Source organism: Capsicum annuum, chromosome 6 (genome assembly GCF_002878395.1).
Source record: "Capsicum annuum cultivar UCD-10X-F1 chromosome 6, UCD10Xv1.1, whole genome shotgun sequence".
Taxonomy (NCBI): Eukaryota; Viridiplantae; Streptophyta; class Magnoliopsida; order Solanales; family Solanaceae; genus Capsicum; species Capsicum annuum.
In genome coordinates, this window is record NC_061116.1 from 195,180,634 (window position 1) to 195,252,722 (window position 72,089).

Sequence of the window (72,089 nt, forward strand, 5' to 3'; positions counted from 1 at the left end):
TTGATATTCCACGGGCTATATGGAATCCACCATTGAATCGGCGGAGAAGCTCCCAACCCAAGTGTGCCGCAAGGGTTGGAGTGTCTGAGTCTGATACACCACAAGGCTCTAGGCTAGCGTATAATAATATACACGGATCGGCAAATCAGGATTTTAGGCAACGGGTTGTCTGAACCTATACCTTCTTTGGGGAACCACCTAATCTCTCTTTATGCCCATTTTTATCCTGTTCTGAATCATACATTTTTTTTAGTTTCAACATCTGAAAAGTCAGATTTCAAACATGCGTTCTATTCTGTCCTGAATTATCATGGCATAATCTGAATTGGTGTCGTCACACCAAGACTTCAAAGTCCTATTTCTAAGCCATATGCATTAAGCATGATCTTTTATAAAAACATAGTTCAGACCACCCAAACATGCAATTTAACAAAGAGAATTCATGTTCCGAAGCATAAGTCAAAATTATGCAAGAACTCTTCAAACATAAGGTGGTCATATGTTTTTTGGCAAAACTCATGCACTCATTCATTATATGTATTTTCAACATTTTTCAATACAAACAATCCTCTCTCTTTTGAAATTGAAATCATACTTCAAACATAACATTATTCATGATGTTTCATAACATGCTTTTCAAGATGCAATTTTAGAACAATTCATATCATACGAAAGGTGGAAAAAAATTACAACAAGAGAGGGGTTCATTATAATTCATGCTCTCAATTGAATCTTCATCCTTAAACACATACATACGTATATATATAATTTATCAATCAATTTGGGGGAAGGTCTAAAGACCAAAGCAATACCGTCAAAACTTCTAAAACATGATTATATTCATAAATCAAAAACCCTTTTCTCAAAAACATGATTCTATGCCCATGAGATTTTAGGAAAACCCCGCGTACCTTAAATTAGTAGCTTTTGAATGAACTGTAGCTTTTGGGATGCTATACGTACGATTGGTGGGTGCATCTTGTAGCCCTCGCAACGGGGATTCCGATTCTTAAAGAATTATTGAAAAGCGAAGGTTAAATCTTGAGATATCTTGATCTTTAGGTTGAAACCCTTAAGAGTGTTCTTGACCAATTTTTGATGAAAGTGAGAGGATTTTGAATAATTGGGGATTAAATCCCGTGTTATAGACATATATAGGGGTGTTTTTGGCACTTGGAAGTGAGGTATGCGGTGCACAACCCATGGTAAAACTTAAGTTGTACGTCGTACACCTTATGGAATACATATAAGTGTGCTTCTCACTCCCAATCACATAAGTTTGATTGGGCGGCGCATTGCCCATCGCACACCCTTACTGCCTCTCACGAAAATAGGGATAACTTTTCACTTGGGTATTGGATTAAGGCAAAATTGGTATCGTTGGAAATCTAATTAGAATATCTTTGAATTGATATATAGTAGTCCCCATAACTCATTATATGCAAAAAGTTATGCTCGATGGAATTTGACCCAAGTTGAAACATCCTTTAAAACTTAATCGATAGATATGTTTTCAACGCGTCTTAGAGTTAGGGGATTTTTGTGACCTCAAATCATCCTAAAAGGTATTCCTACCATTTATGACTGATCATCACACATATTTTAAAAAGGAATTTCTTAGTTCAGATCTATATGCGTAGGAACAATGGTCTAAATTTTAATCCGAAAGTATGGGGTGTTACAGTTTGCATGTGAAGCATTATGGCATGCAAAATGATTAATTATAATGTATGAAGAGACTAAAATTATAGGTGCAAGGATATGTACCCAAATAATTGTGTTGTTTTGGAGGGTTCCTCTTGAGGTTTAAAAAAATTAAGTAGTTTATGCAAAAAAATATATGTTACTTTCAAGATTCAGTGTTAGAAATCTTTTATAAGTACATAAATAATTGAGGGATATCACTACATAATCGTCTTTTAATATCTTTTTAAAAATATATACAATGATGTACTCATAAGCTAAATATTCTTGATATTTTTGTACTTTAATAGACATGATTTGATTGTAAATAGGAGATTTTACATTTCTAATTTATGTTGCTTTGCTATAGTAAGACACAAAGTAAGAATTGGGAGATTTTACAATGTAAGAAGAAGGTTTTATATTCTTGGAGCATCTTTTGGGAAAAAGAAGACAAGTAGAGGATCAACAACAAGATGATTCAATAAATTTATGTTGTAATGTCTTCTAGCTTGTTAGTTCTTATTGTGATGTACTTTTTCTCCTTCATGAGCAATTTATGTTGTGGTAACTGGATGATGATTTTGGTTAGACTTTAGTTTCGTAGTTTTCAACAATCTTGTCCGTCTACAGCAACTTGAAACGTTGAGTTTAAAAAAAAATATTCTAGTTGGAGTTCAGTCATTTATCCAGTGATCATCCCAGCGACGCTCAAGAAGTTGAAGTTGGAAAGAACTTATCTAAGTTGGTCGTACTTGGACATCATAGCTGAGTTGCCTAATCTTGAGGTGCTTAAGAAAGGGATCCAAATTCAACAAGAACAAAAAGACCTTGAAAACAACCCCATGGATGTTCGTATCATACCATTATCCAGATGTGTACATTAGGCATAATACATAAATGTGCCCCTTAACTTACCTCGGTTGGCATCTATGTCATCCAACTTTGAGAGCGCCTAAGTAAGTAGGCATTTAAACTTTCATAAACTTAAACAAGTGGACACACGTTTCTTACATGACAAATCATGTGAGGTGCACACATTCTACATGGTAAATCACGTGAGATTTTTCATGTAGGATACATGTGTCTACTTGTGCACACTCAAAGTTGGAGGGCATAGATGTCAGCTAAAGCTAAGTTAAAGGGCCCATTTATGCATAATTCATTAATTATGTTTTCAGGCTTCCACTTAGGTTTTTAAAAAATTAAGCAGTTTATGAAAAAAAAATTGTTACGTGAACATTTGTTATCAAGATTCAGTGTTAGAAAACTTTTATAAGCATAGGACAGTTTTGTGTACTAAAACTTTCGCTATGTGCAGGGTTTGGAAAAGGGTTGAACCACATGGGACTATTGTATACAGTTTTATCCTATATTTTCTTCTGAGGTTGTTTCCATGGAATGAACCTATCCCCTCCTATTTTATGGGATATTTTGAGTTGTGCCTTTGCGGCGCTGTAGCCATGCAACAAGTTTATGTGCTAATATAAATATAAAATTTAGCACATATTGTAACAGCGATAACATAGTGAGCCAAATTTCTAGTAAGGGGCAAAACTTAGTGTCACGACCCAATGTAAGACCCCGTAAGGTTTTGTTGTTGTTAGAACCTCGAAGCAAGTCAAGAAAAGCTTAACACCTAGAATTTTAGTTAAGTGTTTCAACACTTAGCTTATTTTTTAGCCTTCAATATTTGTGAAATTATTTCATGACCTTCCTGACCTCCGTTTCTTGTTTTATTAGTTGTGTTACGATGGGGAAAGGTCGTAGCACGTTTAGGGTGAGTTTTGGAATTTTTAGACGAGCTTAAGGGAATGTTTGGTGTTCAATTCCAGTAGCTCGGGGCAATAAGGGGGCATCGCCTAGGGTTCTCCCCCGCTCTAAGCGGGGTGCTGCCCAGGCTTCCCCACTATTCTAGCCAAGGCGCCGCCTTGGGTACTCCTGTGCTCTAGGCAGGGCGTTGCCCTGGCAATCACCCAGGCCAAGTTTCAGCTTTGTATTCCATTTCATTAAGCGAAAATATGGTAACTTCCACCCCTTTATCCTCTTAAACATGGGATTTAATCCCAAGAACACCAAAATATTGGTATTTTCATCAAAATCTCTCAAGAAACTCCATTAGGGTTTCAACCTAAAAACTCAAATATCTCAAGATTCAACCTTAGGTTTTCATTAATTCTTCGAGATTCAGATTCTCCTTCCTGAGGGCTACAAGAAGCACCTACTAATTGCGGGATTTGCAACTTAAGGTCAATAGGTCAGCCAAAAGCTCCAAGTTTAAGGTATGTGGAGTTTGAAAAAGAACACTCTTTCGTTCTTATGCCCAAAATATTAATTTTTATCAAAGAAATGCATGTTTTTGCAAGTGGGTTGATACCCAAATTACTTTATCTTGAGTTTATGAATTTATAAGTTTCTAAATCCTTGAGTTGTATGATATTTTACTTATTCTATGTTTTGAAGTGAATATTAATGATATGAATTTCCTTTTTCCTTCATGAGTGATGTTTTGAATACCCTTAAGATTGAATCTATGAATAATACTCACTTTAAATTGAGATTTCTTGAACATGTATGCATGCTAGAAGGTCCAAGAATGAATTTTGATACGTTTCATAGTATTTTGGAAATGGTGTTGATATTTCCATGTCATTGAAGTTTAAAAACTTAATGAAGATAGTATATCAAAGTTTAAATAAAGGAATCCACTCAATGTGGTTAAATTTAATGGGTGGCATAATTGGCCCCATTATATATGTATATATCTTTGAACTGTTAAAGTGGATTTTATTACAAGTTCTGAGCTCTAGTATGAGAGTAGTATTTAGCACTGAGTTGGGCTTGATTTTGAGGTTTCACGCCCCAGAACTATGAGCCACAATAGGTTTCTGATACACCCCAAGTGGGTTAAGTTAGTGATCACTACAAAGCAAAAAGGTTCTACTCCGATGGCAAGGATAGAACAGCTCTCCCCAACATGGGTAAGACATTAGACTCTATGTAGCTCACATGGTTTATGTCAGTTATAAGGAAATCCCAAGTACAAAAGAGTCTAAGGTTTCCCTATCCTAAAGTTATAAAATTTTAAAGCTTGAAAGATTTCCAAGTATTTCTAGATTCATAAGTCTTAAAGATTCCTAAAGTGCAAAGTTTTTGAGTTTTACAGAAGTTCTTGCTTTCATAAGTCTGAAGTGTAATGACTCATGTGTTTATAATATATGTATCTCCTTTAATGATTTTATGAGAGTTTAATTCAAGCTTGTGGGTCATCTATTACAGCATACATGTTTTCTATAAAGACTCATGATATTAATTATTTAAATTGCATACACCCCATATACTCAGTATATTCCCATAGTACTGATCCACATACTTATCTGTGTGCTATATTTTCTCATAATGTAGGTTCAGGTGTTTAATCCCAGCCTCGTCAGTGATTCCTGAGCACTTTATCTACATTCCAGCAGTGGTGAGTCCTCATGCTTCAAGGACCGTTTATTTTCTGGCACTCAGTATATTTAGTAGTTGTTTATCCTTTTTCAGTTGAGTTGAGTCAGTTGGGGACCTGTCCCAACGGCTCTCTAGTTCTTGAGTAGTAGAGTCTTCGTCAGACTAGTTTACTAGATTGTTACTTAAAATGAGATTTTTAGAATTTGGGTCCATTCGAACAAAGTATTTTCATTATATTTCTCCTGAGCAAGTTATGATAAGTATTAGTGATTGCTTTATTCATCTTTAAATAAGCTTTGTATGTATTAGCAAGCTCAAAGGGTTAGCTTGGGGCTATTTGTAGCCCTAAGCACTGTGTGACATTGCGGGGCCCATTTTTGGGGCGTTTCAAACTTGGTATCAGAGCCTAAGGTTTAAGAAGTCCTAAGGAGTCTGACAAGACACATTAAGTAGAGTCTTGATCATCGGTGTGTAGCACACCACATCTTTGAGCAAGAGGCTACGAAGCATTTTAGGAAAAAGTCGCTTCTTTCTTTCAGAATCCATCATGCTTAAAGTTGTCCCTCTCTTTTCTATTAATTCATGCTCTCTCTCTTATTATAGTGTGAAAATGCCTACTCGCCGAGCCCGCAAAAACAACAATGATCAGCAACCCCAGCCTGCTGATCCCCTGAACGCAAATGTTTCACATGCTGAGTTTTGGGTAGCTTTTCAGGTGATAGCCAAGGTAGTTACTGCAAATGTTCAGGATAATAATCTGGTCATAGCCCTACAATATAAGGGAGGCAATTTAGCTGCTGCCAGGATTTGTGACTTTATGCGAATGAATCCGCCAGAGTTTTATGGGTCTAAGGTAGGTGAGGACCTATAGTTGTATCTTGATGAGGTGAAGAAGATCACCCAGGTTATGCATGTGTCTGAGGAGAAAAGTGTAAAGTTGGCATCCTATAGACTGAAGGATGTTGCTTATGATTGGGTTGTCATGTGGAGGAAGAGTAGAGGGGAGAATGCACCTCCTATGACTTGGAAGGTATTCCAAGATGCATTCTTGGATAAGTTCTTTTCGTTGGAGATGAGAGAGGCGAAAATAGAGGAGTTTATGAACTTGAGGTAGGGCTCTATGACTGTTAAAGAGTATTTCTTGAAGTTCAACCAGCTGGCTAAATATGCTCTAGACTTGGTTTCTATTACCTTACCAGTATGAGTAAGTTCGTGACAGGTATGTCTGGTTTTTTATTGAAAGAGTGTTGAACTGCTATGCTAAATAGGGACATAGATTTGGCTAGGATAATGATTTATGCACAACAAATAAAGGTGAATAAGATAAGAAAGAGGGATAGAGTGAGGGGTAGCAAGAGAGCTAGGTCCGAGCAGCAGGAGTACGGCCAAACTAGGTCCCATGGGGGGAATCGTACTCAGTTTCAGAACCGTTCATCCCTGCCAGCACCATCATCCACTAGTGCCCTAGCACCTAGAGGCAGGCAAGAGCAGGGAATCAAGCCTTCTATGTCTAGATCTCAGTAGAGTGTGAGTAACAGACCTGCTTACCCTCCTTGTGCTAAGTATGACAGGACCCATCTAGGAGAGTGTTTGGCAGAGCAGCGTGGATTTTTGGTTATGGAAAGATGGGCCATAGACTTCGAGAGCGCCCACATACCAGATAGGGGAACCATGATGTTCTCCCTCAGACTCAGACTGCTAGTGCTCCAGCACCTATAGCCTGTCCAGCCCTTCCTCAGGGTGCTTCTTTTAGTACTGTTGGCGGTCAGTGCCAAAACAAATTCTATGTCCTACCATATCACCAGGAGCAAGAGGATTCTAGCCTGTTGATGTTTATCTGTTGTTAGACCCTGGGTCAAGTTTCTCTTATGTGACCCCATTGGTTGCTGTGAACTTTGAAGTGAGTCCTGAAAATATCCCTGAGCCTATCCTAGTTTCTACCCCAGTTGGTGAGTCTATTATTGCTAAGCAAGTGTATAAAAAATGTCCTTTATAGAGTCATATTCGCTGATTATATAGAATTGGATATGATAGATTTTGATGTCATTCTGGGTATGAACTGGCTTTACTCTTGTTATGCATCCATCGACTGTCGTACTGTGTAGTCAAGTTTTAATTTCTTGATGAGCCCGCATTTAAGTGGTCCAGAAGTTCAGTCTCTCCCAAGAGTCATTTTATTTCCTACCTTAAAGCCAGAAAGTTTATATCAAAAGGTTGCATTTATCATTTAGTTAGAGTTAAGGACACTACGTCTGAGACTCCAAGTATACAGTCAGTCGATATTGTTAATGATTTTCCTGATGTCTTTCTGGAAGATCTCCCAGGGGTACCTCCCGATAGAGAGCTAGAATTTAGGATTGATCTTCTTCCCGACACACAACCTATTTCTATTCCTCCTTACGTATGGCACCTGCAGAGCTTAAGGAGTTAAAAGAGCAACTCAAATATCTCTTAGATAAAGGGTTTATAAGGCCCAGTGTTTCTCCTTGGGGCGCACCTGTTCTATTCATGCGAAAGAAGGATGGTTCTTTACGTATGTGCATTGACTATCATCAGCTTAATAAAGTCACTGTCAAAAATAAGTACCCTCTTTCGAGAATAGATGATATATTTGACCAGTTGCAAGGTGCAAGTTATTTCTCCAAGATAGACCTTAGATCCGGCTATCACCAACTTAAAGTAAGGGAATATGACATTCCGAAGACAGCCTTTCAAACCCGTTATGGTCATTTTGAATTTCTTATCATGTCTTTTAGGTTAACCAATACTCCAGTAGCTTTCATGGACCTCATGAATTGAGTGTTCAAGTAATATCTTGATATGTTCATCATAGTATTCATAGATGATATTCTTGTGTACTCTCGTAGTGAGGATGACAATGCAGACCACTCTAAATTGTCTTGCAAACCCTTATAGATCATAAATTGTTCACCAAATTTAGCAAGTGTGAGTTTTTGGCTAAGTTCAGTTGCTTTTATGGGTCATATCATTTCAGTCGAAGGTATTAGAGTTGATCCCCAAAAGACGAAACTAGTAAGAAATTGGCCTAGACCTACTCTCCATCTAACATTAGGAGTTTCTTAGGTCTAGCTATCTATTACCGCTATTTTGTTTAAGGTTTCTCTTCTATTACGTCCCCAATGACCCGGTTGACCCAAAAAAAAGTTAAGTTCTTATGGTCAGATTCCTGTAAGAAGAGTTTTCAGGAGTTAAAGACTCGACTCACTTCAGCCTCGACGTTGACTTTTCCTGATAGTACAGATGGTTTTGTGGTGTATTGTGATGCTTCTAGATTTGTCTTGGGTTGTGTGTTAATGCAAAGAGGTAAAGTTATAGCTTATTCTTCTAGACAGTTGAAACCTCATGAGAAGAATTACCCAACCCACGATCTTAAGTTAGCTGCCGTAGTGTTTGCTCTGAAAATCTGGAGACATTACCTATATGGCGTGCATGTAGATGTTTTTACTGATTATAAGAGCTTACAATATGTGTTTTCTCAGAGGGAGTTAAATCTTAGACAGAGGAGGTGGTTGGAATTGTTGAAAAACTATGATATGAGTGTATTGTATTATCCGAGCAAGGCCAATGTAGTAGCAGATGCCCTTAGTAGGTTGTCTATGGGTAGTGTTTTGCATGTGGGGGAAGATAAGAAGGAGTTAGTTCATGATGTGCCCCGTTTGGCTAGATTGGGTATTAGGTTGCTTGATTCTGCTGAAGGGAGTATGTTAGTGTAGAGCAGTTCCGAATCCTCTTTAGTTTCAAAGGTGAAGGAGAAGCAAGACTGAAAGAGTCAGCTAAGGACCAAAAGGTTGAGGTTTTCTCCCAAGAGGATATGGCATTTTGAGATTGCAGAAAAGATTGTGTGTTTCGTGTGTGGATGATTTGAGACTGAGAATTATGGCTGAAGCGTATGGCACTCGATCTTTTATTCATCCCGGTGCTACCAAGATGTACTACGACTTGCGGGAAATCTATTGGTGGAATGGTATGAAGAAGGATGTAGTGGAGTTTTTGGCGAGGTATGGAACTTGGCAACAGGTCAAGATTGAGCAGGAAAGACATGGTGGTAAGATGCAGGAGTTTGGCATTCCCACTTGGAAGTGGGAAGAGGTGAATATGGATTTTATGACTGGTTTGCCTCTTTCCCGATGCCACCATGATTCTATTTTGGTTTTTGTTGACAGGCTGACTAAGTCAGCGCATTTCCTACCTGTGCATACATCTTATAAAACTGAGGATTATGCCAAATTATACGTTTGGGAGTTAGTTACGTTGCATGGAGTTACCTTGTCTATCATCTCGAATAGGGGTACTCAGTTCACTTCACAGTTTTGGAAAGCTTTTCAGAAGGTTCTTGGTACCCAAGTTCATTTGAGTTCTACCTTTCATCCGTAGACTGATGGTCAGACTGAGAGGACCATCCAAACTCTGGAAGATATGTTAAGGGCGTGTACTCTAGATTTCAAAGGGAGTTGGTATAAGCATTTGCCTTTGATAGAGTTTGCATACAACAATAGTCATTATGCTAGTATCAAGATGGCTCCTTTTGAGGCCCTGTTTGGTAGAAGATATAGGTCACCCATAGGTTGGTTCAAAGTAGGTGAAGCTGCTATGATTGGACCAGATGTAGTGTTTGAGGCTATGGAAAAGGTAAGAGTGATTAGAGAAAGGTTGAAGACAGCTCAGAGTAGTCAAAATTCATATGCTGATGTAAGACATAGAGACTTAGAGTTCAAAGTTAATGATCTGGTGTATCTAAAAATTTCACCCATGAAGAAGGATGCAAGGATTTAGAATGAGAGGGAAGCTTAGTCCCCGTTATGTTGGCCCTTACAGAGTTATTAACCGCGTTGGGAGAGTAGCTTATGAAGTTGAGTTACCTGCCAAACTGTCAGTTGTTCACCCTGTCTTTCATGTTTCCATGCTTAGGAAGTATATTGGTGATTTGGTTGTTATAGATCCTTCTGAGAGTATTGATGTTCGGGACAACCTTTCGTTTGATGAAATTCCAGTTGAAATCTTAGATTATCAAGTCTGAAGACTAAGGAACAAAGAAGTTCCCTTGGTCAAAGTTTTGTGGCGGAACCAGTTGAGGGTGCTACTTGAGAAACCAAAGCTGATATGTAATCCAAGTATCCGCACCTCTTCTCGGCAAGTTCAGATCAATCCAAAAGTACCATTTTCTCTTAATTCAGTCCCTTTTTATTCAAGTTGCAGCTGTACAGTTATTCCTCTTATGAGTTAAGCATTCTATGATGTATCCAAAAGTTTAGCCTGAAGTAAAGCCAGTTTAGCAAAATGTTTCAGCTGTCTATCCTTTCTTTTCTCTATGTTCTTAGCACATGAGGGAGATATTGTAAGACCCCGTAAAGTTTCGTTGTCGTTAGAGCCTCGAAGCAAGTCAAGAAAAGCTTAACACCTAGAATTTTAGTTAAGTGTTTCAACACTTAGTTTATTTTTGAGCCTTCAATCTTCGTGGAATTATTTCATGACCTTCCCGACCTCCGTTTCTTGTTTTGTTTGTTGCGTTGCGATGGGGAAAGGTTGTAGTACGTTTACGTTGAGTTTCAGAATTTTTAGACGATCTTAAGGGCATGTTTGGTGTTCAATTCTGATAGCTCGGGGCGTCACCCAGGGTTCTCCCCTGCTTTAAGAAGGGAGCCACCCAGGCTTCTCCACCGTTCTAGCCAAGGCACCGCCCTGGGTACTCCGGTGCTCTAGGCAGGGCGTCGCCATGCCAGGCCAAATTTCAGCTTCCTATTCTGATTCATTAAGGGCAAATGTGGTAACTTCCACCCCTCTATCCTCTTAAACACGGGATTTAATCCCAAGAACACCAAAATATTGGTATTTTCATCAAAATCTCTCAAGAAACTCTATTAGGGTTTCAACCTAAAAACTTAAATATCTCAAGATTCAACCGTAGGTTTTCATTAATTCTTTGAGATTCATATTCTCCTTTCCGAGGGCTACAAGAAGCAACTAGTAATTGTAGGATTTGCAACCTAAGGTCAAAAGGTCACCCAAAAGCTCCAAGTTTAAGGTATGTGGGGTTTGAACAAGAACACCCTTTCATTCTGGTGCCCAAAGTATTAATTTTTATCAAAGAAATTCATGTTTTTGCAAGTGGGTTGATACCCAAATTACTTTATCTTGAGTTTATGAATTCCTTGAGTTGTATGATATTTTACTTATTCTATGTTTTGAAGTGAATATTAACGATATGAATTTCCTTTTTCCCTCATGAGTGATGTTTTGGATATCCTTAAGATTGAAGTCATGAATAATACTCACTTTAAATTGAGATTTCTTAAACATGTATGCATGCTAGAAGGTCCAAGAATGAATTTTGATACGTTTCATAGTATTTTGAAAATAGTGGTGATATTTCCATGTCGTTGAAGTTTGAAAACTTAATGAAGATAGTCTATCAAAGTTTAAAGAAAGGAATCCACTCAATGTTGTTAAAGTTAAAGGGTGGCATAATTGGCCCCATTATATATGTATATATCTTTGAACTGTTAAAGTGGATTTTATTACAAGTTCTGAGCTCTAGAATGGGAGTAGTATTTAGCATCAAGTTGGGCTTGATTACGAGGTCTCACACCCCAGAACTACGAGCCACCGTAGGTTTCTGATTCACCCCAAGTGGGTTAAGTTAGTGATCACTACAAAGCAAAAAGGTTCTACTCCGATGGCAAGGATAGAACAGTTCTCCCCAACGTGGGCAAGACGTTGGACTCCATGTAGCTCACATGGTTTATGTTGTTTAGAAGAAACTCCCAAGTCCAAAAGAGTCCAAGGTTTCCCTATCCTAAAGTTATAAAATCTTAAAGCCCCAAAAATTTCCAAGTATTTCCAGAGTCATAAGTCTTAAAGATTCCTAAAGTGCAAAGTTCTTGAGTTTTACAGAAGTTCTTGCTTTCATAATATTGAAGTGTAATGACTCACGTGTTTATAACATATGTATCTCCTTTTATGATTTTATGAGAGTTTAATTCAAGCTATGTGGGTCATCTATTACAGCATGCATGTTTTCTATAAAGACTCATGATGTTAATTATTTAAATTGCATACACCCAATATACTCAGTACATTCCCATGGTACTGATCCACATACTTGTATATGTGCTACATTTTCTTGTAATGTAGGTTCAGGTGCTCCGTCCCAGCCTCGTCAGTGATTCCCGAGCACTTTATCTACATTCCAGTAGTGGTGAGTCCTCATGCATCGAGGACCGTTTATTTTCTGGCACTCAGTATATTTAGTAGTTGTTTATCCTTTTTTAATTGAGTTGATTCAGTTGGGGGCCTATCCCGACGGCTCTCTAGTTCTTGAGTAGTAAGGCTTCGTCAGACTAGTTTACCAGATTGTTAGTAAAAATGAGATTTTCAGTATTTGGGTCCATTCGGACAAAGTATTTTCTTTATATTTCTCCTAAGAAAGTTATGATAAGTATTAGTGATTGCTTTATTCATCTTTAAATAATATTTGTATGTATTAGCAGGCTCAAAGGGTTAGCTTGGGGTTACTTGTAGCCCTAAGCATCATGTGACGTCCCAGGGCCCATTTTCGGGGCGTTACACCCAATTTTTCAGGTCATGATGATGTCTACTATAACCCACCAGTAGGCAAGCCAACCCGTAGTCCGAAATGGCTAGTAACAGACTACTCAATTATATATAGAAAGAAATACAGAATAGATGAGATAAGAGAATCAAATACATAATGAAATCCCAAAACCTAGTGGTATCAGTACAAGAGCTTCAATAATAATAAGATTTCAAAGTGAATTATAAATAAATACACTGAGACAACTTATCTCTACATTCAATAGAGAGACTAGTCTAATACAAAGAGAGAGATAAGTAATACTCCGAACGTCAAGAGTTCACTCTAAGTCTCTGAACCATGGTTGCTCTGCACGATCACAATCAACGGTGATAACCCGTACGATGATCTGCAGGCTGCAGAAGTGTAGTATGAGTACCAAACGAATGGTAATCAGTAGGCAACTGTCAACTAAGCTCCAAAGATAAAGCAGATATACACAACATATAAACAAGAATGGAAACTACACCCAAGAGTCTAGAGCTTATATAACAAGTCAATGAGAATGCTAAAGGACGACTATCATGTTCACATCCAAGAGTCTAACCTAAAAAGACTAACAAAGTATCAAGGTAAACTATCCTATTCTAGCCAAATTCATTAGACGTCAATACTATACCGTATATCCCAAGCCAATATACGAATGAAGAATTAAAGAAAGATATATAGCAATATACAAGGTTAAGAAATGAATATACAATATGAACAAATGAAGGAAGGGATATACAGTAGTGCCAGCAATATACAAGGTTAAGAAATGAATATACAATATGAACAAATGAAGGAAGGGATATACAGTAGTGCCATAGCTTCATATAGCTAGATACATATATATACATACACGTAAACATGAGGTCATCTCAAAGTAATCTAGATCATCATATACTCATTCTAATACCTCATCACGATACTATCAGGATTCAATACTATCATACTCAGGGTTTTCAATCCATATGGCTAAACATGATATAATCGTGTACAATAATACCATCATAAGATAGAAGAGTCCAAAGACATACCTCAATTCTCGATACCGGATCAATGACCAAGTCATAAGCTAGCCATAATAATGATCATAATAATGATAATAATAATTATCAATAACAACGCAAATAACCGAATGCTCTAAACAACCAAATACCTAGCCGAGCCTATGTGTACTCCACCACCCTATACTTGGAAGGTTTAATCAACACACAACAACATAAGGAATATTCTTCACCTATATCTATGTAACCATTTCATACCAGTTGATAAACATAGGTGCAGACTGGTGATAAGCGATGTGCATGCAGAAATAAATGCAAGGTACGCAATCAATATCATGACTCATCATAATTGTCATGATCATGACCATCATTATCATAATCATCCTTCAGCCTTTCCGAGTATCAATGTATCATCATAATATCCTCTGTCCCTGCCGGGTATCAATATCATCACAATAGCATTCTCTGGCCTTGCCGGATATCAATATCATCACAATAGCATCCTCTGGCCTTATCGGGTATTAATATCATCACAATAGTATTCTCCATCCTTGTCGGGTATCAATACCATCACAATAGTATCCTTTGTCCTTGTCAGGTATCAATATCATCACAATAGTATCCTCCATCCATGTCGGGTATCAATATCATCATAATAACCCTTACAAAATAACATACACCAATATATTCATAAACATAATTGTATCACCATAAAGTATCTATCTATACATTACCTCTCAACTACTCGTTATTAGCTAATAAACACTATTTGTAATAAAACTAAACATTCTCCTTATTTAGGGGATAGCAATTAACCATTATTTATTAAATAGCCAACATCTAACATCTAGCCAAGGTTCATCACTATACCATAATAGCCATTTATACATTATTCCAAATTATGAAACAATTATCATAAATCTGTTAACTATTATTAGACAATACATAACCACTTATCACCTATCCATCTTTTATTAACTGACATCATTCATTAACAAACTGTCATTACCAACTAATCCTCATTAACTATTCATTAATCAATCATTTAGCAAATATTATACGTTATTAACTAGGCACCTCTTTATTACCAACATCACTTATTATCTAGCCTCATTAATACACAACCTGTAACACCCCGTACTTTCGGGATAGAATCAAGACTGTTGTCCTTATGTGTACAGACCCGAACTAGATGATTATTTGTTAATATATGTGTGCTAATCAATCCTATAGTGTAAGAATACCTTTGAATATGAATTGAGTTCACAAAAATCCCCTAACTCTAAGATGAGTTGAAAATATTTCAATCGAATAAGTTTTACTAGATGTTTAAACTTGGGTTAACTTCCATAGACCATAAATCCTAGTATATAATGAATTAGAGGGCCTATTATATATAAAATGATAGGCCTTCAAATTATATTTCCAACTATACCAATTTCGCAAAAATACAACTCCCGAGGAAGAAGTTATGGCTTTGCAAAGTGGAGTGTGTCGTGCAACATAAGGTGTGCAACGCACACCCTAACTTATTCCATAAGGTGTACGACGCACAACCTAATATGTGCGATAAAGAGTGCACCGCACAACCTATATTATGCGATAAGGTTTCTGCCGTATACATTACTACTCAAGTGACTTAAACACTCCATTTTGGGGGCAAAATGGTCCTTTTCCCACTCTTATTTTAGCCATAAACATGAAATTCAGTCCCCAAATACCCCAAAATACACCTTCATTCATCAAAATTGCTCAATAACTCTCCTTAGGGTTTCAAAATAAAAACTCAAGCAACTCAAGATTCAACTTTGGGTTTTTGAAATTAATTGCATATTTGGAATCCCCAGAACGTAGGCTTCAAGAAACACCTATCATCTTCGCATATAGAGGTATGTGGGGTTATTCTAAAATCTCATGGGCCTTTAAATTCATGTTTTACAATGGGGGTTTTGAAACTACGAATATTATCATGTTTTGAATGTTTATATAATATTGATTTGGTCTTTAGGCCTATTTCCGAAGTGATTTGACATATTATATATGTCTATGCATGTGTTTGAAAAAGGTGTTAATTTAAGAGCATGAATTATATGGAATCCCTCTCTTGATGTGAATTTGTTTTAAATGTTCATATGATGTAAATTGCTTGAAAACGTCTTGAAAAGCATGACATGAAATGTTTTGAGAATTGATATGATTTTGACTTGAAAATGAGAGGGCTATTTGTGTTGAAACATGTTGAATACAATGGTTGAATGATAAGAATGATGTGATATTGATGGCTTGCAAGTCGGGTATGACTATACCCTACAGAATAAGATATGTGATTGAATTAAATAGAGTTTGATGCATTGATTTTACATGAGATAGGTGGATGCCCGAAGAAGGCATTTGAGTGTAAGGGCTCATCGCTGGAAACCGTGTTTGCCGACATGGGAATTTGGTACCCTGCTTTGTGATCTTTCGTACCTGACTTTATGTCATTCCCAAGTTGGGACTATGGTTAGGAGCCCTGTTTTGTGATCTTGTGCACTACCATTGGGACAAGACATCCTGTTGTGTGATATTGTGTGTCTTCCCCTCACTTATACTCTAATCTCGGTGGCAACAGAGGTTTAAAAGTTGGTGTAAATGTGATATGTAGGGTATTCCACCTAACTCAGGTGCATTACATTGTTATTGAAACAATTACATTACGCCCATGTGTTTTTAAATGATTTGATATGAAACTGCTTTATAATGGCTCTCAACTATATTTTATAAAAATATTATGTTTTGTTTTGATATCTCTGTGTACCAGTACTTTTGTATTAACCCCCTTCCCTCCCAGGTTCGAAGGCACAGTCTAGGGGTCCAGATAATTAGTAGATTCTCCGGCAGAATTACAGAGTCACTAAGTGAGCCTTCTATATTTTGGAAGGCCTGATTGTCTGGCAGTTTCATTTATCATTTAGTAGTTTTGGGTCTACTGGGGGCCTTGTCCCAGTTTTCAGATAGATATTTATTTCAGCCATGTAGTAGAGATTTCGCAGACGTTATAGAGATATTGTGTTGAGATTGTGGGACATTATTCCCCGTTATTTATTTCATATGATTCTTGACCATGTTTTCATAATATTGTCTATCTTTCGCATTTCTTTTATCATATGAGTTATGTGCATGATTATCACACAAATAGGGGTGTTTCGGGCCTTCATGGTTCGGAATGCTCGTTACGGACAAAATATCATAACTAAGAGGAAAATGCATCTCTATGGGTCAAATAATTATAATTAAGAGGGAAATGCATCTTTATGGACAAATATCATAATTAAGAGGAAATAGCATATCTAAAGGCCAAATATCACATCTAAGGAAAACTAACGTCTCTATAGTCTATTAATCACAATCCGGTGAAATCATCACAATTTATCAATTCACCAAGTAAATATCATAAATAAGGCTCATTAGTCTAACCTAGGCTTACTATCCATAACTAACCCCACAAGGGCTAACACAAGTCTTGGACTAAGTGTGCCAAATGATCCCACTTCTAATCCTCAACTTTCATAATTAGGCACACTATGTCTCAAACTAGGCTAAGGTATGTAGTTCATCTTCTAGATGTCAAGTAAGTCATATTCAAGCCTAAGATAGCAACTTCTACTAGAAACAAGGGTACTCAAGTCAACTTTACCCAAATTATGATTTCAAGACTACCACACTAGTCCAAATAGGTCAAATATACAAATCATGCTTCAAATGCTAAAACCACATCCCAAACATAGGTTTACATCATGACCATGCTACAACAATTCTAAACTAGAGAGGAAAAATAATAGGATTCAAAAGAGTTATAAACATTCCATTTTATGGGTCCAAAGCCCTTATCTAATCTCCAAACATCAACAATCAAGTACAAGTTATACTACTCATAATCAAGCCTAACATCCATATTCACACGCAACATATATCGCACATTATCTATGAAGAAAAGTAGACAGAAGCCTACCTCAAGGTCAAACCGCAAACCTCACTTCATTCCCTACACACCCATCTTCACTTCACAATCTCCAAAATGTCATCATACTATCAAAATTATAATCTACTTATCAATACGAGTCTAACGATATCCATATTGCACTATTGTGCTTCGGATCCAAAAACGATACCAAAACTCCAAGTGTGTCCCACTTACAAAAAATACATTTCTGAAGTCAACTCAACATTCATACATGAACAATAAATCAAAACCCTAAAAAATGTGTGAAAAAACAAGCAATCTTTGGGCTAAAATCAAGTCCTAAGTGAATTTAGGACTTTGGGTCAAAAACCAAGAAATTCATTAATAAAGTGATGAAATCTTACCTTAGTTCGGGTGAAAATCATGATAATAGATGTTTACTTGTCTCCCTAGACACCTATAACACTTAATTTTGAGTTATCATACTCATTTAGGATTTTACACTCTCAAGATGTTTGAAAAATCCCCAAATTCACGATCATAGGGTCTTGTAACACCCGGTATAATTCTTGGCTTGATTTAACTCTTAGTTGCATGCATGGGAAGTGTAGGACTTGAAATTTTTGTAAGTGTTGTGGTCTTAGTCATCTTCAAGACCCCTAAACTTCAACAATTTAAATTTGATCTTCTCGACCCCGAGACGCAGATTTTTGAGTTGATTCATGTTCAGGGGTGTAAAGGGCATGTCTCGGAGAAGTTTTGGATTTTTTGGATGAGGATTGGGTCGCATTTAGATTTCAATTCCATAACCTCATAGCGATTGCATCGTGTCATGGTAAGTATAGCGATGGGGAGTTCACCGCATCACGGTAAAGGTGTTTTCATCTATTTCTTGATTTATAATTTGAATTGAATGTGTCACGATCTTTATCCTAGTTTGTGAAGTGCTTATTAGGTGAAAAATGTTCATAAAAATCACTTAGAGAAAAGTTGAGCTAAGATTCTTTGATTCGTCCAAAGTTTGATATTCGATTTTCCAAGGATCAACTTTGAATGTGTATAACTTTTGATATATGTGAAATTTTTTAGCTCAAGACCCACTAAATCGTAGATAATTGAATTATCTTTTCAATGATACCAATTTTTCCTTAATCCGATACCCGCGAAAAGTTGTGATCATTTTCGTCAAAACCAGTAAGCTACCGCTATTAGACCGTATCGCGGTGAGCCTGAAAAATGCAATTACGAGTTTAAAATTGCCTGAGGGGCAATTGTGTCTTTTTTTCTCAATCCAATCCATAAATCCATGACTTAAATCACCAGTTTGGGTATTATTTGCCCATCTTCTCCAACTTTTCTCTCAAGCAAACCCAATCTCTTCCCCAAGAACAAGAAATCAAGTCTTTCAAGTTCAAGATCCTCAAGGAAAGTGCCAAGATTAGGTTCCATCTTCCAACTAAGTAAACTAAGGTATGTGGGCTATCCTAAATCTCATGGGCATATGCTTTATGATATATATGGGCTATATATAATGAGTTTGAAAAAATTGTTTTATGAGCATGCATCATGAACCCAATTTGATGAAAGCATGTAGTTTCCATGGGTTTTTTTTCATAAGTTTGATTTGTAATCTTGGGCATACATGGTTTGAGTTCGAAAAGTGATTTACAAATGTGAATTATGAAATTTTCTTTCTCCATGATGAAATTTATGGACTTTGCATGGTATGAATTGTGAATTATTTTTGAGAGCATGACTTAAGAGTCCCTTTTTTATTACGAAATTTATGTATAACTAATGTTGGAGCTGTTTTATGATTGATGATGATTCTTGAGTTTAAATGTCTCTTTAATTATTATGGATGGTTATACATACATACATACATACATACATACATACATATATATATATATATGTAATGATTTTGGAGAAATTGTTTTATGAACATGCATCATGAACCTAATTTGATGAAAGCATGTAGTTTCCATGGAGTTTTTTCATAAGTTTGATTTATAATCTCGGGCATAAATAGATTCAAGGGCACCCCACCCTTGAGGGGTATTGTGGTCATTTTGTATTCTATTTTGTAATACACTATATATAGAACTTCTTAGGTTTAACATTTCTCTCTTGTGAGAAAGGCCTATGTCCGAAACATTGTAACTAGGATTTCCAACTTGAGTGTGGAATCATTCGTGTTGGATTCATGCTTGGAACGTTGGGTGCTAGAGGAGGTTGAGGTCTCTCTTGTGCTCACCGAAGAGATAGGTATTTTTAGTGTGCAGTGTTAGGGTCCAAGAGTGGAATAGTCTCTTGGGTTCTTAAGATTATACCTTCACTTTGTCTATCTATCTATCTTTACATACATTTCTTGGACTCTTTGTTGTTTTTCTAGTCAAAACCGTGTGTTGTTGTTTCCATTGTGTTATTGTTCATCTTGTTCTTCATCTTGTTATCTTGATACTCTCTTTGTTAGTTTGTGGTGGCTGTTTTGGTGTCAAATACACCATTATTATCTCGTATTATGGTTGTTGTAGTGAATCCAAGAGTGGTCTCCAAAAAGGTCCTCGGATCCTTAAGATTAGTGGACTGATTTGGAGTGTGTTTTCGTGCTTCCATTGTCTTTCTCATATCATTTGGTATCAAAGCATGTCTTGATCTTGTTCCTACAAGATCAATCTTGGGCTTGCTTTAGAAAATTAAAAAAAAAAAAATTGTTGTTGAAAAAACTGAAAATTCCAAAAAAAAAAAAAAAGAGCAATCTGTCCATTTAGTGTTCTTGGTCAAAAATTGTGTTTTTTTAGTGTATTGGCCAATATTTTTACTTGTCTTTGTTGTCAATAAGTGTTAGTTTTGTTCCTCACTAACACGTTGAGTCTATATCTTAGATTTGAGCTTGAAATGTTGATATTGTTAATGTGAACAAAGTGTGGCCAATTGTTGTTAGTATTGTTGTTGCGGGTTCAAGACTTGAACGTGTGATGTGTTGTTGGTTCAAGTTTTGAACGTGTATTGTGGATATTATGTTGTGGAATTTAAGCTTGGGAAGTTGTTGTTGTTTGGGAGGTCCAACTTGAACCTTAGAACTTCAAGACTCAAAATTTGTGTTCTTGGTGTTCTTCACCATCTTCATATATTGCTGACGAAAAAAGTGGTTGTTGATCTTAGAAGTTGAAGAAAAAGAGTGTATATTGTATTAGTCTTGCAAGACATAGATCTAAGTTTCAAGGTGTAGTACTTGTGACTCAAAGACTTTTTCTACACACTAAAGACTTTACATCACTTCTAAATCACTTTCCCATGAAACAAGGGTCCATGTTTTAAGGAAAAGTACTACAAAAGTCAAGTCTTGAAATGTGAAACTTGAAAAAAAGGCTCTAAGACTTATTCCTCCCTCCTTAAAACAAATTCCATCAATTCAAATTAAAATTGGTCAAGATTTGGACTTTGGAAAATAAAAATTGTAGAAACCGCAACCAATACGTGGCTGCGACATCATTATGTTACTGTTCATGCATCAAATTTTGGATCAAATTTTAGATTTTCTTAGTTTCTTTTTATTGTTCCGTAGTTTTGTTTGTTGGTTCCAATACTAATTGGCAAACTAGTACTCATCTACTAGATTGTTAGTTAGTCTTTGTGTTCGTTCATTCGTATTTAACGTTTGTTGTGTGCTTTTTTTTTTCTCTTTTGTGAATTCGTTGTGTCTTGTTGGTTCAAGTCCGTAAACAATTTTTATTTTGAGTCAACTCAAACGAAAATCTATTCCGAGCAAAGATGGACTCATCCCTCAATCACTCACGAAGTACAAGCCGACTTTCAACACTTGTGAAACCAAGTGTGAGGTAAAACCGAGAGTAAGGTTGTGGTGAGGCATTTTGAACTTACAAGTTTGTTTTGTTGTTTGTTGTTGTCCTTTGCTTTAGGTACCATGGCTGCCACTAATCTCGATGCCACATTTGATCGCATCAATGATATATTGAAGAAATGAAATGGCACGTGGAAAGGCTACGCCAATTGTTACCTAAACTTATCCCACAAAACCCAACTTTTCCTGTCCAAACACCTTTTGCCGAGAGCTTCCCGAAGGAAGAGGTGGGATGCCCCGACCCATACCAAGGTAAAGAGGAGATTGAAACATCTTTGGTACTTGATAGTGAACTTATAGAGAGTGAAGCACTTGCTAGTTCCAAATCTGTCCGTGAGATATATCATGCTCTCTTTAGGTTTAATATTTTGTTTGAAGATGATATAAACACTCCTAATGAACCTAGTGGTGAAAATTATGGTATAGCTTGCCTTGAAGGCTATAGCCGATATGCTAACCCACTATGGTATGACAACATTCCTCCTAAAGATGAAAATCTCTTCTTGGAAGATGATAGTACTCTTATGGGCAAGGAATGTGTAGTCTCGAAAATGAGTACTCTTGGTAGTACTCTTGGTGTTCATGATGATCAATTTACTCTTAAATATAGTTCACTACTTGAGCATGTAAATGAAGTGCTTAAAAACTCGCAAGTTAGTGATGGTGTCTATAGAATTGATCTTGATAATGCGCATGACTCTTTGAACATCTTGTGTGGTAAAAGCATTGCGATTAGTTTTGTTCATAGAGATCATGTGTATGAAAATGTTTTTGTGTGTGAATGTGGGAGTGACATTCTAGGGGAAGGAAGGGCTAGCCTTGGCTTAGGCCCTTGAGTAATTATTCCATTTGATCCCGGTACCATCTTAGGGTGGGAAAGGATGACTCTCGGCCTATTTTTCTTTTGTCTTGATGCTTGTCCTAGCCACTTCCTTTGTAGAAATTGTACTAATCTTTTCATGATTAAAACAAAGGACCCGTGGCTATACTTCAAATTTTTCCCTCCTCGGCATGGCATGTTGATGTATTATTTTTGCTAACCCTAACCCCTCATATCATGAGGATGTGTGCTTGTTGTCTTCTCTTGATTTGCAAGGTACGGATTCGAGGTCGAATCCTTTTCAAGAAGGGGAGGATGATACGAGTACAACCACGAGAATGGACGAGAATGAGTGCGTATTGAATCTGTCCAAGGAAGTGCATAAGTGAAGTGTGAAAGAGGGCCTAAATGCACTAAAAACAGCCCCTAAGTAACACTTGATGGGCACCTCACCCTTGAGGGGTATTGTGGTCATTTTGTATTCTATTTTGTAATACACTATATATAGAACCTCTTAGGATTTTTAGTCTTAGATGTTTATTGATATTGAAAGTTGTAAGAAGAAGAAAGGTCTATGGCCGAAACATTGTAACTAGGATTTCCAGCTTGAGTGTGGAATCATTCGTGTTGGATTCATGCTTGAAACGTTGGGTGCTAGAGGAGGTTGAGGTCTCTCTTGTGCTCACCGAAGAGATAGGTATTTTTAGTGTGTAGTGTTAAGGGTCCAAGAGTGGAATAGGCCCTTGGGTTCTTAAGATTATACCTTCACTTTGTCTATCTATCTATCTTTATATACATTTCTTGGACTCTTTGTTGTTTTTCTAGTCAAAACCGTGTGTTGTTGTTTCCATTGTGTTATTGTTCATCTTGTTCTTCATCTTGTTATCTTGATACTCTCTTTGTTAGTTTGTGGTAGCTGTTTTGGTGTCAAATACACCATTATTATCTCGTATTATTGTTGTTGTAGTGAATCCGAGAGTGGTCTCCAAAAAGGTCCTCGGATCCTTAAGATTAGAGGACTGATTTGAAGTGTGTTTTCGTGCTTCCGTTGTCTTTCTCGTATCAGCTATGCTGGTACGGAGAATCTTTCTTTGCATATGGACTTCATGGATCAAGATGATAGTTGGAACCTTTTTAAAAGTGCAGCATTTGCAAATGAAGCATTACCATCCGAGTACGAGAATATTGGGAAACAAATCGTAGATGAATGTCACGGGTTACCACTAACTATAGTCGTAGTTGCTGGACTTCTCAAATTTATAAGGGCAATAGAAGATTGGAAAAGTGTTGCAAAAGATGTCAAGTCATTTGTCACAAATGATCCTGATGAACGATGTTCACACGTGCTTGGGTTGATTTATAATCACTTGACCAGTGATCTAAAAACGTGTCTTCTGTATTTTGGAATTTTTCTGGAAGACACTAAGATTCCAGTGCGTTTGGTGAGGTTATGGATGGATGACGGGTTCCTGAATTTGCAAAATGAATTGGAAGGAGAGGCTGAGAAGTGTTTACAAGACCTTATCGACAGATGTCTAGTTCTCTTCAGCGAGAAAAGTCTAGATGAAACAAAAATTAGTACATGTTACGTTCATGATCTAATATATGACCTGTTCTTGAGAGAAGTTCAAAGGGGAAACATTTTTACCACGAACGACATTGTGTTTGATAACTCAGATGCAAATCATGATCGTTCAAAATGTCAGTCTCTCAGTAGGCATAAACTGCATCCCTTTAAGAGCTTCACTGGTGATGAAATTCATGATTTTCCCTATGGTTTTTATAGCACTCGTCAGTTGAGAGATCATAGCAACAATGATCCCTTGAAACGAACTCATTCTATTCGTATTTCTGGTGGTTATTTTTCAACTCTTATTCTCAAGTCAGTGCTTATTCATTTCAAATTACTCAAACTATTGGACTTGAGTCACATGAGGATTGTTAGTTTCCCTCTACAGATAGTAAGCCTCATCTGGTTGAGGTACCTAGCATTGCACTGCGGTAAGAACTTTGACATACCTCCAGAAATTTGCAGGTTATGGAATCTGCAGACTTTCATTGTTGAAGGGAATCATCAAACAGATATGCATTCATTGTTGAAAGGATTCGTCGATCAGTTATAACTTTTCCGAAGGAAATTTGGGGACTAATGCAATTAAGGCATCTCAAAGTGGATAGATTTATTTTGCCAAATCCTCCAAGTGTATCTGTTGACAGAGTGAGACACTTGGATTTTTCAAATATACAAACTATTTCTTACTTGTCTCCACATTGTTGCACGAAGGAGGTTATTTCTGAGATTCAAAATGTTAAAAAGTTAGGAATCTATGGAAACCAGGATGACTATAAAAGTTTTCAGAAATCTGGACTTTTCAACAATCTTGTCCATTTGCATCAACTTGAAACATTGAGTTTTACTGCAAAATATCTTTGAATGTCACACATTTTTCCAGCGATCATTCCAAGTGCAAAATCTTTTCCAGCAACTCAAGAAGCTGAAGTTAAAAAGTACTTATCTAAGTTGGTTGTACTTGGACATCATAGCTGAGTTGCCTAATCTTGAGGTGCTAGAGCTGATGGATTATGCTTGTTGTGGCAAAAATGGCATCCAATTGTTAGAGGATTTACTCGATTGAAGCTTTTGTTAATTGAAGAAAATGATCTCAGGTACTGGAAAGCCACGGATAACAATTTTCCTGTCCTTGAGCGCCTCGTGCTTAAAGAATGCAGTTATTTGAAAGAGATGCCCATTGAGTTTGCAGATATCCACTCACTACAACTGATTATATTAACAAGTTGTCTTCCGGAACTTGGGGAATCTGCTGCACGAATTCAAAAAGAACAAGAAGAGATCGGAAACAACCCCGTGGATGTTCGTATCTCCAATCAAGGTTACACTCTGTTTCTCATTTCCACAAGTCATACACAAAAGTTATTTAGCTTTGCCTCATATTCTTTCACAAAAATAACTTCGACAAAATTTATTTAAAATCCTACCTAAATGTGAGAGAAAATAACAAGAATATTTCTTATATTTGAGGGTAGTTCAAAATGGTCGGTAAAATATATCTTTGAGTAGTTTGGATTCTTTAGTTTAAGCTTGTTAAATTTGAGCACATTTGGTCTAATTGTTACTCCATCTATCAATGGTTTTCCACTATTGACTTGACACATAAGTTAAGAAATAGTAAACGATAGGGCTAGTTTTACCATACTACGCTTTGAATCTAATAAATCTAATGCTTTGGAGAAAACATTGGATAATGAATCGTTGTGTAAATTATTCATTGGTTTTTCAAACTGGACAAGTATTTTTACCATTTTTATTTTTTTTTGTATAGTGGACAAGTTAAGATTGACGGAGGGAGTAAATTTAAAGTATTGAGAAAAAGAAAATTTAATATAAGCTCACATTTCAAGGTGTTCTCTTTGCATTTTTATTTTCTAGTTTGTTGCGTGATTTGGTGTAGCTTGTCTTGCTTCATAACATTGATTTCTTTGTATATACATATATATTTCATATTTTTGCTTCATATATGATGATGCACTCATGAGCTAAATATTCTTGATATTAATTTCTAGACTTAAATTGGCATGATTTGATTATAAATGGGGAATTTTATATTTCTAATTTATATTGCTTTGTTATAGTAAGAAGCAAAGTAAGAATGCTTGAGCTCGTCTAAATATCGTGGATTCTTCGAGCAGCTTTTGGAAAAAAGAAGACAAAGAGAGGACAAGCAACAAGAGCATTCAATCGGTCTCTATTCAATAATGGGAGTTTGATTCGATTAATTTATTTTTTTTATAGTTTCTTTTAACTTATTAATTCTTATTGTGGTGTACTTTTTCTCCTTCATGGAGCAATTTATATTGTGTATGTTTGATGGTATATTCTTTGGGATCAACTCAATGATATTCGAGAGAAGTAATAGAGTAGCTCGTGTTCTCAAATTCATTCCTATGATCTATTTATTCAATAAAAGAATTTAACGAAAAGGCATAAGTTTCCTTAACATATGATTGAAGTTCCAAAGATACACCTTTTATTTTTGGTTAAACTGTTTAGATTTATCATGGATGATGCAAACTTAGTTTTGTTCATAATTCATTGTGTAAAAACCATGGACATCCATTCTTAATTTTCTTTGAGGGGATAAGCTACGGTCAATATCTTCTTGTGCCTCGGTTATCGCACTATTTCGTTACCGATACTGTTCATGTTCACAGAGTGCTATATAGTGCTTTTTCTATTATATGATATGTCTTCTTTACTTCTCTATGTTCTTTTCCTTGCTGCTCTGATATGTGATACTTGAGACTAGGGTCTTTCGGAAACAACCTCTCTACCTGCACGAGGTAAGGTTTGTGTACGTTTTACCCTCGGTAGACCTCACCTGGGGATTTCACTGGGTTTATTGTTGTTGTTGGATAAAGTCAATATCCTACTCCTTTGTTTTGTATCTGTATTTTTATTTCTTAAATGTATATATGGAAATTAAGTTCTATGACGTCATATATATATCTAGTCATCAAACATTTAATGAAAGATACTGGTTAACTATCTATTTTATAAATGCTGCCACTAGTTTTATTTAAGTGTTTATAATGATATATATTGAGATAATACACAATCTGACCTATGATTTCATTGACTTATTAATCTCAAATCTCTTTCAATCCCAGCTAATATGAAGGTGATATATAACCATATATAAATTCATTTAATCACTTTTGAGTCCTTTATTATCGACTTTCTAATGTCTCATTCCATGAAGTCAACTTGTTAGATCTTTATTAGTACTTGGTAACTTGATCACATACACCATTTCAGCAGCTCAGAAGTATGACATTTTCCTTTGTCTTTTCAAAACTTGTTTCTTGGTTACTATAAGCTATATGTTCTTTACGTGCATGATTCATCCAATTGTCGATTGTTATCCGTATTCTGTGTTTATTGTATTCTTTTCTCCTAATATTTGTCGCGGTTGTTCTGCAGTCGCTTGTTAACATTCAGCATCCTGTTTTCCATATCTTCCATTGGAAAATCAATCCTTGTTCAAGGGTGCTCATCTAAGTTTTAGCTCCTTCTTAGGGAAAATCCATAAAGGTTGATTGACTTCTGAATGCTAGCTAGTTCATCCTTCTTCTTTCATTTGTTTCTTTTTCATTTTAAGTACAAGGAAATCATATATCAAAACTTGCAATTCACTTTTGAAAATCAATAAAAAGAAATCCTATAGGTATGTAAGATAAGCACTAGTTTACCCACATCCCCAGATGATCATTTTGACATGATATGCTTCAACTTTCATCTAAGAGGAGGAGGTCGGAATACTTCTACAGTCAAACCGCTCTATAGTGACAGAGTTCGTCTAAAAATTTCATGGTTGTTATAGAGAGGTGTTTTTATATATATATATACTGACATTGATGTTTAGATCTCATTTAGCTGTTACAAGAAAAAGTATGCAAAACTAGAAAGAACATGAATATTAAAAAGGTAAACATTAGTAGCTTTTTTCTCATGAATTTATGGAATAACTTATGTATACCATTTAAATACAAATTTTTCCTTTAAATTGGATATTTGTTCTTGAAATTTACCAAATGATGATTATCAAAAATATTTTGGCATTTTATTTTGTACACAAGTGTTTTTCTTACAAAATATTATTACATAATATTTGAGTATGCTATTATAGAGAGGTAATTTTACAAAGAATTTACCATTATGATAAAAGTCATTCTGTTATAGGTAGAATGCCATTATAGAAAAGTAAACTATAACATGAAAAATCAGTTTCGAAGAAAATCAGGATGCTATAGTGAAATATTGTCATAACGAGGTAACATTATAGAGAGGTCTGACTGTATTTTATTTTAACTGAAGTCGAAGAGTAGTGAAAATTTTGGTGGTGAAGGAAAGCATTATCAAATAAAGCATCACAAGGATAGATAGTTTCTTTTCTTTCCACCATCTCTACCTGCCAAGGTAGGGTAACTGGTAAGGTCTGCATACACATTATCGTCTCCAGACCCAACTAATGGGATTACACTGGGTATATTATTGTTGTTGTTGTTTAGGATCTATAGTTTTTTTCTTTTTTATAGATTTTCATGAACAAAATTTCCTTATGTCTCTTAATAACCTTGAAATATGGGTACTAGATGTTGCTAAAGATTATTTTTTCCCTAATCTTTAACACATTTCAAGGATTAGAGAATAAAAATTATATGAAAATCATGTGTGGTAAAATTGATAATCTATACATAAAGCTTCTGCAGTTTCTCTGAAAAGGTAAGTCGAAAAAAAGGTTTAATTTTACTAGTCCAGATCGATGGACTTCTCTCTTTGTTGATTATTTTATTTATAAAATCATTGATCTCCTCTTTCAATTTGCTGCTTTCAGGTCATAACTGGAACACAATCGATATGGCTTATGCTAGCGTTGCTTCTCTTATGAGAACAATACAATCGGTCCTAATATCCAATTCCCCGACGCTATTTAATCTAATTTGTGGCCACAGAGAAGAAATTGTTACGCTTCATGAAAAAGTTAGTTCCCTGGGAGTATTTCTCAAGAACTTTGAGAAAAATAATGTTTCTGGGGAAATGATGGATTTTGAGGTAGAGGTAAATGAAGTTGCAAATGTTGTTGAGTACACATTTCAACTGAGACTAACAGATATTGAAATGGCAAAAATATAAGCCAAAATAAAAGGGCACGTCAAAAGTTTCGTCACAGCCTGCAACAAGTAGCAGCGGACATTGATCGTGTCTGGAAAGAGTCGACAAAGATTCAAGATAAAGGCAAACAAGCATCAAAGGAATCATTGGTTCAAGATTTTTCAAGTTCAGCAAATGACACTCTGAATGTTAAGAACGATATGGTTGGACGTGATGATCAAAGGAAACAATTGTTAGAACTTATGACTATAGGCTACTCTGGAGAACATAAAGTCATCCCGATGATCGGGATGGGGGGCATTGGTAAAACAACTTTAGCAAAAGAAATTTACAATGATGTGTGCATTCGTTGTCATTTTGATGTAACAACACAATGTAAAGGAAATCTTGGTGAGCCTTCTGCATTCTACAAAGGGTGACACATTTGACATGGTTGATAAGGCAAAGATAGCAGACATGCTGCAGAAAAGTTTAAAGAGCAAGAGGTACTTAATTGTCTTGGATGACATCTGGAGTTGTGAAGTGTGGGATGATGTGAGACGATGCTTTCCAACTGAAAACAATACAGGGAGTCGAATACTGTTGACTACACGTAACAATGAAGTAGCTTGTTATGCTGGTACAGAGAATCTTTCGTTGCAGATGGACTTCATGGATCAAGATGAGAGTAGGAACCTTTTTAAAAGTGCAGCTTTTGCTAATGAATAATTACCATCTGAGTTTGAGACTATTGGAAAGCAAATTGCAGAGAAATGTCACGGGTTACCACTAACTATTGTCGTGGTTGCCGGGCTTCTCAAATCTAAAAGGACAATAGAAGATTGGGAAAGTGTTGCGAAAGATGTCAAGTCATTTGTCACAAATTATCCCGATGAACGATGTTCATATGTGCTTGGGTTGAGTTACAATAACTTGACCAGCAACCTAAAATCATGTCTTCTGTATTTTGGAATATTTCGGGAAGACACTGAGATTCCAGTGAAGAATTTGATGAGATTATGGATGGCTGAGGGGTTCTTGAACTTGGAAAATGACTTGGAAGGAGAGGCTATGAAGTGTTTACAAGATCTTATCGACAGATGTCTAGTTCTTGTCGGCAAAAAAAGTCTTGATGAAACAAAAATTAGATCATGCAAGGTTCATGATCTAGTATATGACCTGTGCTTGAGAGAACTTCAAAGGGGAACCATTTTTATCAGGAACGACATTGTGTTTGAAAAATCAGATGTAAATCCTCTTCCTTCCAAATGCCAATTCCTCAGTAGCCGTAACATGAAGCCCTTTAAGCGCTGGACTTATGATGAAATTCATGGTTGTCATTATGGTCTTTATAAGGCCCTTCTTACCCCTGTACATTGTCAGTTGACAGATGACGACAACAACAACATTTTGAAACAAACTCGTTCTATTTTCTATTATGGTTTTATTATTCAACTTTTATTCTCAAATCAGACCTTATTCATTTCAAATTACTCAAAGTCTTGGACTTGCGTCCCATAGAGATTGATAGATTCCCCCTAGAGATACTTAGCCTCATCTGGTTGAGCTACCTGGCATTTTCCTATCCTCGGAATTTTGACATACCTTCAGAAATTTGCAAGTTATGGAATCTACAGACATTCATTGTTACGGGTATGCTCGATCAGATGTGACTTTTCCTGAGAAAATTTAGGGGCTAATGCAATTAAGGCATCTCGAAATGGACACATTTAGTTTACCAAATCGCCCAAGAGGATCTGTCGACAAAGGGAGACACTGGGATTTTCCAAATATACAAACTATTTCTTGCCTGTCTCCGTCTTGTTGCACGAAGGAGGTTATTTCAGGGATTCAGAATATTAAAAAACTAGGAATAAGAGGAGATAAGGTTGACTATGAAAGTTTACGAGAATCTGGACTTCTCAACAATCTTGTCCATCTACAGCAACTTGAAACATTGAGTTTACAATTATATTTTCGAAAGTTGTCAGTCATTTCAAGTGCAAAAGTTTTTCCAGAAACGCTCAAGAAGTTAAAGTTGTATGGAACAAATCTAAGTTGGTCCTACTTGGACATCATATCTGAATTGCCTAACCTTGAGGTACTGAAGTTGATGCCTAATGCTTGCTATGGAGGAGAGTGGTATCCTATTGTCAGGGGATTTAATCGATTGAAGCTTTTGCTAGTTAAAAATAGTGATCTCCAGTTCTGGAAAGCAACAAATGACAATTTTCCTATCCTTGAGCGCCTCATGCTTACTCATTGCCTTTTACTTTTTGAGATACCGATTGAGTTTGCAGATATCCACTCACTACAACTAATTGAGTTAAGAGATTGTCTTCCCGAACTTGGCGAATCTGCTGCACGAATTCAACAAGAACAAGAAGAGCTCGGAAACAATCCTGTGGATGTTCGTATTATAAAACCATTCTATAGCATTATAAATAAACATCCCACAATTGCTTATAACACTTAGGGGTCATTTGGTTGGATGCGTTATATAGAATAATAATACACGCGTTTTGTGTATGTATTATTAATTGCTGCCTATTCTTGTTTGGTACACTTTCTCAACCTATGTATAACTTGGTTTATACACTATTTGGTTTTATGCTATGCATAACTAATAGATTGAAAACCATGGTATTAGCAATGTAAGAGTTTTTAATACACGTATTATCTTGGGTAAGCACTATAAATTTTGCTCAAGGATCCATCTATAGTGAAGATGAATTGAAAATTGCTATACCTTTGTTGTATTAGAAAATGAGTTGATTACATTACAATGTGCTATAACTAAGTATTTATAGGCAATCACAATGCGTTCTAGAAGCTTCTAATCCAACTAACTCAATATGTTGTGGCTGACCACATGTAACAATATCAACTCTCAGTCGACTCAATGAAACAGTGACAAGCTAAGTAACAAACGAATGCAATAGTGCAGTAACTACTCCGCAATTTGACTACTTTACTTGTACATTTTTGTTAAAATGCATCTATGAATTGAATAGTGCAATCATGACATGTTAGCATTTGTTCCCATTCATGTATAAGTTCATGCCTTGCAAGTGTTTGACAAAATGTCTCAATGAATGAATCATGACTAAGTGACTAGCTAGTATACTTTCAAGATTGTGCCATGTTTTACTATTGATTCTATCGAGTTTGGGGGTATTTAATACCCGAAATCTAGCTATTTACCTAGAATTACAGTAGCTACAAAATAGTCTCAGTAATTTCACAAACAGTAGTACTCAGTCAGTTACATAACTCAGGGAAATTCAGTTTCAGTTCAATTTAATAATCAATGTCATTCAGTTGGGAGTAGGATTCAGCACTGAGCGAACCCAATGATAGGGGCTCACCTGTCAGTAGAGGGTGCGATCCTTAGTAGTAGTCCTTGCGTTCCAGAACTATGTATCCAGTATAGGTTGAGATATCAACCGGCCAGTTGAGGGTTGATAAGGTGTTTACCTGCCAGTTGAGGGTAATACCATTCTCATTAGGGAAACTGCCAGTAGAGGGTGACCCTTAGTCCTTCGGGATGACTTTTCAGTGGATCCACACAGCCATTATCTATACCCGTGGCACGGTATTGGCACCCTTCCAACTAGGGTTACAGGTTAGACCCTAATTAGTTTAGAGGGAGGCATGTCGGTTAGATGATTACCTCCTACAATTTCAGTTTTAGTCTTTAGTGTAGAACTCAGTTTAGTTCTACAGAATCAGGACTGTTAGTAACAGTCACCTAGTTATCAGTAATTTAGTTATCAATAATCTCAAATATCAGTTACTCAGTTATTCAAACTCAGTATTCAGTTTCAGTATGAATCTCAGATACAGCATATATATGCATATGCACAGTATTGCATACTCAGTGTTCACAGCAGCTTCAGTTATCCATGTGCTCTCATTCAGTTATATTCATATTACTCAGTCAATTACTGTTCATGCATATGAACCCCTGCATTTCATTCTTACCTAACCTAGCATACCAATACATTCTACGTACTGATCACATACTCTTTTCTTATGCTATGATGTCTCATATCATAGGTTCGGATGCTCAGGTTCCTGAACGCGCTTAGTCAGATTCAATCAGTAGCTGCAGATTCAGTAGTGAGTCCTCATCTATCGAGGATATTTTTTTATTTTAGTATCACAGTAGATTTAGTATTTTATTATTCGGAGTTAATTGGGGGCTTGTCCCATCAACTCCACATTCAGACAGTTCAGTTAGAGGCTTTGCAGACTAGACTAGTTCAAACAGTATTCAGTTTTCAGATGTTATGATCAGTTGCTATATTTATTAGTATTCAGTTTATGAACCTTATGGCATTTCCGCCTAACTTTTGCATGATTTCAGTATTATTATTCAGTGCTCTCAGCAGGTACCAGTCATGTGTTAGTTTATGGTCCTTTAGGGCCGTAAGCATTGTATAGCATCCGGGGTACAGACTCGGGGTATTACAAACTTGGTATCAGAGCCTAAGGTTCAACAGAGTCCTAGGGAGTCTGAAAGTCGTGTCAAGTAGAGTCTTGTGCATGGGTGTGCAGGGCACGACACTTATGGGCAAGAGGCTATGAGATATTTTTAAGAAAGTTTTCCTTCGTTCAGTATTCATGTCGTGAAAATGAGCATGAGCTTAAGTTAAACTCTCATTTTAATTCATTTCTTCCTTCTGTTTACAGAACATGCCTTCCAAAAAGCTAACGGAAGAAGGAATGAAAATCAGTCAGTACCTCCGCCCATTCAAGCAGATCCCCTCGATGAGCATGTCTCTCATACAGAATTCAGAGCTACGTTCACCACTCTAGCCCATTTTTTAGTAGCTCAGAATGAATGGCTAGCCACTATTCAGGCTAACCCAATGGCCAATTGTAATACCCCATAAAATCCTAAGTCTAAAATTCAGCTCATTAGTCTATACAAGCTCCAAGACTTAGAAAATTTTGCTAAGTGTTCAACACTTAGTCTCATTTTAGACCTCCGAACTTTGAGGATTTATTTCATGATTTTCCCAATCTCCGTTTTTAGATTTTCAAGTTGTGTTGAGATGGGGAAAGGTCTTAGTACATCTAGGGTAAGTTTTAGAATTTTTAGAATAGCGTTAGGGCACGTTTGGATTTTAGAAACAATAGCTCAGGGCGATCTCAAGGCGTCGCCCAGCTTTCAACACTGTAAAAACCAAGGTCGCCCTATTCTTAGCACCGCTATAGCAAGGCACCACCTTGGTTATAGCAGTACTCAAGCCAAGGTGTCGCCCAGGCTATAGCCCTCTATAGCCCTAGGCCAAAAATCATCCTTTCAGTTCCGTCCTTTAAAGGGTAAAATTGTAATCTTTCAACCCTTTATATACCCTTTTAACACGAAATTCAACACATTTATACCCAAATTTTGTTAGTTTCTTTCAATTCTCTTCAAGAACAACCATTAGTATTTATAGTCAAAGATTCAAGAATCAAGAATTCTCTCTGTTAATTTTCATGCAATCAAGAACTAAGGTATGCGTAGTGTTCATCCACGGATTCCTTTCATTCGTGGAGCTCAAGAACCAAGTTTTAAATAACAAATTATGATTTTTATGTGTTGAATGATTATGTTCATGTTGATGGTTGTTATTGGTGATTCAAGATGGTATCTTAATGCATTTCTATGAAGTGTGTGAGCATGTTAGTTGAAACCCATGAGTTTTAGGGTGATTTAAGATAGTTAAATTGATGATTTCACCTATGCCACAAAGTGTGCATGTAAGGTGTTTGATGAAATGCCTAGAATGATAAAATCATGTTTCTTATGACTCAATAGTACTTAAATGACAAGGCCATGATACTCCTGATGATTCAACACAAATTCCATGCAATAGTTGTGTATTGATTGTTGTGATATAAATTGTTCATGATGTTGAAATCATGCAAGTATTTATATGTTATATGTGTTTCCTTCCATGATCAAGAATATGATAACCATGTGAAGCATGAAATCCCTTATCTATGGCATTATGTACTGTGAACTCTATTTCTATGATCAAGAAGTGTCATGTGGTGTCAGTTTCATTCCATCGAGTCCTGGGAGTACTTGTACCCAAAAAATATAGTTGTGTGCCTAGAGCCAAGTCATGTTTTCACAATAACCTCAGTCAACCCATGTTTTATAGAACTCAGTCAATCGTGTGACTCAGGAAATCTCAGAAATCTCATGATCTCAGTCAATTATCAGCTAGTAGTAATATTTCATTAGTCAACAAAATTTAGTAAAATAAGTCCATGTACATTCAGTTAACCATATACAGTCTCTTCAGATGGGAGTAGAAATTAGCACCGGGTAAACCCAAGAATGGGAACACACACTGTTAGAAGGGGGTGATTCTTAACAATCATCCTTGCGTTCCAAAACTATATCGCCAACATAGGTTGAGACATCAACATTGTCAGATGAGGGTTGATGAGGTGGATAAGCACTGTCAGATGAGGGCCCCGTTGTTCTATTTTGGGGACACTGTCAGATGAGGGTTACCCACAGCTTGTCTTTGCAAGTGGTGCGGTATAAACACCCTTCTAATCAGGGCACAGATTGGACCAACTCAGCTATTATAGCTCATTTGGGGCATGTCTATTAAATAACTAATTCCCACAATTTCAGTTACAGAATCAGAACTGTCAGATACAGTCACCCAGTCTCAGTAAAAGAACTCAAATAGTTTTTCAGATTCAGGACTGTCAAATACAGTCAACTCAGAGCAGTATGGAACTCATCTAGTTCCATCAGTATCAGGACTGTTAGATACAGTCACTCATGTTATCATTACTCAGACTCAGTAATCATGTTATCATGAACTCAGTTATAAGTATATCAGTTATACGAAATTCACATTGTATATGTTCAGATTCAGGACTGTCAAATATAGTCAATCAAACCAGTTCTTTATAATTCGAACTGTTAGAAATAGTCGTTCGTTTATTTGATAATACAGCATCAGTTCCTTATTTATTAGTGACTTACACATCAATATCAGTAAACCCAGTCATTCAGTATCTCAGTGTCAGTAAACTCATTTTGTCAGTTTTCATACTCAGTAGTCAGTATCACCACTAGTTCAGTTACAGTTACTTATGCATGTATATATTCTCATGTTCATATTAGTTAGCATTGTTCATGCATATAAAACCTTTTACATTTAGCCTACCTCACTCGTATACTCAGTACATTTAGTTGTACTGACACATTCGCGCTATGGTGTTTTACTTTACGCCATAGGTTCAGAGGCACGAGTTTCAGAGCAGCAGTAGCATTACAGAGTTCAACAGTCAGAGTTAGCAGTGATTCCTCTTCATTTGAGGGCGATACTATTATTTATTTATTTTAGTACTTTATTACTTAGACATTTTAGTAGATAGAGTTAGTTGGAGACATGTTTCTTCAACTCCTTATCAGTATAGTTAGAGGCTTTCAGACTATAGCACGTCCGACTGTTTTTATCAGTTGTTGGGTATTGTTACACCATTTTCAGGCATTGTTTTATCAGAAGTTTATTTATATTGAACCTTATGGCCTTTCAGCCATTATTTCTATATTTTTATGTTATATTATGCAGTGTACAGGTACAGATATCAGTCATGGGTTAGCTTGTGGTCCTTTGGGGTCATGGGCACCTTGTAGCATTCTGTTTTAGAAAATTGGGGTGTTACACCAATACTGCTGCAGCCAGGATTCGAGACTCCACTCTGAAGAAGATCCATAAGAGTTCCACGATCTGGTGCAGAAAGTCATAGATATTATGGGAGTGACTTCCAGTGAGAGTGCTGAGTTAGCTACCTATCAACTACAAGTTATAGCTCATATGTAGTTTAAACAGTGAAAGGTAGACAGGGGCACAGATGTAGAGCCCATAGAATGGGAAGAGTTTGTTACTGTTTTTCTATATAGATTCTGTCCCTTAGAATTAAGGAAGCCAAGGTGTTAGAGTTCCTCAATCTCAGGCAAGGCAATATGAGTGTTAAATAGTATTCCCTTAAGTTTACTTAGTTATCCAGGTATGCTCCCCATGTAGTGGTATACAATAGTTCTAGGATGAGCAAGTTCATGTCTGGGGTGTCAGAAAGTATGCTGAAGGAATGCAAAACTGTGATATTAATTAAGGAGATGGACATACCTAGGCTCATGGTCCATTCTCAGCAGATAGAAGGAGCTAAGAATAAGGAGAAAGAGAGGTAAAATAAGCGATCCAGAATGAGTAGCTTTAATTTTTCTCAGCCTAAATCAAAAGGCGGTAACCGTTCCCAATTTTTTCTAAAATCTTTAGTTCAAGCTTTGTCCTCAACCAGTGCTCCAGCACCTAAGTTCAGAAATGGTAACAAAGATAGGGTGTCGGGCTCTAAGTTTCAGGGTAGTGTCAACAATGCTCGAACAAATCTTCTTTGCCAGAAATATGGCAGAAACCATTAGGATGTCTGCAAAGTTGGCAGTGATGTATGTTTTGAGTATGGCAAAACAGGCCATAGAATTAGAGATTGTCCTCAGTCAGGTTTATAGGGTTAGTACAATCGTCCCCAGCACAGTCTGGTCGCCCGAATCAGTAGGGGTGCCACTTCTAGTGCCACTAGTAGGCAATGCCCAATCAAGCTCTAAGCACTTCAGTCCAGAGAAGATTAGGAAAGTTTTCTTGACGTGGTCACTGGTACGCTACAGATCTTCCATTTATATGTTTATGCCTTATTAGATCCTGGAGCTTCTCTATCTTTTGTAACTCCTTACATAGTAGTTAACTTTAAAGTTAGACCAGAGATCTTAACAGAACCTTTCTCAATCTCTACCCCAGTGGGTTAGTCTATCATAGACCGATGGGTAAACAGGAACTTTCCAGTTATGATATCTCAGAAAGTCATTTTAGCAGACTTAGTAGAGTTAGAGATGATGGATTTTGACATAATTCTCAGCATGGATTAGCTCCATTCATGTTATACCTCAGTTGACTATAGAAGCAGAGTTTTTCATTTTTAGTTTCCAAATGAACCTGTTCTTGAATAGAGGGGTAGTACTACACCACTTAAGAATCAGTTGATTTCATACCTTAGAGAGAGAAAAAAATATCTAAGGGATGTGTCTATCATCTTGTGTGAGTCAAAGACTCTAGTTTAGAGGCTCCTGGTCTTGAGTCAGTTTTAGTAGTAAATGAATTCTCAGATATGTTTTCTAAGGACCTTCCTGGAGTTCCGCCCGAAAGGAAAATCGATCTCAGAATAGACCTTTTTTCAATCACTCAGCCTATATCTATTCTTCCATACAGAATGGCTCCAGCTGAACTCAGAGAGCTAAAAGAATAGTTAAATGACCTTTTAGGCAAAGGGTTCATCAGACCCAGTGTTTCCTCATGGAGTATACTAGTCTTATTGGTGCGTAAGAAAGATGGTTCACTCAGAATATATATAGAATACCGATAGTTAAACAAAGTCACAGTCAAGAATAAGTACCCACTTCCCAGAATCGATGAATTATTCAACCAACTTCAAAGTTCCAGTTACTTTTCTAAGATAGACCTTAGATCAGGCTATCATCAACTCAGAGTTAGAGAATATAACATTCTGAAAATAGCTTTTTGAACCCAGTATGGTCACTTTATGTTTCTAGTTATGTCCTTTAGTCTCACAAATGCCCCAGTAGCCTTCATAGATATAATTAATCATGTTTCAAGTAGTACTTGGACATGTTCATTATAGTCTTCATCAGTGATATTTTTTTCTATTCCTGTAGCAAGAATGATCATACAGATCACCTCAGAATCGTACTTCAAACTCTCAGAGCCCATTAGTTGTTCACCAAATTTAGTAAATGTAAATTTTGGCTAGGTTTAGTAGAATTTCTCGGTCATATTATTTTGGTGATGGCATTAAAGTTGATCCTCAAAAGACTGAGGCGGTAAAAAATTGGACTAGACCCATTTCTTCATCAGATATTAGGAGTTTCTTGGGTTTAGCTAGCTATTATTGTTGATTTATTAAAGGGTTTTCATCTATTGCATTTCCCATGTACAGATTGAACCAGAAGAAAGTTAAGTTTCAGTGGTTAGATTCTTGTGAGAAGAGTTTGCAGGAGTTGAAAACTCGACTTACTTCAGCCCCAGTTTTGACTTTGCTAGATGGTTCAGATGGGTTTGTTGTGTACTGTGATGCATCCAGAGTAGGTTTGGATTGTGTCCTAATATAGAGAGGTAAGTTCATAGCCTATTCCTCTAGATATTTTAAACCTTATAAGAAGAATTACCCTACCCATGACCTTGAGTTAGCGGCAATAGTGTTTGTCTTAAAGATTTGGAGGCACTATTTGTATGGGGTGCGTGTAGATGTTTTCACAGATCATAAAAGCTTGCGGTATGTATTCTCTCAGAAATATTTGAATTTACATTAGAGAAGGTTGTTAGAGTTGTTAAAAGATTATGACATGAGTGTTCGGTATCATCTGGGCAAGGCCAATATAGTGGCGGATGCTCTCAGTAGGTTTTCTATGGGTAGCATTGCATATGTTGAGAATGGTAAGAAGAAGTTAGTTCAAGAAGTTCATCAGATTGACCGACTAGGTGTCCGCTTAGTCGATTCAGCAAAGGGTAGTGTGTGGGTGTAAAATAGTTTAGAATCATCTCTGGTTTCTGAAGTGAAGGAAAAGTAGGATAGAGATCTCAATCTAGTTAAGTTGAAAGAGTCAAAGGTCAAAAAGTAGAGTTTTTCTCTCAAGGGTGAGATGGTGTATTGCGTTTCCAGGGTCGGATATATGTGCCAGGTGTATATGACTTGAGATAGAGAATTCTTGCAAAAGTGCATGGTGTGCGATACTCTATTCATCTAGGGGCCACTAAAATGTACCGTGAATTACGGGAGATCTATTGGTGGAGTGGGATGAAAAGAGACATTGCAGAGTTTGTAGCTAAGAGCTCTTCATGTCGGCAGGTTAAGATTGAGCATCAGAAGCCTAATGGGTCTATTCATGTCACGGCCCGAACTAGGGCCTGGCCTGAAAGGCATCCCGAACCATGAAGGCCCGAAATGCCCTTCTCTATCTGGTAATCATACACAACATTCATGTAATAAAAGAAGATACGGAAAACATAATCTACTATGGAAACATGGTCAATTCCGAATTCAACATAAGCATGGAGACTGTAAATCAACTACATTTAAATAACAACTGACTTAGTCTGCGAAATCTCTACTACATGGAAATCTGACAACTATCTGAAACTGGGACAAGGCCCCCAGTAGACCAAAATAGAAATAAGTGACATAATCTAAAAAGACAGGCCTTCTGGAACAAAGAAGGCTCACCAACTAAACACTACAACTCTGTCTGATAAAATTTACTACTTTTCTAGACCCCTAGACTAAGTCGCGGAACCTGAAGGGAGGAGAGGGGGTCAATATAGATGTACTGGTACACGAAGAAACCCAAAATAAAGCTTTTATATAAATAAAATAGTTGTAGAGCAATTTGTAAAAATGTCATACATGAAATAGTTCTAAAACACATGGGCACTTTCTGAAAATCATAAATCATTCTTGTCAATGCAATGTTTGATCTTTGTATTACTTTTGAGTCAGGTTGCACTCCCCTATAAGTCTGATATTTCACGGTCTATATGGAATCCGCCATTGACTCGGCGGGGAAGCCCCCAACCCGAGTGTCCTGCAAGGGTTGGAGTGTCTGAGTCTGATACGCCACAAGGCTCTAGGCCAGCGTAATATAATAAACCCAGATCGACAAATCACGATTTTGGGCAATGAGTTATCTGAACTCGTTCCCTCTTTAAGGAACCACCTAACATCTCTTTATGCCCTATTTTAACCTTTTCTGAACATGCATCATTCTGAAATTATAAAACATGAAAGACTGATAAAGTCCGATTTTTGTATTAGTCTATGTCTGTAATGGCATTGTCTGAATTGGTATCGTTATACCAAGACTTACAAGTCGTTATTCTGAGCTATATATGATTATTTTATTCTCAAACAACGTTCAAGCCACTTGATCATGCATATGGTGTAAGAAGAGTCATATCTCAAATGATAAGTCAAAAATCATGCAAAGACTTTCCATTCATTCAAATATTTCAACAAGTAGTGGCCAACTTCTCAAAAACATTCCTGAAGTTTCTTTGTTTACCAGTCTCAACATTTAAAATCATAAAAGCATTCCTCTCTCTTATTCTTAATCATCATGAATTTCATATAAGACAAATAGTATCTTGAATCATTCTGTAAATCATGAAATGTAAGGATTCGTAACTTGTAAATCAAATAATAAAGTAATGGGAGAGGGAGATTATACATATTTCATGCTCCAAATTCACAATTCATGGTTTTCAATGCATATATACATATGTACAATTCAAATCAATTTGGGGGAAAGCCGAAAGGCCAAAACAATATCATCAATGTTTCTAAAATATGAATATATTTATAAATTCAAAACCCCTTTTCTTAAAACATGATTTCTATGCCCATGAGATTTTAGGAAAACCCCACATACCTTAATCTCAGAAGATAATAGGTAATTCTCGAAGCTTACAAATTGGGGATTCAAAATCTTCAATCGCGGCTTTGGGGACGAATATCACGGCTCTCCTATATAGCATATGGACAATCTCTGAGTCTGTTGCCCAACTTTCCATAACCAAAACAACCTCTCTATTCAGCCATACACTCTCCGGGATGCGTCCCACCACACTTAGCACACGGGGGATAGTTAGGTCTATTACTCGCACTGTCCTGAGACCTGGACACAGTAGGCCTATTACCCTGCTCCTGTCTAACTCTGGGTGCGGGAGCACTAGCTGATGAAGGTGCTAGCATAAGAGAACGGCTCTGGAACTGAGGGTAAATCCCTCCAAAAAATCTAGTCTAACTATACCCCTGCTGCTCTGATCTAACTCTCTTATTCCCTCTCACCCTCTCTCTCTCTCCTTTACCTTGTCTGCCTCAATCTGCTGAGCATGTATCATTAATCTAGAAAGGTCCATGTCCCTATTAAGCATAGCGGACCTACACTCTTTCACAACATAACTGGATACACCAGCCAAAAACTTACTCATACTAGTTATGGAATCAACCACCATACCAAGAGCATACTTAGATAATTAATTGAACTTATGACAATCCTCCTTAACTGTCATGGAGCCCTGTCTCAATTCATAAATTCTTCTAGCTTCGCTTCCCTCAGCCCAGGGGGAAAGAATCGGTCTAAGAACACGTCCTGGAATAACTGCCAAGTCATGGGAGCAGCATCTTCCCCTCTACTCTTTCCCCACATCTCCACCCAATCATAAGCAACATCTTTCAAGCAATAAGAAGCTAACTCCATATTTTTTTCTGTTACATGCATAATTTGGGTGATCTTCTTCGCCTCATCAAGATATATCTGTGGGTCCTTACCTGCCCTTGACCCATAAAACTATGGCTGAATTATCTTTTTTGTGGAAATGGAACTGCAGACTGAACATTGGCCTGAGCATTGGCGGTAACCGCCTGGGGTAGCGCCTGAAAAGCAGCCCAGAACTCAGCATGGGACACTGTCTCACCTAAAGGCTCAATGGATTAAGGTCGTTCATTATTTCTACAAGCTCTATGAGGAGGCATTTTCTGCCATAAGAGAGCACGAATTAATAGTAGAGAGAAATAGTCGTAGGCACGATCAACTTCTGAAAGAAAGAAATGACTTTTCCTAAAACGTTTCGTAGCCTCTTGCTCATAGATATGGCGCGCTACACACCAATGATCAACGCTCTACGTAACGCAGCTTGTCAGACTCCCTAGGACTCTTTGAACCTTAGGCTCTGATACCAAGTTTGTAATACCCCATGATCCCATCCCGGGACGTCACACGGTGCTTAAGGCCACACGCGGCCTCAAGCTAACCCTCTAAGCCTGTCTTCACTTCTATAACTCACTATGACAATAATGATGCTGTAATAAGAAAGAATAATCATGTCATGAACATACTGGAATACAAAGAAATATTGTCCTGTATAATCAAAATATTGTAGTTCTATACATACTGGTACTCTAGTCTGACAAAGCCTCTACTACATAAGACTGAGGAGCCATTGGGATAGGTCCCCAACTGACTCACACTGAACTGGAAAAAACAACCATCTACCAATATGACAAAATCAGGGACCTAGGTACTCAAAATATAAGGACTCACCAACTGCAGAAATGTAGATAAAGGTACTCAAAGATCACTGTCACTGCTGAGACTGAGCACCGGAACCTACATCATGAGGGATTATAGAACATAGAAAAGTATGTGAACCAGTACTTGGGAATGTACTGAGTATGAGGGGGTGTATGCAACATTTAATAAAAAATATCATAAATATATAAAAAAAATCATGCATGCTAAAAATAATGACTCTCTTCGCTTAAATTAATTGAAATATATTCCTTCTAAATCATCAATAGTAATACAAGCATTATAAATCTCATAAATGATTATGGTCAGCTCAAACTCTTCAACTCAAGACTTAGAGTGACTCGGTAACTCATGAAACTTGGACTATTATAGACTTGGGAGTTTCTTATAACCGACATAGACCATGTGAGCTTACATGGATCCAACGTCTTGCCCACGTTGGAGAGAGCTGTCCTATCCTTACCATCGGAGTAGAACCTTAACTTTAGTGATCACTGTCTTAGCCTTTGGCCCTTAATCTTAATCCTATGGTGGAACGTAGTTCTAGGAAAATACCATATTTCCCGCTCAGTGCTAAATACTACTCCCAAACTTAAGCTCAAAACACGTTAGGAAATCCACCTGAATTAACTTAAGGGTCTATCATAGAGACCAAATCATAAATGCCTCATTTTCAAATCATAAACAACTTGTGGATTCCTAACTCGACTCAAACTTAAAGCAATCTTTCTCAACCTCAAATATACTTGCTCATTAAATCATATCAAATATCGAAACTTCGGGAAAACATCAAAGAGCCCATTCTTGACTCTCAAACTTAAATATCAATATATATTCAATAATCAAACTTCTCATAGAAAAAGCTTAAATCATGACACCTATCTTAAATCACTTAGTAATCATCAATTCATGGTAACAATATACAACTCATGGCGTAAGTTTCCAATTTAAGAAATAAAATGATGAAATAATCATATATTGAACTTGAACAACTCAAATCTCATAAAATCATTAATAAAGTAATTTGGGTGTAAACCCACTTTGCAATTTCATGGAAATAAATTATAAAAATTAAATCTTTGGGCACAAGAACGAAAGGAGTGTTCTTGTTCAAACCCCACATACCTTGGATTAGGAATTTAAGATGAAGATACTTGTTTTTGACTCTTTCTTACACTCTTGACTTAGGGTTATTGAAGCCTTTGACTGAGAGATCTTGATTCTTGAACCACTTTAAAACTCTATGAAAGATTCTTAAATTTTCTTGGAAGAAGATTGGATTTTGGGTTGGAGAGAAACCCTAGCTTCTAGATATTTCTTGGAAGAGAAATGAGAGAAAATAAGGTTTTCTCATCTGTTTGGAAATATATATATATATATATACAAGACCAAAATGGGCAGAAAATATCAAAATACCCTTTTAAAAAGAGTTGAAAATCGTTGATCGAGGTCTGTGACGGTCGAATTGACGGTTCGTCAGAGCAACTAACGGTCTACCAGATCATCTGTTACTTGAGTTCTAAAACTGGGACTTCTTCCTTGACGTGATGTCGATGTGATGATCCATTAGGAAACTAACAGTCCACCAGATCATCCGTCACTCGGGGGTCAGAAGTGGGATATTCTGCCTCGACTTGATGGTCCTCTTAACGGTCCATCAAATTTTTGACGGCCCACCAAAGTCGAACGATGGCCAGAAAAAGGGGTTACTACCTTGGCTTGATGGGAAAACTGATGGTCCACCAAGGACTTGGCGGTCCTTCAGTTCTACCGTCAGGCCTGGGCGATTCCGACATCGCTTGGTAAAACAGCCATAACTTCCTCGTCCGATGTCGAATTTCGATGAAATTGGTATCGATGGAAAGTTTATTCTATGCTCTACATGTCAAAAAGTATAAATTAGAGAAATAAAATATAATATAAATATAAATCACTTTGTAAGCCACCCCTATCCACTTAAAAGACAGATTTAGGCTTAAGAAACGATCGGGGTATTACATTACCTTGAGCAAAACTAGTAACGCGATTTGTATCACACAAGCTCAAAGGAATATGTCCAATATCATGGTCAATATTACAAGAATGACCACTAACTTGAGGATTTTAAATCACATCACTCACATGATCAAGTAGTGAACTATCCTTAAGGACAAATTGACTAACATCTGCAACAAGAGAACTACCAAGGAAAGATTCATGCCTTTCTACACTATGTAAAACTGAAGCTACTTCATATTGGATACTAGTATCCTTATCACAATATTTCAAGCCTAAGGAAGTGTAGAGTGTAGCAATTATACCTCGGTGTATGCCACGATAGTCCACTTGTTTGGAGCTCTTAGCCAAGGGTATCACTAGCTCATTTCCCATGTTATCGTGTGGAACCCCTTTTTGATCCTTCTTTAATAGCATATGAACTTGAACCTATACATAAGAAGTATCAATTCTAGGCAAAACGCTAGAATATGGGTTATTGAGTATCAAATATCCTTTGTGTGTAAATCCCACAAGCACATTTTTCTTTCCCTTTCCTACTTCACTGCCCGTGGTTTCCCTTTCTCTTGCTCTCTTTTCTTCACATTCTTCTTGTATCTCACCACTAAGTTTCTGTCCATCTTTAGGCTTGGCCTCATTCTCCTTGGATCCTAACTCTCCCTCTTTTTCTACTTGGATGGGGTGTTTACGGGTTAGTGTAGCTTGGGAAAGAGACATTGGATTGAGTGGAGTGTAGGGTCTTTGAATTGGAGGATTTTGGAGTGGAAGATTTGGGTTTAGGGATGGAATTTTGGTTCCAAGTCCTTTTTATGGAACTTGGTGGAGTGAAGAATGGCTAGATCCATCTTGTTCTCGGCTTAAGGAGTAAAGATTGACTTGGTTTGTAGCACTTGGTGGATACAATCTTTAGTGAAAGGTCTCGGGAGTAATAGTAGGTGAGGTGTTTTGAGGGGTAAGAGTTCGAGAACTCCTTTGGCTTTCCACCCTCTCCAACCTCTCACTCGTTGAGGCCACATCCAAACCCAATTTCTCAATATTTGCCTTCATCCTACCCACGCCTCAAGACAAAGTTTCAAGATTAGCTAAGAGAACATTCATAACATTATTTTACACGGTTGGAGCATTGGAATTTTTGGGTTCTATTTGCAATTGTACCTACAAAACAAGAAAACGTTAGTTCAAAATACGCTCACACATTCTTCACACTCGGCTTTCTCACTTGGTTCTTCAAGTGTTGTAAGCCAACTATCAATCCTTGAGTGCTTAGGAACGAGTCTACTCTTAAGTTAGAATGAATTTCGTCTTTGAAGACTCAAGGAAGTTTCGTACGCACTTGAACCAAGAACAACTACGAATTGTAAACGAGTAAAGCACTACAAAGAACGTTGACACGAAAGACGTACTCGAAAACTAGTTCACAACTTAGTAGGTTGTTACTTAGTTGTCAACTAGTATAGGAGACAAGTAGAAAGAAACTAGTAGAGACAAGGAAAGAAACTTAGAAGGTCCTATGACTTGAGTTTTGTTGTTGATATGGCCCACACTTTTTATTTTTATTTTTGCCGCTGGTGTTGTTGTTTTTGCTTGAAAGTTGATATTTTTCAACTTAGGTTGTTAAATCTAGTTGTTTTGGTGATGATTTTTGGTATTGGAATGAGAAAACAAGACTTTGAACTCTCTTCTCAAAGGTCAAAAGGTGTACATCTTCTTTTCACCAACTTGCACTAAAATGGCAAAACACTTTTTTGCCTTGTCTTTTCCCTTTCCTCTTTTGGCCTTTCTTGAAAGATGTTTTGACACTCTTTTGGTAGGCAAGCTTTTGGTAGGTCTTTGTTTCTTTGCCACTTTAGTGTTGTCTTGAAAGTAGTCCCAAGACAATATAATATCTTACCTTTCTCTTCCCTTTTTCAAATCAAACAAGGCCTTTTGTTGAATATTACTCAAGAACAACATGAACAACAACAAGAACACTTTGAACAATAACAATATCTAAACCGTCCAACCTTTCAACAACAACTTAACAAAGCTCAAATCTTGGACTTTAGACTCAAGTGTGCTAGGGAAACAACAAGCTAACACACAAAACTACTAAGACTAGCAAAATAACACCTAATCTAGACATAAATTTGGCCAAACAATAACAACACTTCGGCCAAGACACCCAACCCGTAGAATAACTTCTTTTTGTAAGATTTTCGACCTTGGACACCTCTTCTAATGTTAGGAAACAAATATCTAACACTCTAACACACAAACACACACAAAAGTTACAATAAAACTAGGCATAAATCTTGGGCAAAACAACAACAAGACACAATTTCGGCCAAGACAACAAGAATGGACAGATTTGCTTCTTTTTGGAATTTCAGCTTTTCAACACCTCTTTTTTTTTTATTTTTCGACTTAGAGAGCCCAAGATTGGTAGTGTAGGAATACAATCAGCCTTAGCTATGATACTAAATAATAACAAACGGTATCTACAAGAGCACAAAACAGTCCACAAACTCACAAAAAAACAGTCCACACGTACAAGACATCAAACAGAAACAACAAACACACAAACTTGAAAGATAAGGAGATAGATAACTTGACACAAAGAGAATATAAAATGTAGCAACTAAAGAGTGTATCAAACTCTAAAACCTCTACAAATTACATAAACAAGCACCAAGTTCTTACGGGAACACAAGAGGAACTCGGTTCACTCAAGAACTCTCGTTTCTGGTCGTCTCACAACACAAGTGGAACCTTTCACTTGTGAAGCTTAAAATGTTTGATGGTCTACTCTCTTATTGAGAGGAAATATGGTGTTCAATGTTACAAAGTGATTTTCAAAATAAGCTAACTAAGGAACAAGACTAAGGAAAATGTTTAAATAGTCTATTACAAAAGGTATTACAAAAGGACTCCTTTGCCTTTAATGAGGGTGGCGGGTGTGGAGTGTATTTGGGGAAGCCTTGCGTGTATTTTTTAGCACCTAAGGCCAGCCCTCACATGTCAAGGCGTACACTCCCTTGGGTGCGTTCACAACAAGCTCAACGCATTTATTTTCATAAATGCGACTTGTAGTTTTTGTAGTTTCCGAGCTTGGACAAGGCTTTGAAAAGGTCTTCAATTCACTTTGCAAATCCGAAACTTGAACCTTCAACAAAAACTTGTAATCCTTCTGCTCCTCATGCGTGTATCAGTGCTAAAGCTATTTTTGAAAAATCACCGTTAATAAGTAGTGACATGGATGAAACTGTTTTGTAACAGCGATAGCATAGACGAGCTAAACTTTTAACGATGACATAAATAAGTCATTTATGATAGTTTGATGGCATATTTGAGTCTTTTCCCTTTTTAAAATCATCAAAGTTATTATATTCAAAGAATAACATAGTAAAATTATCCTTATTACTCTATTTATTGTTTCATAATAATTTGTGTCAAGTCAAATAGTAGACAAATACGGTTAAACGGAGAGAGTACTAAAGAAAACAATTTGTTAAGCATATATTTGTTCCATTCCATCCATTTCAAAATAATTGGCTCTTATTGACTTTACAATTTGCTTTAAAAAGTATTTATTAGGATTTTATTTTATCAATTAGTCTTATTAATTATGCTTTAAAAATATACATAGTTATTTAAGGATAAAAATAATATTATACTGTAAGAACATATTAAAATTTTATTCCTTTCAAACAATTAAATTGAAATAAATATTTTTATCCTCCGTCGGTGTGTTCCCTTGGCGCTCTACCAAAGGTCCTCCTGTTTTGTTGGGCGAAGCAATGGCAAAATGGCAGTCAAATCAAAACGAATGCCTAATTCCATTCATCTTCACTCCCTTCTCCAAAATTTCAGGGTCCTTATCCTTTCCACCATTTCCAATCCCAATTCAACGTCCACCATTCTTCATCATCCACACTCTCAACCTATTCGTCCAAATTTTGTTGGTACTCAGATAACCAATTTTATCCTCATAATTTTGATCCTAAACCTTGATACTATCATCATCCTCTCTTTCTCTTTCTCTTTCTCTTTAATGTATCTAGTTTTCATGCCGCATTGATACATTTATAATTGTTCATTTTATCATACTCTGTTCGCCCTTCGCGCAGAGGCCGATTGGGGAATTGATCTCAACTTGCTCGTCGCGTGGGGCAGAAACACACAGACTCGACATCATCATTCTCCTTGGATAACACGGATACTTTTTGTTGTTTGATAAGTATATTTAGTTTGGGGCACCTGATTGCCCAAATTTGATCATGATGATGATGATGATAAGTCCGTGCACTTTCCTATGTTGGATCATACTTACAACCCCCTTCACCGTTCATGTGGTGCTTTCGAAAACTGATCCCCGCCAAGGTACCACCATTCCTCTTTTGAATTCTGTATGACTGATAGATATTACAGTGGAGAACTTCATCAATAGCTCTGCTTTCTCTCGGAAGCAATGTACGGTCAAACCTCGTTATAACGGCCATTTTCATTATAATAACATTTCACTTAATGACCTGATTTTCTACGGAACCAATTTTTCATATTCTCTATAACAACATTGGATCAATGACATCAATGGCATTCCCCTTTATAACGACCATGCTCAACGTAGAGCAATTAAATATTTGTGGTAATCATCTGTAGTGTCATGCACATAGTAAATTTCAAGTACGAATATCTAAAAGGAAAAAAAAAAATAGTGCCTATCAGTTGTGGTTTTAACTTCAAGTGAGAAGTCTATTGAAGTTGGTCTTTTTTGCATTCATACTCTTTCTAATTTTGCATACTTTTATATCAATATACATAGCAGCCATGAAACTTTCTAAGGTTGACACTATAGAGTTGTTTGAATGTATAACTTTCAATTAGGGAATAATAAGATAAGAGATCTCGATAACCCAAATTTGAATATCCATGAGCTTAAATAACTAATAAAATCCAAGAAATATTTTATCTTGCATGTTATTCATTACATCTTAATTTAGATATCTAGATAAACAATTTTAGCTGTCTTTACAGTTTCAGCCCTCAATGACATGTACCAGTATTTGAATCCCCGCGACAAACTTGCTGGATGGAAATCAAATGGAGGAAATCCTTGTGATGATTCTTGGAAGGGTATCACGTGCTCCGGTTCAGATGTTACTGAAATGTAGCTCTTTCCTTTTCTTTCTATTTTTAGTTGTCATTTCATTTACTATTACTTATACTAGAACACGTAAGGAAAAGAAAAAAAATTGCCTTCTAGTTCTTTTTCTAATCCATGATCTGCTTCTCCCGACATTCTTAATAATGTTGCAGTAATCTATCTGGCTTGGGGCTCACCGGATCACTAGGCTTCCAGCTTGATAAGTTGGACAAAGTTACCTACTTGTGAGGCCCAGACAACTCTTTGATATTGGAAATGGGTTTATATTATGTGCTTTAATCTGTCCTGAAAGAACTGGTCCTGACAAAGATGAATTTGAATGTCAGTGCAGTGATGTGAGCAAAAACAACCTGAAGGACAACATACCATACCAACTTCCTCCTCACACACAACAGCTGTAAGTAGGCAGAGAAGCATTACGTTCTTAGACATAACTCATTATGAAGTTTCTCCTCAGGCTGCAACTTTTGAGCACCTCCTTTCGGTAGCTTATTTGTTATTAGTCCGATTATTTATTATTAGTTAGCATTAAGTGTTATCTAGAAGATTTTCTTCTGTTGATATTGTGCCATACGAGTCTCTCATTGGGTTGTTGTTCTGCAGAGATCTTTCTGGAAATCAATTCACTGGAACTGTGCCTTATTCAATTTCTCAGATGGCTGATCTTAAATCTTTGTAATGGTTTTTCTCTTATTCTTTATGTTATAAATTCTGGGTTTCATATCAAATGTCAATATGCTCTTCGTGTTGTGCAGGAATCTTAATCGTAATAAGCTAAGTGGATCACTGAGTGATATATTTGGAAAACTTACAAAACTCACTACGATGTAAGTGTTGCCGATTTAGCATCCAGCTAGTCCTCTTTTTCTTTTTCCCTTTGTTTCTATATGGTCTTTCCTTCTGCAAATAATTTCATGAACGGCTGGAAGTAAATATTGGAGACGGACTATGGAATTCATTGATATTAGTTGTTCCAAGCATATGTTTGCATTGCCTTTTCCTGACTATCCTTTGTTCGTTGTCTGTTTATTTCTGATCTGAATCTACAACAGCAATTAAGAAATTGTTTGTAGATGTGGAATGACAATGAACAATGTGGATATGTTAATAATTTGTTCCCTAGCCATCTAGATTGAAACTCCTTCTTTGCTGCTTGTAGTGCTTGAGGATGGAAATCTACACGGCTGTGATTATTCATAAAGGTGTGGGAAAATGTGTGAATTGAGTCGATTAGTCAATTGAATAAAGTCTTAACTGATGCAAAATTCTGATCGCAGCTCTACAGCCTGAACATTAATTTTCTTAAAACTTCATTCCAATTGGAATATCCATATTTGACTTGAAATGAGATGGCTTAAAAATTAAAAAACAACTCCAACTTACTAATCAATTTTTTTAATTTTTTTTTGTTAATGGATTAGTCAAAATTGTATAGAGGTGTGAAATTATTGATGCTACTTTTTTTGAGGATTTTTGTGTATATGATAAAGACTTATTTTTAGGGAGGACATTATTTCAAGATGGACCAATAAGGTAAGTGAGAGATTATTTGTTTTCTGGTGGATTCTTAGCATTTCAATTACTCAATATAACCTCTTGTCACCTTGAATGAGGCTTTACTTGTAGAGTACCAGAAATAGCCTCCAAGCCGACAAGTATCACCTCTTAGATTAACTTTTGCCCTTCTTCAACACCATATAACAATATAACACTAGTGTATTACGTGATATTTCACTTGAAACGGCTATTTATATCACTAATCCGATACTTGCAGCCATTCATGTTAGTCACTCTGTTAAGAATCAAGCTTAGAGTTTTATTAGTAATAGTAAAGCAAAAGACATAATGGATCACCTTATCTCACTGCCTAGACAGGTTAGTCCTCGCCTATGTTGTTCGGACTCTTCAAAAATGAAATGGGGGTGTGTCGAATTCGCCAAAACTAGTGTATTTTTAAAGAATCCGCCACAGGTGCGGCATCGAAAGTGAAGAGTCCGCGCAACTTAGGTCCTCACAGAAGGACTACTGATTCAATATTTAGTCTAATTTTCATTTTTACTTCTGACCAAACAACATGTAAGTTAAAATTATCCTGTTAATCAAGTCCCTCTATGATACAGATGTCAAGTAAGATAAGGATGCTTTTACGGCCCCCTCTCTCTTCTCTGTCTGTACATTCCTGCATATCAACATACATACATACATATATGCATAAACATTGTAGTGTGTCTGGTAATATACTTGTCTAGTTTATCAACTAACTCGTTCAATTTTATCCAGGGACCTCTCCTACAATTCAATATCAGGCAGTTTGCCTCAGGGTCTTAAATCCCTCTCAAGCCTCAGCAAATTGTAAGTGCTTAATATTTGGGACCAAAATCTTCATTGGAGCTAAACATTTTCACTTTGCATACAGGCACATACAGAATAATCAATTTACTGGATCAATAGATGTTCTAGCTGATCTTTCGCTTGACAATTTGTAAGTTGAACCGTTAATAAAATTACAATTCTAAGTCATGGTTCTTGCAATTCCAGCGTGTAGTAAATTTTCATGCATTACATTAAAATTACAATAGTAAGATGCCTAGTAACCTTCCCCCCCCCCCCCCCCCCCCCCCCCCCGGGCAACCACCACACACACACTCTCGAAGGACTGTAAAGAAGGAAATGGAAGATTTCCAATAAAATGCAAAGCAAGCAAATTCTTCATGTTTCTTCATTTATCTTAGTTTCTAAATCTGAGAATAATTATTGTATTAGGTTGTCTTTTGGGTTATACCATGGTTGCTATTGAGATGATATATGCTTATTTTGTAGACCAGATGCCACTTTGTCTGCCTCTTTATTTCTAAAGTTAGCTTTGATTTCACATTTGTAGGTTACGGTTGCCATAAGTTTGGTCAATGGAGTTAAGTAAGATATCAACAAAAATAAATAATAACCAAATAACTTTCTAAATTACCTAGACATCATCATCTTCAGTGCTAGGATTCATGTACATTGAAGATCTCAGACTCACACATGAAATATTCACATCTTTGCATCATTCTATAAACTGATATATGCTTATTTTGTATATCACATGCCACCTTAACTGCCTCTGCATCTCTAAAGTTACACTGAATTATCATTTGTAGGTTATGGTTAATATAAGTTTGTTTCGAAAGCAATACTTGGTCTATCTTAGAGTTACCTTTTGTTTCTTGATAAAGCTAACCAACTGTAAATCGAGGAGCATGCATCAATACTCTTTTGCTTTCCGCATTAGAATTAAATGTAGCATAGTTGCTCAAATTTCAGGGCTCTACAAAAGGATATCCTGCTTAAGTAAGAAGCCATGTCTTTGATCAAAAATTCTGTTCCACCTTTCACTTGGTTAACATAAAGATAAAAAATGTCTTGGACATCCAGTTTTCCATTGGCTGTATAATGATCATAATATGTATTAATGAGGAAGTTGTTGATAGTTGTCATAATGCCTATGCAAGGATGGAAATAAGCCGTGAACTATTAGAAATTACATCATAGACAGCGTAAAGACTGTCGAACTTGTATATCCCAAGTTTTACTATGATTTCTAGTACTTTTCTCATGAAGACTGTGACTTCCAGTACTAAGAGGTCTATGATTCGGAAAGATATTCCTCTTTGTTTTTCTTCGAGAGAGGTGAGGTTTGACTACAGACTCCATGCAATAACCAAAACGCCTCGTCTCTTGTCCATGCAATCAATATGCAGGAAAAGACCTTTATAAGACACTAATAGAATTATAAATCATTAGTTAGCCAAATTTGTAATCATGTACTTTTACTCGTTATCCCTTGAATAAAATGCTGGCTTGGATTTGAGTAAGAAACTGTCACAAGCATGAAGTGTTCTCGGGTGTTTTTACATAGCTAAGACAGTGTATTCAACAAAATGCTTGCAGGAATGTAGCAAACAACCAATTTAATGGCTGGATTCCTGATGAGCTGAAAGACATCAAACATTTAGAGTGAGTGCTGGATGAACTATTGGTTAACTAGTTTCTAATATATTGCCCTGACATTTATTTATTTTTTCTTTAAAGGACCGGAGGAAATAGGTGGTCTTCTGGACCAGCTCCTCCTCCGCCTCCTGGGCAGAAACCACACACGAGGAAGTCAAAAAAGGAATCTGGAAAATCTGGCCTGTCTAAAGGAGCTATTGCTGGGATATTAGTGGGTGTTTTGGTGGTACTTGGTGTTATAATTGCTCTACTTTCAAGAAGAAAAAGATCTTCATCAACCTCCTCCCATTTTCTTGAAGAAAATAAGTTAAGCCGGCGTCAACCTTTTACTCCTCTTTCTTCTCAGGAGTTATCTAGTGATGTTCATGCCAAGATGCAGGAGGACTTCAAAGGTGATTTTACTTTTGGCTTTCCAACCCTCCTTTTATAAAAGGAGAGACATGGAGAATAAAAAAGAGGAATTAAATCATGAACACCATTATCACATATTATTTGTCCTTTGAATAGTGTCTATATATTAAGCTAAAGTTAGGTTGCACTATTGCCAAGGGTTTTTTGAAACTAGCCTCTCTGCCCACAAAGGTAAAGGTAAGGTCTGCGTACACCCCACTCTCCCTAGTGTGGGATCACACTGGATATGTTGTTGTTGGTTAGATTGTAATTTTATTATTGTTTTTTTTTTTTTTTTTTTTTTTGGTGAGCAGACCCCTCCACAGTCCACACCCCTCTAAGTAGGGGCAATGGAGATTTATGCCAACTTTCCCCCTTGATTACAAACTCGAACCCCCTTAGTTGAAAGTGGAGGGTTCTCCCGGCTAGAGCAACTTCTCTTATTGGTCACAAGTGTATTATTTCGTGCTTCTGACAGAAAATTGTGTCCTCAGATTCATCATCCGCTACAGAAAAACATCTGCAAACATCTTCCTCAATGGGTCTTAGGCGTCTTAATTCAGAGCGTCACAAGTCCTTTAACAAGAAGGAGATGGCAAATGTTCCAGCTTCAGATCATCTCAAGGCGTTCAACGATAAAGAGTTCGCAAATCCTTCGAATGTTAAAAGAAGCAGTTCAATTAAGATACCTCAGTATTCATTAGCTGATTTGCAGAATGCAACTGGTAACTTTGCAGGTTCTAGCCTTCTTGGTGAGGGATTAATTGGTCGAGTATACAAGGCAAAATATCCAGATGGCAGGGTAAGCTTGATGTGATTTACAGTGCTGTTTAGTTTTAGGGTACATTTGTTGGTAACTTGTTTCATGAATTGGTTGCATAACCTCCATTATACATCACGACAGATAGGATAACATGCTTAGATTATTGAAAGGAAAACAGAAGAAATGCAATAGACATAGGTATAAGTTAGGATCGGTAACCTGGTTATTGTGGAATTTAGCCAAACACATGTATAATGATAAAAACAGAGAAATAACAAGATAATAATAACAACAATTAAAGAAAATAAATAAGGCACAGATTTAACGTGGTTCAGTCGGTGTGACCTACGTCCAGTCGTCCACAAGCAGAGAGGATTAATTTCACTATATCAGCAACAAGAAGAATACAATAGAGAGTACAAAGTTAGAGTAAATACTCTAATCAACCCAAAATTATCCCAAAAGAGTGAACTCACAAGATCACTCCAAGAAAGGATTCACACAAGTGTTTCCCAACACTCACTCTCTTACAAAATACTCTAAAAGAAAGTCAAAGAGAAGAAAGCAATGAATATTTTTCAAGTGCTTCAAGGTGTGTATTCTAAGTGAAAGAACTCTCCCCTATTTATAGGAGGAGGTTCTTGAGAGAAAAAGAGAAAATTTCATCCGCATGATAATTAAATAAGTCTTGAGAGATTCTCAGTATATCATTTATCATGAGATTTCCATGAGATTTTCAATAAAATATTGGCCAAAATATGGCCACATTACAGTATATATGTTTAGAGCAAATATTGTTCATGAGTAGTCGAAGATCTATTATGTTTAAGCTTTTTCTCATTTTTGAAGGGTTTGTACTCATGGAATACACAAGTCATGTGCATTCTTTTCCACCCTTGCTTTGACATTGAAAGTAATGTCTTCTACGGTCATTTCTAGAGGAACATGCTTACTTCTCATCAAAGTCCTCTTTGAATTTCATGTATCAGGCTTTTTATATCCTACAGATACAGATTGTTCAGATATCTCTGCATTGGAATTTTACATATTCTGTTGACTTCTATTATTGGAACCTATAGCACATGCTCCAATTAGACATGGCAATTATCATTAGTTGCTTTTATCGTCTTTTGCCAAATCAGTATTTCTAAATCCCTTGAGGGACAGTTTATCTAGCTTTTCTATTCCTTGCTGCTGATAATTGTAATGTGAAATTGAACACAATATATAAACCCGAGCATTCACTTAAACCTGCAGCATATGTACACAATGTTGTTTATATGTTTGACGGAACCCAATATATTCACACAATATATCTCATGCTTCATTCTACTTAAATTCACAACATACTTCTGGTGTCATGTGATCGGGAGCTCACGGGTTCAAGCCTTGGAAACAGCCTCTGGCAGAAATGCAAGGTAAGGCTGCGTACAATACACCTTTGAGGTGGGACCCTTTCCCGAACCCTATGCATAGCGGGAGCTTTAGTGCACCGGGCTGCCCCTTTTTTTTTTTTACTTCTGGTGCCACTTATTGGTTGGCTACCATTTCTAGGTAGGTACAACATATGTTTATATGGTCTTGAAGTATTCAATCAGATCTATATTGTATGATAAACATAATGGAGAGACCTTTTGATTTACCAGGTTTTGGCGGTAAAGAAAATAGACTCCTCTTTTTTCCAAGATGGGCAGAGAACAGAATTCACAGAAGTTGTTAACATAATGTCCAAGTTTCACCATGCAAATATAGTTGAAGTTATTGGTTATTGTTCAGAACAGGGACAGAATATGTTAATCTTTGAGTATTTTAGAAATGGTTCGCTTCATGAATTTCTACATGTGTCGGATGACTTCAGCAAACCGCTAACATGGAATACAAGAGTCAGAATCGCTCTAGGCACTGCTCGTGCTCTTGAGTAAGTCAAACTCCTTGTGTTGTTTCTTTTGATGTTGTGTTGATAATAAGTACTAGGCACAGATTAGTTGTGTGTCTATAATGGTAACTGACATTACGGTTTCTACTGCAATTGATATTCCCTCGAGTATGACATGATCTTGATTTATAAGAAACAATCTGGTTAATGTGATTCTCCTAATTAATCCTGTAACATGACTTTAACCTGTATATAGGTACCTGCATGAGGTTTGTTCTCCATCCTATCTCCACAAGAATATAAGAACTTCAAACATTGTGCTAGATGCTGAATTGAATCCTCATCTCTGTGAGTGTGGCTTGGCAATGTTTCATGAGGTATGCGAAGATAGACCTTTAGATACTGCAAGTATTGTTTCCACCAGAATTCATTTCGTTCCTGCAGTTTTGGATGTTAGACCCTGCTAACTTGCAAATGTGACCACTTGAAAAAAAGGTAAAGGATAGAAGTCATCTTCAGAAAAATAAAGTGTGCCGCATGTAACTTTTTAAGTTATATGATATGTCATATGTGGAATCTCTTGTTTTTGGATATTTTGAAGTTTTTAAGAAAAATATTGACACATATAAAAGTGGGAGTCTTGTAATTATTTAACATTTATAATGAGGCTAGTCTTCCGTTGGAAAATGAAAATTATTTTGGAAAGACTCAAAGAAAATATGGATATTGTGCATCTTTTCTTGGAAAAGGATTGTGATTGAAATTTTTAGCTGCTTCATTATTGGTGTCCATCATTCTGTATAATGTCACTGGTACAAGCTCTTTAAATAGAATGCAGTGGTACAAGTTCCTTTCCAAGTCATCTGCCGTCCCTTAGTTTCTTCTGTACTCTGCTCATCTGCTGTGAATGGTATTGGTTGGATAATAGATGCACGATTTGGTATATATTTGTGCAGTTTTACTTGGTGATCATGGACTAGTTTGTGAAGAAGTGCTCATGTTCTGAATAACAGAATATGGTGCTGAATAAATGAACATGAACATAGAAGATGGTAGAAATCTGGCTAGTTGTCTGTTGAAAGGCCCTACTCATTCTCCCGATACCTAGCCTTAATCTGGATAGGTCCACATTTGCTAACTTATGTTTGAGATATTTCACTTGGTGCTTTGGTGTCTAGTAGAATCACGTCATACTTAATACTCCCTTCGTTTCATAATGAATGAATTGTTGAATTTTGGCACACAGATTAAGAAAAAAACATTAAAGACATAAATTTAACACTACTTTCTATTTTTACCCCCAAAAAAATAAAAACTGACCTTATAATACCTTTTCAAAAGTTAATTAGTTGTCAAATCATAAGGGTAAATTTGAAAAAAAATTCAATGATTCACTTATTTTGAAACACCAATAAATACCCCAACAATTCACTTATTCCGAAGCGGAGGGAGTAATGTTATTTAACATTCTCAGTTCTTCTACTTCTGCAATTTCAGCGTGCAAGCAAAAACTTGAATGCTGGGTACACTGCTCCGGAATGCACAAAACCCTCTGCATATACTTTGAAGAGTGATGTTTATAGCTTCGGAGTTGTCATGTTGGAATTGTTAACGGGGCGCAAGCCTTTTGACAGGTGCATCCCTGCATGTCAACTTTAATTTTTACAGTTACACATCAAAACACGAATCTAACACGTTCAGATTGATGCTTCAGTTCAAAGCAAAGATCAGAACAGTATCTGGTCCAATGGGCATCACCGCAACTACATGATCTAGATGCCTTGGAGAGAATGGCTGATCCTGCTCTGCGTGGACTTTATCCTCCTAAATCTCTCTCTAGATTTGCTAATGTGACTGCTCTGTGCGTTCAGGTTAGTATTCTTTTGCAGTAATTTTGAAAAATGGAGGGAGTTGACTAATATCTTTTTATCAATAGCCTAAAGAATAAAGATTCTTGACTTATTCGTGATCACTGATGTTGTCAGTCGGAGCCAGAATTTCGACCAAACATGTCTGAGGTGGCCCGTTTAGTTCAAAGGTCGAATATGAGCCAGAGAGATGATTTAAGTGCGTCTCGGCGAACAAATGATGATGATGATGATTACTGATTTCAGGTTCTCTGCCAACTTGACGAAATGAGGAAGAGTACTTGTGTGTTTCTCTATTCTTTTTCTTTTCCCTTATTTCGTTCAGTACTTTTGTGTCCAAAGTTAAATCTGCATAAAAGGATATATACTACGTTTGGAATTGGGATAAAGTATATCTTCCTTGCAATATGGCTCTTTTACAGCACAGAATTGATAAAATAAACATCAGATTATAAACACGACCCCGACCCTACACGAGAAAGATTAGGAAAAAGGAAGAATGCAAACTGATTGGAAAAACTATGCTACTATGTAGCATCAAATAAGTGGTGAAAGCATTTCATTTTGCTTATAACATAACAACAGGTGAAAGTTGTAACTTTTCTTACTTGTCAGGATGAGACTGTATGACGAGTAATTATAATCTTTTCATCCTTAAGAATACGTGACTACCACTTTTTATGTTCATCTTCTCCCGTAAGAAATGAAGTGTTAAGAGTTGTATTGATTTTACCCATCAAATGATTAAAGACCTTTGTCGTCACGATGATGAGTATTTTGAGTATCGCAAAGCGCTTCCAGTAGATTATTCTTGATCGAATATGATTTTTTTGAGGATCAAACTCCTTAATTTTCTATGTGAATTTAGACATAGAATCAAGAAATCGCATCTTGCTATAGAGAAGCAAAACTCGAACATATGTGACATGTGGACCAATTACATTATCTTCATTTTTTCTTTTTTCCAATAACTTCTATTCTTCATTACCTCTTTTAGTCTATCTACATACAATCTAGGAAATTCATAAGCTCAGCAGGGAGCAAAACACCCTAGTCGCTCTGAACTGCTTCTGTTGAGTCCCTTCTCCTTGGATGACTCGACAAACATGTGCTGATCAGTTGAGAATTCTCAACAAACATGTACAGGCAAAGAAAGCAGAGTCCTGCACAACATTAATCCACACACAACAGCTTAATTTGACGCAAACTTGCTATGTTTTTCAATGTTGAATTATGAAAAAGACAAGTACTCCTACACAACTCCAACTCAATCACAACAATGTACTATCCATCGTGCTAACTAAGAAGGTTTTCACATAATGTGACCAAAAGGATATAGCAATACTCAAAGCGACAAATGTCTGAATTAAGTTCCTTGTGTTGCAAATGGAGGATGCAAGACTGAAACTCACATAATTACTGGCATAGGCAGAGACTGAATTTTCATCAAAGGAGTTCATCATCTACCGTATAAAAAGAAAATTGACCTTGTATACATAATGTGAATATCTAGTGACTCCCTCTAAGTCGCCCGTATAATTAGAGGAAACAGGAGAAGAATGGACTTACCGGCATAGGCAATGGTAACACCTGATGCTATCCTTCCCAAAACTGATAGCACATAAAGACTAACCACAACCTGGCAATGTAGTTAGGATAATTTTAATAACGTTCACCAGTCCATTTTTCAGTAACATCAAATTAGTTTATGAGTTTTTGCATTAATTATCCTAAAGTAGATGAAATGTATTACTATTATAAAACAGGGAAGTATGTGGCACTGAACACGAGAGAAATCAGGGGCACGTAGAAACTATGCTATTGTGTTCTGCCGAGCCAAGTAACTTTTACTAAAGTAGTTTTGAAATTCATTAAGTGTGCACACATTTATCTCCTGTTTGACCATAATTCTTCAGAGTAGATTCTAAAGAAAAAAAGTCTTGTTTAGTAACATTGATTTCTTCACTCCTATTATTTTTGTGAGCCGGGGATCTATGAGAAACAGACTCTCTACCTCTCAAGGTATGAGTAATGTTTGTGTACACACTACCCGCTCCAAACTGCACTTGTGAGACTGTGTATGTTGTTGTAGATTCACAAAAAAAAAAATATATATATATATACATACATATATATATATATATATATCATTTGTTCATGAAATTTGACTCATTATTAGAAATTTATAACAAAACACAAATTCAATATAATCCCACAGTGGGTCGACACGTCTTCACTAGCTTGTGATGATAGGAAGGTTGTTTCAAGAAACCTTAGTTTTCAACCTCAACTTCCAAAGACTTTTCCAACACAACTTCAAAATTCATTTTTCAAGTTTCAACTAAATCTATGATCAACCGTTAGCTAAATTTAGAATCCAGATACCAGCCATCTTTCAAAATGACATAAAGTTCAAATTTTAACTCCGCCATAGCCCACAAATCACTTTCCAATGATCAAATAACAGAGAGAACAGGACAAAGGTGGTTGTTATACCTTAACAAACAATCGCTTATCATGTCCAGTAGCAGAAACCCGTATAACAGACTCAGCAGCACCAACAGTATTAGCAAGGCAAGCAAGGACGAAGTTTGCTGTATCCTGTGAGATCTGCAAGTCTAACGGATCCACAGGAACAGAAATGTTCATCTGGCGAAAGAGAATCCCGAATATAGCAAGCGAACAAAGGATCACAATAAAAACATCAGAAACAAGAGAGATAATACTGGTATTCCGATATACACAGTGGTAGTAAACTAGAGTGCCACAGATGATGAGTAACAAGGGCACCGGACCACGCACACCCTTGTTCTTCCTCATAGAGTTTGTTCTACTTGTCGATTCTTCCATGGTGCGGGTACTTAAATTTGATAATTTTTTTCTGTCTCAACGAATCATTTTTGTTTCCACAAGAACCGTAATGTCTTTGTATGAATTGTGTTTCATGCCAGGACGATCTATATGAAAGAGTAGCTTTGTTTAGAAGGAAGAAGAAGAGAGATGTTTGTTCTGTATGGTTCAATTACAGTGGCGCCAAATATGGAGGGAGGAATTATTGGTGAGTCAATTTGCGAACGCTTCAAAAACTGTGTGCTGAATTGAGATTACTACTTATTATCAAAGAGAAGCTTCTGAAGAAAAAAACTGTCAATGTCCATTTTATTACAGTTTTCCAACTAAAATATTCACATGAAACTACTAATGAGAGGATTGTTTGAAAATATTCACGAGGAAACGCGTCCTTCCCTCGGTTTATTTTTATTTTCTTTTTCTATTGTCTTTTCTTTCTCACCAGTATTGATAACTAATCTGAATTTACACAGGAAAATTTCACTAATGAATTAAAATGCTCTTTTAATAAAAGCAATGTGGTATCTAAGACTCGGATTCATGAATTAAAAGCGATGTCGACATATCTAAAACTCAAATCCATAAATTAAAAGCGAAGTCATATTCAAGCTTCGAGTCCGTGAATTAAAAGATGGAGGAGTACTTTTTCAGTTGTCAATGTTTATGTCCTTTCGTCAAGATCTTAAACTATTCTACTGCTTATTTGAGGATTATACTATTTTTTATGACACCTTTTTATAATATATAGTTGCCCATCTAAGTAATAAACACGGCAAACATCCCCCCTTCATTACGTTTTGTTTGACGTTTACATAAAATAATTAGTATCGGACTTCTTTTTATAACATTACTTTATTATGACAGCATTTTGTGTATCAACCTAATTTTCTTCGAAATCATGTCATATTTTACTTTTCTATAACAATACTCTATTTATATTAATAATAACATTTATTATAGCAATACATTTTTTATAAAAATTACCTCTATAACGACATATTCAAATACTATGTAATACTCCCTCTATTTTAAAAAAAATTACTATACTTGTTTTGACTTGGCATGGAGTATAAAAAAATAAAGAAGATTTTTAAATCTTGTTATTTTAAATTAAAGTTGTGCAAAATGTATCAAAATATCCTTTAATTTTTTTTTACCTTAAACATGCCACGAGAAAATTGAAATTAATGTGTTGTCAAAAAAGAAAAGGATCATTCTTTTTTAAACGGATTAAAGAAAAAGTAGGTTATTGTACTTGAAACGGAGGGAGTAATATTTTATAAGAAATATATTATATACATAATAAAATACCAAAATATTTATGGTAATCATCATTAATGTCAGGCACATAGTAAATCTCAAGTACGAATATCTAACTTAAAGAAAAAAATTATATTTAAATGATGCACATCAATTATTTCATAACTTCACGAGGAAAAAGCTATTGATGTTTGTCATTTTTTGTATTCATGTTCTTTCTAATTCTACATACTTTTATTAATTAATAATTAAATGAGATCTAAACGTCAAATATTAGTATACATATACAATCATGCCTCTCTATAGCAGCCATGAAATTTTCGAACAAACGCTGCTACTATAGAGAGGTTTAACTGTATATCTTTTTATTTGCTCATTTAAACAAATCAAGGTAAATTCATCATTTTCTTCCTATAGTACCCTTGTCATTAAATAAGTAACTATGTAAAGTACTAATCGTCAAATTTAGATTTACAAAATATAATTAATAAAATTAATTTAATAAAGCATCTGTATTGAATTCCTAATAAATATTTTCTTAAATAAAATATTGAATCATTAGATACCAAGTAAAATGAAATGAAGAAAATATATTTTTTTGTTATAGAACATATAGTATAGATTTTTATTTTATTTCTTGGATATTTAGTTTGTAGTTATAATTATTTGATCGAGCGACCAAATGTGGCAAAGAACCCTTTTTATACTCCTGTCTAACACTCCACGAAATGGTACTAACAGCTTATATTTAGAACTTTTTTCTCCTTTTCATTTCTATCCAATTGTGTCTACACGTCATCTCAGTTCATGTGAAAGGGTTTAATTAGATAGTGAGTTTGAAAAAAAGTATAAAAACTTGTCGTCGTAAACATGTAATGTTTGATAGTTATAAATTCATGTAATCAAGATTCAAGGACAAAGTAATTCCAAAAGAGAAATATTTTCCTTTTTTTGAATAAATTAATAAGAAAATTAAGTAACCCAAATAGTTGTTAAAGTTTAATATTATTAAAGTGTGATTCAATACCTTGTCAGTAAGTGACCTTAATAAGGCAAAGGGACGTGAGCATATACGAACATGACTAATTATGTTGCATTTGTCAATTCTACTCTAGTGGTTTTAGAGCATGGCTGTGACCTTTATTTTTTTTTATAACTCCCTTATTCACTAACCAATTATTCACCTATTATTCTATTTCATTATGCATTGTAACGTATATAACTCATGTGACCTCTATACGTTTAATCTGTTCACTTATTATCAAAGGGTGTTTTCTTCCTTGTATTGAAAAGATGAATATTAGTATGTTGTGAGATGTGAAGTGTTACATTTTGTGTTAGTGCAGTGAAAGAGAATTGAGACAGAAAAACATTTCAAGTCTTTTAACTATACTCACTATACAAAAGAGAGTAATTATATTAGTAAAAGAACGAGTTGAGACAAAGAAAATATTCCAAGTCTTCAACTATATTTATTTTATGAAAGAGAGTTTTATATGTTGAAGGAGGTGTTCTTTTTGTGGAGTTTTCTTTGGACTCTTCAGCTAATCCGAAGTTACGAATCGGGTTGTTGTATTCGAGAAAAGACAAGTCAAGAGTTGATACTCTTCAATCTTCATCATTGGTCACTAGTCCACACTACCTGATCATTTAAAAGGACATTTACTGCAGACAAAATCACTCTGTAAAGCTACAAAAACCTAAAAGAACTTCCTATTTGTTTCATAGTATTTGGGTCTAAAAAGGCAATAGCAAATAATTATTGCAAGATGCCTTGTGCCCACTTCTACAAGGTTTATTAACCACATGGAACGCATTGTTGAATCAAACTGAGGAGTCTTTTCTACTAAAAATCCACCACTGTCGAAGAGTTGATGAAGAATATCCACCCTATTATACATATCCAATACAGAGGGGAATTAGGGAATAGTTGGTTTTCCTAGCAAGAGTACAACAATAGCCTGCTAACCAGGAAATAAGATAAGAGAGGGGTCTCTCTGCAGCTTGCCGTCATTTACATCTAGCTTCTTCATCTTTTCTTCGCACCAGAATAACTGCTCCTTACTAATTCTTTCCATTCTTAGGACCCTATTCATGACTTTAACATCAATTAGGCCAAGCAACAGGTCCACGTCCCCTGCCGTGGTAGGCCATGACTTCTTCTTCAGGTTCTTTGTTTTCTTCCGTAGTTCCTTCAGTTTCACCTTTTTCTGCAGTAGAAAGATTCAGAAGTTGAAGACCAACACAGCAACATCCAAAGTTGTCACAAAGACGGCATTGCTTGACTACGTTACAAGCCAAAGCAAAATGAAGATAGCAGGAACTTTGCTCGAATTACTATTAGCAACAATACATTATAACCAAGTTCTGAAAATGGAAAATGGATATCAATTTAATGATATCAGTTCAACATTCAAATAGATAGGAATAAGACAAAACCTAGAAATCTCCCAATGCAGACTTCTAACATTGTAAGGAAACTATGGGTTTGGCCGAGATGTCCTCCAGTTTTTATTATTTAACAATATTTCATGAAACAAAATTTTACTTTCCTATTAATTTATGGTTCAGAATTCTGTTTGGAGGAAAGGAAGAAAAACTTTCCTCTTGACCTCTTCATAAGAGCTGATCGGGAATGAATACCACATAGAAGAGTCCAGAAAAAGGATACAATGGCATGGTCTTTTTTTCTCTCTTCACCACAAATGAAAGAGACCTAATCACATGTCATATGAATATTGCAGAAACTGCTGCTACAGTTCCTTGTTGCAAAAATTGAAAGCAGTATGTGCTAAAAGAGAAGAAAATAGAGTGCCCATATTTCAGACACAGTATAAGACACAGTATAAGAGACAGTAAGAGACAATTAAGTCAAGAATTTTAACTAGACAAATTTGAAGGCAAAACCTCATTGACTGATGGAGTTACTCATCTTTTCATCTCAACTGGATAATGTGGGGAACAAGTTTGAGTCCTTTCCTAAATCTGCTCCACATTGGAAATTTTTCTGAGTGGGTCTCAACAATTTTATGCAATCACATATTTTCTATGTTTCATTTATTTCCTAGAGTATGAAAAGGAAAATATCTAGAAATTCTTCAAAGACAAACACCAACTATATTTCCTCATAAAAAGTAGAGTGACAACAGCCAGGTATAGGCATAAGGATGGTTAAATAGAGAATATCAAACTTATGCTTTACCTTTTCAAGAGAACATTGAACCTGATGAAGGGGTGTTGTCATCTGGTTCTGGCTTCCGAAAAGATTACGTCCACTGCTGGACTTCTTGTCCATCTTCACAAATAGACGAAAGGTGAGGATTGAACTTTCAATCACTTTAAGTAGATCTGGAGCAAGAACTGGCAACTCATCATCATCCAATTTCTTTTGATCAGAACCTAAATTTGAGAGATTAGATTTCTTAGCCACATCAAGAGGAAATAAACTATACAAACTTCATTACATCATTGTTTAATATGCATTAAATACAACGCGAACTTTTGCAAAGTACGTATTCTTAACAAGTCCAAGTCATTCACAAGGAGAATGAAAGTCTTTCATCATTACGAAAATCAAATGAACATTTAATAGGAAATCAATCATTATCAGATATCAGAACTACCTTGAACTTTAGGAACCTGAAGTAGCATAGGCAAGGCATTTCTCATGCGAGCATAAATTTCAGGCCTTGCACCCGGTTCAAAAGGTTCAGTTTCAATAAAACGTTGTAACAAGACCAAGAACTGCTGAAACTGCTGAGCGCTCTGATTATAGGAGATGGTACTATCAGGTTGGCAAGAGATTTTCTGACTCAATTGTGTGTGTTGACAGTGAAGAACTTCCCAGGTCAAGCACAACTGAGCTACATAAGTAGTTTCAAGATCTTGATTAATGTCAGCCACGGGTTGGTGCAAGTTCTCCGTTTCATCTTGAAATTCATCCATTTTTTTCAAGGATAGGCACCGAAAGGGTGATACAAGCTTTTTAGATGCAGATCTTGGAGAAGAAGTAGATGGAATATGCGAACCTGGAAAATCCTAAATTTCATTAACCACCCAGAAATTTGGTACTCTCTAAGCTGCAAATCAGCTCTCTTAGAGATGCTTGCAACGAGAAAGAAACAATAAGCATTACACGTATTAAGCACCGTTAAAAGCCATAGAAAACAATTAACATTATACTTATTAAAGCACCGTCGAAGCCAGATTATAGACCGTGACAAATGAGAATTACAATATACATAAACTAGCATGCAAAGAAACACAACAACCACACAAGGGAACTTCTCTAAAAATCCATCTAGAGGGAACAAAATAGAAACAGATATTTAAGCCCTCAAGATCAGCAAAATCCGATTCCATGCACACTCAGAATCAGGCCCATGCAATTACCTATTTGGTTATCCTTAGGTCTAGCACAAAAACATACCATCTTGGTACCTTAAACCTTTACCATTTTCAAAAAAAATAAGGTCTAGTGCAATTGAATTTGCCAGATTTCTAATGGCTGGAGCCTGGAAGAACAAGACCAAACCCTACAGCAGGAAAAGGAAACATACAACAGTTCTCTCCAATAACTATAAAGATGTCTCTATCAGTTTGACCCAAATACAGCCACCCATCGCTACAGTCTGTTCTTTTTAAGGCTCGCCTTTAAAGAATGACTGCTCGTCTCTAAATGTCTAAAACACAACATACTGTTGCAGTTTCACAATTTATTTTGCAATCTTATTTAAAATATTTGTCTGAGAACAATTTTTAGGTTAAGATAAAAATTCATTTACCAGTTCAACTGAAAGGAATGATCTATAGGCAAATCCAACTGAACTTGTCAAGGAATGATCTATTGGCAAATCCAACTGAACTTGTCAATAGAGTCTTCCATTGAAACAACAAGTAGAGTGTTTGGTGAGAACGGTTCATCAAGTGCTATTTGGAAAATTGTCTCTTTACAAATGCCCCGTTCTTAGCTGCTATGACAATAGATAACCAACTTGGTTTGAGTTCTAAAACATAAAAGCAAACTGCCAGCTTCACACTTGAATTTCTCCATATCTCTATTACATCTCAGTATATAAAAGTCAATGAAGGGCAATTCCAATTTCCTTCTGAAGCATATGTGAAATGAAGAAGTCTCTGTTGTTCAAGAGGCAGATTAATCGAATAACAACTATGAGAGGCCATGATTCAACCTTTAGGATAAAACTTAGGCTTGCCTCTATAGATGAGCGAATTCCTCTATTTTAAATTCTTTTTTACTTTAGACAAGGACATTGCTCTATTCTACTCTAATACGTGCTATTACTTTGTTATGCTTTGAATTCCTTAACTAAGATACCTCCTCTACGTTCTTGACAGTCCATCTTTGTCTCAGTAGCCTTTCGGTGGCACGCCCCGCATCCCTTTCCCAATACTGAGAAAAAGTGAGAAGTGAGCAATTGGTACAAGATACAACCATTACCATCTGAACAATTAGACATCTAACTCTTAATTGCAACGACTCAATATTTGTTTGAGATTCTACATGCTCCACCAACTATAGAAATTCTCAGGGAATTAACTAGAGGAATGTTTCCAAAAAAGAATTGTTTGAGCTAGCATTTAGTGCGATTATCCTCTCCAATTGTGCTGTTAAAATTACCTAGCCAGAATTGTAAATTCATCATACATTACTCAACTGTTTTCCGAACTGTAAAAGATGGTTCCAATTTCTAATTTGGAGCCACTAGTGCAAAAGCAAGGGAACCAAAGTTTATTTCCGGAAGGAAAACAAAATATAGTCCGGAACTATTACCAAATTCACGCAGCTGCTGAACATGCAGGCGGTCATAAAACAGCATTTGTTCAGAGTATTTGTCGTATACAGCATTGAACCCCAACCAAAACTGTCGTCCTTCCGCTTCAACATCCCTCCAATCACTGGGATTTGTGTTCGCATGTTCTTCTTCATCATCTGCATCTTCATCTTCTGGAGTTGACTCTTCAGGAATTAATACCATAAAACTGTTTCTTCTCAGTTCCTTCAACCTCCTCTTTACCTCGTTCGTGATGAAGTCATCATCGTCATCTTCTAGTTCAGCATTAGTGGAATCAACATTAACTGTTTTCCCCACGTTACCATTCTCATTCTTTTGCTCTCCTGGAAGCGGAACGGGCTTATCCTCTATATCAACCTCGGATACCGGTTTATGAGCCTTTCTAAACTTCTTCACTTTGAAGAAATCCATCACAAAACGATCAACTTCCTTTTATTAGTCCGTTTAAATTAGAAATCTCACTCAGTTAACCCCAAAAGGATTGATTTCACTCTTCTCAACAACCCGGAATGCAGCATAAACAACACCAAGAAGCAAACGATCTCCACTTCACATGCAGAAACCGGATATACCAACTATGCCACCTCTAGTAAATCATTAGCAATGGCTTCCAGCAAAACTCCAAAAACTCAATCAGATCCATAATCTAATTTACCCCCATCCTGAATCTACATATCCTCAGTTTCCACAGCATGATCTAGCTTCATATGTAAAATGCCCAATAAACTCCCAACAACATCCAGCCCCTGCACAGCATTTCAATTAGAAAACTGAAACTAAAAAGAGCAGTCCGGTGCACTAAAGGTCCGGGGAAGGGCTGGACCACAAGGGTCTATTGCACGCTATTGCACGCAGCCTTACCAATTACCAATTAGAGAACTGAAACTAACACTTCAAATTCAATAATCCACTAAAAATATAATTAATCAATCAAGAAAAAAAAAACCAACAAAACTAAAATCAACTTACATTTAATCATGAAAAAAAGATTAAAAAATAAAATAAAATCTTTTCCCTTTTTCTGCCAATTCAAACAGAAATAAAGCTCGAAAATGAAAGATTCCTAAAATGGAAAAAAAAAAAAAAAAAGATCAACTTACAGATTTAAGTAAAGAACACTCAGCTAAGCCATTTGTAAGTACAGTAGAAACCCTAAAATCGTACTTAACAAAATCAAAAATGGGATATATCTACTATATAGGGTTCAAAAACGGGCAACAAAAACAATGGGTGAGTGAGTGTGAGTGTGAGTGGGTGCAGTTAAAGTACTGAAACATTAATAGTGTGACTTATGAATCTGAAAAAAAAAAAAAAGAAACAGAAGAATGCAGTAATGCTTCGTTCATAATGTGTTACGCGTTGCGATGCTGATTTTAAAAGAAGAATCAAAAAAATGAAACTATAGAAAGGACAAAAAAGGCAAAATTTTGATTCTTACTTTTTGGGAGAGTGGAGGAAACAGTAATGCAAGATTGATGAAGATGAAATGAGATTTGATTTAAGTAAAGAGATTGGTGGGGGATTTACGAGGGGAAACAAGATGCATGGGGTTAAGGGTTTTTTTTAAGTATAGAGAATATTGTCAGACTTTGTATTGTATCAGTCCTGCTTACACAAAAAGCCGCGAAAATGAAGTAAAAGTTTTGACTTGACTTTGGCTTCGATTTACGTAATTCTTCCCACCCCAAGATGTTAATTGGACCACTATTTTTCTTCTTTGTCATCGACTCTTTCTGGTTTGACTTGACATACTTCTCAGCAAAAAATAAATGATAGTTTTATTAATTTTTATTTAAATATAATGAATTTAATATTTTTAAAAAAGTTATATTTAAGTAAAATTTAGCTTGATTTAAATGGCAAAAGATGATCGTATCCTCCCTCCAATAATAAGATGGAGTGAGCAAGAGAGAAAAATACAAGCTCAAACGTCAGCATTTTGATTACCTTCTTCTGAACCTGTCAAACGGGATGGGTTGGCCCGTTCGGCTGTTTAACTCGGCCCAATCAATCTAGGGGCTGTAGGGCTGTCGGTTTCGAGCCTGGATCGGCCCGATTAGAAAATCAAATCAGGTCCACAGGTTAATCGGACTAGACCAACCCGATTTCAATTAAATAAATAAATGGTAGTCATTGAGGCTTTGGCCCAAATGAACCATTGGAGGCCTAACGGCTATAATGTTGTTGGCCTACCAACCATTTGGCCAATTACCCATTAATTTAAAAAAAAATAAAAAAATTAATCAATTCAAAAAAAAAATCTGTAAATACCCCCAATTCTAAATTCATTTTTCACACAAATCTCATTCTCTCGTATCTCAATCTCTCTCAAACCTTCTAATTTATCTTTTAAAGTGCTCAATTTTATTTTTTTATTTTGTAATTACAAATACAAGGGGAAGTTTCTAAAGTCGCAACTTTCGGATACTTTCAAAATTTGATATTGGTGTTTCATCTCTTTCCTTTAATTTTTAATTAGTGTATCAACTGTTGAATATTTATTTTTATTATTTGTGTATATTTGAAATATTTTTTAGTTTATTTTTTAATATGGATAAAATAAGACACCTCGGTAAAAGTGTCAAAAAAATTTGTCCCGAAAGTGATAGTGGTAGTAAAAAATAAATTGGTGGCGGTTCCGGTAGAGGTAGTCTAAGTAATAGATATACTCGTGTGCCTCTGGTACCAGTTAATCAACCTTTTGAAGAAGAAATAGGTGTAAGTGCTCACGATATGGATTATGCAAAATCTCAGAAAAATTATGATATAGAAGAAGAAAATGAAGTATTGCGGTCAATTTAGACGAAAATGGTGATAATATTAGCGAGACACCCGCAGTAGAAAATGTTAATGTTAGATTTGAATCGGTTAATCGTCCTTTCCATCATCCCCATGCCCCAAGAGGTCATAGAAAAACTAGT

The 72,089-nt window shown here is 36.3% G+C and overlaps 4 protein-coding genes and 1 pseudogene across 6 annotated transcripts; 3 read left to right on the top strand and 2 right to left on the bottom strand.

The window, feature by feature from the left end:
• Positions 1-5,743: 5,743 nt before the first annotated feature.
• On the top strand, positions 5,744-26,151 carry LOC107855812 (putative late blight resistance protein homolog R1B-8). The gene is made up of 7 exons (XM_047414498.1): positions 5,744-5,893; positions 6,448-6,614; positions 23,432-24,346; positions 24,433-24,716; positions 24,819-24,873; positions 25,033-25,237; positions 26,074-26,151. Exons 1-7 carry the CDS (start codon positions 5,744-5,746, stop codon positions 26,149-26,151), a joined length of 1,854 nt encoding a protein of 617 aa, XP_047270454.1.
• A 1,951-nt stretch (positions 26,152-28,102) lies between these two features.
• On the top strand, positions 28,103-31,668 carry LOC107855818 (annotated as a pseudogene).
• Positions 31,669-48,943: 17,275 nt separating this feature from the next.
• LOC107855866 (protein STRUBBELIG-RECEPTOR FAMILY 5) lies at positions 48,944-60,118 on the top strand. Of its 2 annotated transcripts, XM_016700876.2 has the most exons (16): positions 48,944-49,571; positions 50,226-50,358; positions 50,508-50,579; positions 50,687-50,752; positions 50,959-51,030; positions 51,111-51,182; positions 52,636-52,707; positions 52,772-52,837; positions 54,286-54,351; positions 54,427-54,737; positions 55,230-55,537; positions 57,145-57,416; positions 57,631-57,751; positions 58,872-59,008; positions 59,089-59,245; positions 59,360-60,118. In XM_016700876.2, the coding sequence occupies exons 1-16, from the start codon at positions 49,469-49,471 to the stop codon at positions 59,480-59,482; spliced, it is 2,151 nt and encodes a 716-aa protein (XP_016556362.1). In that variant the 5' UTR covers positions 48,944-49,468; the 3' UTR covers positions 59,483-60,118. The 2 variants fall into 2 exon arrangements, with proteins under 2 accessions (XP_016556362.1, XP_016556364.1); XM_016700878.2 differs by lacking the exon at positions 48,944-49,571 and having other exon boundaries at positions 50,295-50,358; positions 50,682-50,752.
• On the bottom strand, positions 60,119-62,510 carry LOC107855867 (reticulon-like protein B22). Its single transcript, XM_016700879.2, has 3 exons — positions 61,739-62,510; positions 60,812-60,881; positions 60,119-60,405 (listed from the first exon to the last, which is right to left on the bottom strand). The coding sequence occupies exons 1-3, from the start codon at positions 62,090-62,092 to the stop codon at positions 60,293-60,295; spliced, it is 537 nt and encodes a 178-aa protein (XP_016556365.1). The 5' UTR covers positions 62,093-62,510; the 3' UTR covers positions 60,119-60,292.
• A 2,661-nt stretch (positions 62,511-65,171) lies between these two features.
• Positions 65,172-70,865, bottom strand: LOC107855888. Of its 2 annotated transcripts, none has more exons than XM_016700896.2 (5): positions 70,607-70,865; positions 69,147-69,914; positions 66,976-67,380; positions 66,555-66,751; positions 65,172-65,562 (listed from the first exon to the last, which is right to left on the bottom strand). In XM_016700896.2, exons 2-5 carry the CDS (start codon positions 69,577-69,579, stop codon positions 65,317-65,319), a joined length of 1,281 nt encoding a protein of 426 aa, XP_016556382.2. In that variant the 5' UTR covers positions 69,580-69,914; positions 70,607-70,865; the 3' UTR covers positions 65,172-65,316. The 2 variants fall into 2 exon arrangements, with proteins under 2 accessions (XP_016556382.2, XP_016556384.2); XM_016700898.2 differs by lacking the exon at positions 70,607-70,865 and adding an exon at positions 70,269-70,561.
• Positions 70,866-72,089: the final 1,224 nt, after the last annotated feature.

Coding starts and splice junctions, on each gene's coding strand:
- LOC107855867 (XM_016700879.2), bottom strand. CDS start 62,092: ATGGAAGAATCGACAAGTAGAACAAACTCTATGAGGAAGAACAAGGGT. Junction 60,882..61,738: donor ATAAGCGATTGTTTGTTAAG/GTATAACAACCA, acceptor CTACATTGCCAG/GTTGTGGTTAGTCTTTATGT. Junction 60,406..60,811: donor TGTTACCATTGCCTATGCCG/GTAAGTCCATTC, acceptor AATGTTGTGCAG/GACTCTGCTTTCTTTGCCTG.
- LOC107855866 (XM_016700876.2), top strand. CDS start 49,469: ATGATGATGATGATGATAAGTCCGTGCACTTTCCTATGTTGGATCATA. Junction 51,183..52,635: donor CTTACAAAACTCACTACGAT/GTAAGTGTTGCC, acceptor AATTTTATCCAG/GGACCTCTCCTACAATTCAA. Junction 55,538..57,144: donor CAAAATATCCAGATGGCAGG/GTAAGCTTGATG, acceptor TTGATTTACCAG/GTTTTGGCGGTAAAGAAAAT.
- LOC107855812 (XM_047414498.1), top strand. CDS start 5,744: ATGCCTACTCGCCGAGCCCGCAAAAACAACAATGATCAGCAACCCCAG. Junction 6,615..23,431: donor GCCCTAGCACCTAGAGGCAG/GCAAGAGCAGGG, acceptor TTCTCGTATCAG/CTATGCTGGTACGGAGAATC. Junction 24,347..24,432: donor GTAAGCCTCATCTGGTTGAG/GTACCTAGCATT, acceptor TCATTGTTGAAG/GGAATCATCAAACAGATATG.
- LOC107855888 (XM_016700896.2), bottom strand. CDS start 69,579: ATGGATTTCTTCAAAGTGAAGAAGTTTAGAAAGGCTCATAAACCGGTA. Junction 67,381..69,146: donor TCAGCAGCTGCGTGAATTTG/GTAATAGTTCCG, acceptor AGGATTTTCCAG/GTTCGCATATTCCATCTACT. Junction 66,752..66,975: donor TCAGGTTCCTAAAGTTCAAG/GTAGTTCTGATA, acceptor TCTCAAATTTAG/GTTCTGATCAAAAGAAATTG.